Here is a 71,316-nt window from a genome sequence, read left to right on the forward strand (position 1 = left end):
TTGCCATAAATTTTAGGCCAGTTTGGATCAAAGATGTGGTTTTGTCTGAGCTTCGGTAGCATAGTTTGGAGATGCTGGGGCGTGCTAGATGTGTCATCGCTAATATTCCAAGGAAAATAATCGATTGGACTATTATAACCGGCATCTCAGCTGCATACCCTAGAGTTTGACGACGATTTTCGTGCCATTGAATGCCCAAAGGCAGGACAGGCCAAGACCACCAATACCATGGCTTCAACCATAGTGCACCAGGGAAAGTGATCACACTGTTGGGTCCACAAGGTACTCTCCAACGAAGTCTAAGATCTGAGGACCAGCAGAAGAATCAAAACATTGTTTTGGGGGTTAGATTTACAGCACAAATCAGAAGCATGGAATCATTATAAAGGCTATAATATATCCTCACTATTTTCACTCACAGTAATAAGAAGCATCCATTTGGTATCCCAGAGGAAGTCTGTATTGCCCATCTAGGTTGGACCCATTTAATGGTGGGTGAAACATGGGCTGGTCGAGCAAGTCAGGGAAGTAAGCACCAATGAATCCCTGGTCAGCACCATCGGGGTTTTCTTTACCAGTTTTTAGTTGATGGACCATGTCTTTAAATACCTCTCGCGATGGCTGCACATAAATTTCTTTTAGGAACCATAGTTGAAATGAAATGAATCATGCATAGAGGAAAAAGAGCTAGAAATTATTACCTGCAACACAAAGAGGCCAGTATGAAAGATGCAGGGGTTGATAAAGACAGCACAAAACTGCCCACATTGGAACAATTCATCGGTTTTCTGTAGGAAAAGATTGTCAGCGTCAAGCATGACAACTCTATCATAGTCCACCAAACTCCAGGCATATAGTTTATTCAGTGTCAATTTGAATCTCTTATCGAAATTTTCTTGACCTTTGTAAGGGTTATTAAGGTTCTCCACCCTCACTACCTTTGCTCCATCTTCCTCTTCCCTATGCCACAAAAAACAACAGCCTCATTATAATAAGGAACATTGTTTCGTTCTTGTCCTTGAACATGATGTTTTTGAAAGGATCAAAGTAAAGTAGACCACTCCCATAATTTAATCATAACTGAGCATACTTTGAAAGAAGTGGTGCATCAAACAAGCTACTCTCACATGCTGTTAATTCCTTAACCAATACAATACCTGGGACCATTTCGTGTGCTTGTCGAAAGTGAGAGTGGGTTCATGGTGATTAATTAGTTTAATATTGTGGATCAACCCGAATTAAATTTAGTTTAATAATAATGGGCGGTGTGATTATGTGGGGCAATCTGTTCTTATCAGCGTACTCTCTCGTTTTTTTGTATTATTTGTGTTGCTGAGATTTTGGATAAGGACGGAAAAAGAAAATCAAAATCAATTTCATTGTCTAAATTTGTTTTTATATTGAGGTTTAAATGCAAAATTACCCTCAAATTATACCTTTTTTTCATTTTAATACTTTAAATTTTCTTTTACAAATATTAATTACTAAATTATAAATTTAATTTTATAATACAATCAATAAGAATGTGATTCGTGAAAATTCTTATTGATTGTTTTTTTTAAAACGAGGGCAACCTATTTCTAATATTTGATGTAGGTCTTATATTTTTCTCCAATCTATATCTAATTATGAAAATAACAAAACACCTACGAGATTCTGAAAGTAACTTAAATGTAAACGTGTCTGGGGTCAAGTCCCCTAATTCTTACCGGTTCTTGACCCTTTGAACCTACTTTGTTTGAGTTTCAAAAACTGGTTACAGTTTCCAACAGTGTTTTCGACCCGCTTTTTGACATGTAGGTTTCTTTTTTTCTTTGGTTCGACGGTTTGACGTGTAGTTGAGTAGGTAACGTCACAAGGCACTAATCTAAGGAAAGCAAACAATTAAACTTGACCATGACCGGTAAGAACTCCTTAATTAAAAAAAAAATCATCTGATTCATTATTTCTTACCAACATACCGTTTCGTTTTTTCACCATTTGTCTTAATTAATTAACTAAATTAATGAAGAAACTACCGACCGTTACAACTTATAAAATAACAAAGTTTTATCGATTAAAGAAATTTTCGTTTGTGGTGCCCGAACTCGGATATCCAATCTCCATTATCCATCTAACATCCATTAACAAGATGATGCTCTGTATAATATTTGTTTTTTTCTAACATAAAAGAAAAATAAGGAAAACTTGAATTGCATTTAAAGAAAACAAAGGAAACTTAAAGAAAACCAAAGGAGAAGAAGAAAAGGGCATTAATGTTAATGGAGACTTACAGTGCACGAACCCAACGGAGGGGAACGTCGAGGGAGGCAATGACGATGAGATCAGCGCCCACTTGGAGCTTAACAAGGGATCTGATCAAGACACGTGTCGCGACGTAGAACTCGTAATCTCTGGGCGTCCCCATGTACATCATCGTCGCGTACGCGTTCCGATGCTCCTTCTTCTTCAGTTTAACCCCTTGGAACGCCGTCGTTTGCACCACCGCCAGCAACACTAACAAGACTCTAAAAAATGTTACCACATATCTTCGTCTTTCTCCGTTCCAACCCATTCGTTTTTCTCTTTTGTTTTATATGAGAATTTAGGTTAAGGACTTCAAATACCAAAAAAAAAAGAACTACAAGTACAATAAAGATTTTCTCTCAGTGGCCTTGAATGGGAAGTATTCAGGCTTTCCAAAGCACATAAATAGGGGAGAATAAAAGCATCGTAGTAAGGAAGCAGACAAGGAAAGCCCTTTAAGAGAAGGTGCAAGTGGGGCATTTTGGATATTTTCGTCTCCACTTACTACTTTCCTTTCTTTCTAAATATCAATACATATAAAATGTATCTAAATTGCCAACCCCAAAATATAATATTATTGACCGATTATTCTTAATTAAAATACAATATTATTGAGGATTATTCTTAACTTAATTTGTATCGATATTATTATTAATACAAGAAAAATAAATTTAAACTTTCTATTTAAATGTTGAGGGAGATTATATATAAAAAATATATAATAAAATTTATAATAAAATTAATATTAAAAAAGCTAATATTATTAACGTTTTATCATTAATGTTTAGTCCCCAGTAGATGAAACAGCCGTGATATTCGACACTTGCTAAACTAGAATGGTGAAATTTTTATTTAAGTTTATAATATCTTCTAATTAATGAAAAATCGAAGATTATGCGATTTAGAACAAAAAGGAAAAAAAAAGAAAAAGAGAAGGTTATGCAATTAAGCTTCAAGAAGATTAAAATTAAATAGACTTCTTTAAATTTGTATTTTTAAATAGACATTTTTTCCTTATGAACCAAAATATATAACGTTTGTCACATATATGTATCACATTGGACCAAAAAATAATACAAATACCACATTAATTAGAAAAAATTGTCAAATTCAAGTACCAAATGAGATATTAAGCCTGTTTATTTATATATGGTTTATAAATTTCTTTTATTTGAAAATTTTGTTATTTACCTAAATATTAATACATTATAAATAAACCTTTTCATAATTAAATTAAACATAAATTTAAAAATTAATAAACATCAAATACTATCCAAAAATAATTAAAAAGATGAAATAAAAATTAAGTGAAAATAAATAAGTATAATTTGTGAAAAGTACATGTAGTTTGAAATTTCTAAAATCATTGTATTAAAAATTAATTAATAACTATCCACTAGTCAAAATTTTAGGACCTCCATGGAAAGGAATTTCTTGAGAGGTTTCGATTTTAATAATATATATGTATATATAAGATTTGACAGATATTTAAGCATATTTTATGGTGATATTTTAAATGAATTAATGTCATCAATTTCATTCGTTTATTTTATGAATATTCAGAATTTAGTCATTTTATTTTAGTTTATTAAAGTTTGATCGTTGTAATTTACGAAAATTTAAAAAAATTCTAATTGAGTAATAATAGATTATAACACACTTATGAAATGAGTAAAAAAACTCTATGCAGAAATTATATTTATAAAAAAAAATTTAAAACCAGGTGATGTTGGATTGAAATTATTAAGTTGAAAGCTTAAAACTCAGCAGCCTCGGGTTTAAATTTCGTTATAATATTATTTTATTAAAAATAAAAGATAAATACTCTTATATTAATATTTATTACTTTATATATAAAAAAATATTTTAATAATTTTCTATTTAGAATAGGAAAACTGAAGGGTAGAGAAACACAAACAAGAGAAACCAATGCGCCACGTGACAGAATGAGAATGGGCAGGCAAAACAAAACACAAAAAAGTTGACAAGTCAAGTCAAAGAGAGGGAGACGATAATTACGCCATTGTCCCAGTCGACCCAATACGCTCTGCCAGCTGGTTCTATACCATAAACGACAGACGTAGTCGTAGAGGGTAAATTACAACTCAAAATGAAGATGGAGGGGGGTGTCTTTTTTGTTGTTGTTTTTTACTTGGTAAAGGTATATGGACTGTATAAAAGACGCGTTAAGCAATCGTGTTAATTAAGGACAAAGTGGTGTAATCGTTTGAACTCTTACTTTTCTACAACTAAAGTATCTGATTTGGAGGTTCCTGTTTTTTATTATATTTGTTTGCCTATTCCACTCCCTTTATTGAATTGAACTAAATTGGGTGCTTTGAACTTACTTTCTTTTGTTTTTGACTGTTATTTCACTACTATTTGTTTATATAAAGTTTATTTTAAAGTGGTCATTTTACTTAAAATTCTGAGGGACCTATTCAAGTTTAGACAGGATTTTTATATGGTGGAATTCTGGCTTTAGTTTTTTTTTTTTTTTAAAAAACTCTTATTCCTCCTCAATTTTAAAATTGAGTGAATTAATTCCTTTAAAAAATCATAGCAATTTAATCATTATCAATTTTAAAATGAGTAATTAAAGACAATTAATCATGATGTTAATATTTTCATCAATTGTATATTTTCTTAATCAATATATTAACAAATTTAGCCCTCAAAATTTACACATTCTATCAAATTAGTCCTAATTTTAACAAAATTATCCCATGACTGTTGCTTTAATATGTAAATATTGATGTTGAATTTGTTGAACATTTTAATTTAAGACAAAAATAACAAATATGTAAACATTAAAAGTTAAAATTATAATTATATCAATAAAAATCATGTGCAGTTAATGAAAGACATTAATATCGTGATTAATTGTCTTAGTTACCCACTTTCAAAATGGATGAAAATTAAAAGAACTGAAAAATTCTTTTACCATTTTTTATTATTATGTTAAATCATAAAAATATTAAAATACAATTATAAAATTACATTTTAACTCTTATAAAAAAATTCCCTTTCAGGGCTGCCATTATCCTTACTCCCCACCATTTTCTTTTAAAATGATTAATGTACTCCAAGTCGATATACCTAATCAAGATAGCCAAGAATTCGTCAGCCTTTTATATTAAAACATAGGATAAATTTTGTTATTAGTCCATATATTATGTGTAAGTGATGAATTTAATCCTTATGCTTTAATTTAATTTTTTGAATTTTTGAATTTTTTTAATTTTGAAATTTCAATCCTTAAATTCTTTAAGTTAAATTATGTTATTTTCAAAATCTTATTCAACAAAAATATTATCACATATATAATATCATGTTAGCTTGTTGTTTTCATATATTCCTCGCAAAAAATTAGTTAATGGATTTAATAATTTTTTTTTGTGTGTCAATATTAAAATTTCAAAATTCAAAAAATATAAAGACTAAAAAGATCAAATTGGATAAGATAGGCCAAATTCTACAACTTTATACATGATACACAATTATTGGCATAATTTAACCAAATAGACTTAATCGTGCATAGTTAGGTCAAGACTAAAATTTCAGATTTCAAAAAAATAGAGACTAAAATGGATCAATTTAAGAAGTAAAGGGACTAAATTTGATTAAATTAAAGTACAGAGATTAAATCAACAAGTTAGTCCTAATATAAGGACTAATAACAAAATTTAACCTTAAATCACAAGTCAACAAATTCATTGACACTGTCTATTTCATCAAATAAGGAGGCTGATGCCCAATGGCGAGAGTGCGTTGAAAATTGATACTCGTTTCCTCACAACTTTTGTCATTGAATGGAAGGTTGGCGGTACGTACTATTGGACTTCTAGTTGTCATCATTTCTCGTTTTAATTGACTGACCAAATCTCATTAACTTAATTATCATGAAAATTTTAAAAGTATATTATAGAAATGATCCCATTTATTAATCATGCAATTATCATTAAACTCCAAAAAAGGTAAAATTAGAAGGATGATATATCTTTCTTAACATATAGTAAAAAGTAAAAAATAAACAATTGACAAGTTTTGGAATCAGTATATAAAAACAAATTCTAAATTATTATTATGTAATGAGAAGTTTTTAAAAGTCATGAACAGTTTTATATAGTTATTTTAAAGCTCTAATTACAAGGTATCAAGTATGATTTATTTGTTGCAATATTTTTAGAATCTAATATGTGGTCGAATTGGTCTAGTTATTGGTTTGTTGGGTTGAACCAATTTGATTGATTTGATTAAAAATAATAAAAATTCGATTCAATTGATTTGTACTAATTTTTAATCCTGCCGATTCAATATTATTCTCCAAATCAATATCTCAACAAATCACAATCTAACCAGTTTAATCAACGGATTAATCTAATTCAAACATCATTGGTTAGCAGGGGCATAAATTAGGAAGGTCCAGACCTCGTGCAGGTTCATTAGAATTGGGCTTAAAACTTTTAAGCCTGCTGATGCTAAAATAGAATTAGACCACCAAATAAGGACTCATTGTTTTCTCCTAATTTGGGCTCTTTCCTACTTCAAATGGGCAGAAGGCACTGCTATTTTGGCATTACATCTCACCCACCTGGGATAACCCAAAAAACCTTGAAGCAGCACTGAATTATGTCTTTAGCTGTTTCCCACTAATAAGGTTGAATATTGAGCAGTTGTGGATTAAAAAACGTGCAATCCCCATAAAAGTATATGCCGAAAAAAAGGATCATATGAAAAATTAAAAACCTATAGATCCTAATCTCGACAAATTTAGTGACCACTTTACATTAAAGGACCAATTGATGTGGTCAAAGTGAAAGCATAGTGAGGGCATGGAGACTAGTCTCAACAGCTGCAGGTGACCTTCTCGCATTCATTACTCTGCCGTAGCATATATGCAGAGTTTGCTGCCATCCGCGGCTGATGCTAACAGCTGGTATTAGACCCATCTGATACATTAAAAGCCTAATGCCATGGCATAGATCGATGCAACCTTGATGAATAAGGTTGAAATTCAAAGAGAGTTTAAATAGAAAAGAGCATGCCAAACCAGCTAAAATGGGACTCATGCCATGCGAGGAGGATAGAAGGGTAGCCAAAACCACCATTTCCAAAGCCATAGTAATACACCTTACAATTTGGGAAAATGAAATTTTGGGTTTTGGCTTTGATCACTGTTAATATTCTTATTTTCTCTTAAAAGCAAAGGATTTTAAAGTTGATAACAGATCCAGAATTAGTTTGGGTTTATATTGAAAAAAAAGAAACTGTGTTAAAGAAGTTTTAAATTTTCTTTGTAAAGAAGGCATATGCTTGCAGGCAAATTAGGAATGAGAAGTGGGAACACTTAGACATCCAGAAACATAAACTGATTAAGGCAACGCAAACTTTTGTTCACATTGTGATCTTAAGATTAAAAAATATAAATCAAGAAAGAAAAAGAAGAGATAACCCAGATATATTATTTACACAAGAACATTAGACTACAACTTTTGGTCATTATAAAGTATAAACTTGAGTTTCTCACCCGAAATTAAGATTAGCTTAAAGTGAAAGCATGGTGAGAGTATGGAAGCTAGCTTCATCAGATTGTGCCGGCGGGGACCTTCTCACACGGGTTATCCTCTGGCAAACTAACCGAAGAGCTCGTTGCCATCTGTGGCCATTGCTGGTAGCTGGGTGATCAGCGTCCAAGGCTATTTGACTCAACTGAAAAAAGAAGAGTCTTGTTGCATGGAACACATCGATGTAAACCCGACGAAGAACGCTCAATCTAGAAGAAATCTTGAGCAAGAAGGAGCAAATCAAGCTTGCAATTAAAGGGGAAGCAGTATGGGAAGGAGATAACAAGTGGATTTTCGCTAGTGCTACTAAGTGCAGCGCCATGGAAGATGAGAGAAAAAAAAAAAAAAGTAAAGTTGGTTTATATTGTGTGGAATGTGGATTTGGCTGCCAATGAAATATTGACAGAATGTAGGATCAGAGCCAATGATATGAAAGGCGAGAGAATCAATTTGCTGAACCCAACACTAACCAAAGACCAAACCTTTGTTAGCATACTTTGTTACCATCGATTATGTCTAATTATTTCAAGGATTTTCGTTAATTCGGAGAGTTATTGAAACAATAAAGAAAATTTTAAACATGTAACCAAGCTTTCTTGAGATTTATGTTAAAACGTTTGATCCATAATCGATGCTAATATTAGTAAAATTCGAAAATTTCAGCAATTAGGACTTTTTATATCTTCTGCTGTTTCTTCGTTGTTCGTTGTTCATTATTCATTGTTCAATACTACATACGTATATGCAGTTACTGGTGAAAATGATAAGAGCGTGATGCGAAAACTCGATGGGAAGCAAAATCATGATAAATCATTAATCTATATCTGTGGGTTCACGTTTGAATGAAAAGTGGGGCATTCTAGGAAATTTCCTGGAAGCTTCAGATGCACTATAGTGTTTCAAATATCTTTTGTGTTAATAATAATATTAACGGACAAGGATCGACATTGCTTAGGCTTGCACTTTATCATTGCCAAGACTGTCGACAAAGGACAATGAAAACGAGACCAGCCTAATGAAACTCCAGTCCCAAGTTGACTACGTAGGAAAGATATAATCTATGTTTTTTTTTTTTAATTGATAAACATGTCAAATTGCATATTTTTTATGCTTAATTTGGTTTATTGATGAACTGAATCCTGCTAATTAAGTGTTTTTATGATTTAATTCTTGTCAGGGATGCAATTGATCAAAAGCAAGCTGAAAAGGGGCCAAATTAGAAGAAAATTATTGGAATGGGCCAAAGCGAAAAGATGGAGCAAGCTAAGGACTAGTCATATATTTGACTTTGTAAAAAGCCAAAAATAGGAAATTCTATTTTAAGTTTATTTTAATTTTATTTATTTTTAATTATTATTATTTTAGATTTTATATTAATTTTCTTAAGCTATTTTTAGTAAACCCTATCTATATAAATAGGGGGTTTTAGTTCTTAGGAAATCATCCATTAATCAATTGTCTTTACATTCCTATTTCATTTTGGAATTCCATTATCCACTTTGTTTTCTTTTTCTTAATTCAATTGAGCATTAGATTATTTTGTCTTCTTTTTACAAAATTTGTCTAATTCTCTTTGCAAATACCTTTCCTTTCCAATTTCCATCACCTTTTACATAAATCCATCATCATCACTTTCAAGCATGATTAAATTCATGCCACATTAAAACCCCTTTCAGCTTTAAGCTGGTGTTAACCCCGTCAAAAACCCGTGAGTTACGAACCCGAGCCGTTTAACTCCCAATTTTTGATATTTATTATTTCTCCGGATCAAGAGTATGACTCCGTCAACTCACAAAGTCGAGACAACACTAAGTCAAAAAAGACGTCGTTTGAGTTAGTGTGCCTAGACGTACAGTTGGAATTCCGAAAGGATCGATTGTCTAATTGGTTTTCCGTGAACACATTGGCGTGCCAAGTGGGGATTGCTGTTTGGTTCCGTCAAGGGAAGTAGTAACCGGATTTAAATGTCCCAACGTTTGAGGGCATTGGTTCGAGCTAGGCTCTTCTAGAACGCAAAGCTGCCGGAGTTCTAAATCACGAACGTTTCGTAGGTTGTTCGATCGGTAAGGGTTAGTTATAGGACGTTCCATAATTAATTTACACAAGGAAGAGTTGGTGTCCGAGGCGTCCTTGGTAGCTATAACTAGCTTATTGGAAAAGAGGAGTTCACCTAATTTCGAGGAACGGGTTAAAGACGAGAAAACCCGTGCTTAAGGCTGAGCTAAGTTTTATTGATTTTCCTTTAAATTATTTTGTTATTTATTTTTATTTCATCTTTTTATTTTCATTTCATCTTTTACTTTTTACTTTTTACGTTTTCTTGTATTTATTTCAGGTTTCATATTTTATTTCCCCCCTAAACGTCATGGACACGACAACCGCTTGACACTAATCTGGTCAAGAAACAAACAATTTTCAGTAATTCCAGTCTCGTGGGATCGACCCTACCCCTATCGCTTTAATTTGCAAACTAGGTGTAGGTTTATATTGGTGGAATCGACAGCCATCATTAATTTTAGTTTATCATCCGTTTAATTCCGTCTAATATCATTTAAATAGACTCTAACAATACTTTAAATTAATAAACGTCAACTTATCACTATACTTTAAAAGAAAAAAACTCAATGGTTGAAACTCATGCTTAACCCCTATCACCTTATAAATATCCCTTATCACTTGGGTAAAAAGAGAGAGATATAACTTTACTCTACTAAAACTTTGTCTACCTTTTGAAATCTCTAAATATAATAATTCTCTACACCTTTCACGATGTGAATCGCCTAGTTACTAAGGGCTTGTTCTGCAGTATTTAAGAAAAGCACTTCTAGTTCTAAAAGTACTTCTCAAAGAAAAATTATGCTAAACAAATTGTTTTTGGCTGAAATTTTTAGCTTTTTCTCTCTCAAAAATACTTTTAATGCTTAATTACTTTTTTACCACTTCAATAACATAACATTTTCCCTCTTTTTTTTCTTGGTACTTAATTACAAATGTGTTAAAATTATTAATTAAAAATAAAAATATTTTTAAATACTAATTATAAATATTTAATGGTTATATTTAAATATTTAAAATATAGTTTATATATTCTAATTAAATTTTATAAATAATTAATATTTATTGCTTAAAATATTTAAAATTTATATTTTATATATTAAAATATTAATAACTTATAATAATTTTTTATATTTTTACTAAAATATAATAATATTAACTAATTTAAATATAATTTAAATGCATATTTGTTACTTAATAATAACATCTATAAAATGAACATTTTATTTTTCAAAAATCTTTTTGACAGTAATATTAAGCACTCAAAATTTAAATTAAATTTTTCAAAATACTTTTCAAAATTATTTTTCACAATATTTTTAAAAATTACTTTTCAAAATATTATCAAACTAACCCTAAGTGTTAGAAGGATGAAACACTTCTCACAATCCAAAGCTAAACAAGTTTGAGAAATGAGACCGGAGCAATATGATGGAGGTTTATTACCCCGTTATCTACAACCTCGGCAATGAAATGGTGGACCTGCCCATTTTCTCTCTTTTGGCCCCCAGTTAGCTATCGAGAAAAAAGAGAATTGTTGTGGTCTTGAAGAAAAAGACTCCCAACCAACTATACAATAATACCGAAAGTTGCAAGCACAAAACAAGTTTTTTTGAGCTCATTGGAGCTATGTTTCACAACTTTCAAGACAACAACTCACCTCACAAAAGCATTGAGTGGTGTTTGGATAACACCAGTGAAGTGAATTGGAGTTCAATAGTCCAATAGGGTAAAAGCCCCTCCAGTGGAAATATTTTTCCTAACTTTGATTTTTTATTCTACTTTATTACAAATTTAAAATAAAACTACATATGTAATTGAAAGTTATAAAACATGGGTTTTGTACAAATGAAACTTATTATATAAATATAAATATAAAAGTAAATATATTATAAATTATGTTATTATATAATTCTTGTAAATTTATAAATACTTGCAAATTATTTTAATATAAATATGATATTAATATTTTAATTATCATTTTAAAAAATATAATTGTAATTTATATTTTATTATTGAATATAGATATGAATTTTAATTATTTATTATATTATAATAACATTTTAAACTAATGTCTACAATACTCATTTCTATTCTCATCAAGCGGTATAGTCACATTTGAGTCCAAACACAAATCCTATCACTTGTTTTAATTTTACTTTTATAGTATTTAATTTTATTGTTACCATTGTTTTTAATTTAACCACTCATCGAAAGGAAACCTTAGAACAACAAAGAACAACCCCCCCCAAAAAAAAGAGTATGTATTAGGACCAAAGACGGTTCCCTAAGGCAGCAACGCGACATTGACCTAGGAGAGAAGACTTAAATTGTCGCTTTGCTCAGTGGAGAAAAATCAACCAGCGATAGGTATCACAACTATTACCATCCAAAAAAACCTAAAAGGAGTACTGCCACTAAACCCTTTTAAACGCCCCGTAAAGAGAAATTCTTAGTGAGAATAAAAAATGTTGGGAGCTTTGTCATTCATGTGATTTTATCCCAAAAAAAAAAGAAATCCAAGATAGAATATTTGTTTAAAAAATGATTAGTGATATAGATCATATTACTAATGATTACCTTAGTTTAAAGAATGTCATCGAAAAAGTTGTAAAGAAAAGACAAAATCGAAAAAATGTGTATAATAGATGTCATACTCCTTATAAGAAAGAGACAAACAAAGGAAGAGGGATTTGGCAAAAGACATCCTAAAAATGTCAAACGCATCAGTCTTTATTGAAATTAGGTCTATACAAGACCTCTGCTCTTGGCTTAGGCCAAGATTTATGTTTCATGAGTTTCGTCTATGCAAGGCTTTGTAGTCCTACAAAACTTATTTTGCTTTAGTCGTCGGTGATGACCTTATGGTCGGTTGTGTAACACCTCTAGTCCATATCTGTCATTGAAATAGGGTTACGGAGTATCACAAGACAATGGAATAATAAATCATTCAAATCATACATTAATATAAACATAATCAAATTGCTTGGACCTTAAAAAACTCAAATACTAACAAAAATATAAAATCAAAATGACATTAATTAGGTCAAAAACACATCAAAACCAACCTAATATGTGCCTAACCAATGTAGCATCATTGGTACCACAATTATATACAATTTAATCTCAAAATACACATTAATTCAATTCATCAACTCATTCAAGCAATACCAATCCAAAATACCTAACAAAGTTATCACAACCACAACAAATCAAATATATGTAAGCCACACATATTAGCATAACAACTATACCTCATTTTCATACCCTTTGCAAATTGGTTATTTGCACAAAATATCATTCATAACATTTACATAAGCCAAACATTAACCAAAATAGCACAAGAGCCTATACATGTCATATAATCTAAATTTAAAGTTTCAAAAACTACCGAGATAAACTGGATAGGGTGACTTGAGTGCCGATCCGGTCGTCCAACCTTTTGAAAATCTACAATGACATTAAATAGCATAAGTATGCTTAATGAAGCTTAGTAAGTTCGACGAGATAAACAAAAATCCTACCGAGATTTTTCTATTCGAAGAACGACTTACGGATAAGTGTACATCATCAACAAAAGTTCATAAGAGTTGGTCCTCCCGAATATGCCATCAGAAGCACTAAAGCTGGACAGAAGCTTGTAAGAGCTGAATAAACGTTCATAAAAGCTGATCCACCCAATCACGCCAAACAGAAAGTAAAACACAAAAGTTCACAAAAAAATACTGAACCCTAGTTTACTTGGGTAAAATGCAGATATCTCCCTCCAATACCATCTCCACTCCAAACCCCTATCATACACCAAATCACGAATGTACTCAAATCTCGCGTTCAATTCAAACCGAATATTCAATTCAAATAATAATTCATTTCCGACAATAGAATATATGCATAATTCCAATCATCAATTTATACAAATGTTACAAACTTAACTAGACTGAATTGTAGTAATTGCAGAAGTTCATGGACTATTCCGCTATTTTTCCTTTTCCACAAGTATCTACGGGATCTTGATCTAAAATATAAAATTACTCATTTATTAGCATATATTTCATTTCCAATCCATTTTATAATTTGTAACGACCCGAACTTTAAGGTTATTAGAAAGGTGTATTTTCGGATCACTGTTTCTGAAAAATGGATTAGAAAATATTTATTAAAAATATTTATGAAGTTAATGGAGTGGTTAATTAGAGTTTTAATTAAGTGAATTTAGCTTAATTAAGATTAATTAGGAAAAATGACTAAATTGAATAAAGGATGAAAGTTGAATTGTAGATTAAAAGAAAATAAAAAGGACCAAATAGGGAATTATGCCTAATGTATGAATTTAGGCGGCAAAAGATGGAAGAGTCTAGGATTTTCTTATATTAATTAATTAATTAATTATTATGGTTATTATTATTTAATTGATATTAAGTTATTATATTATGAAATAAATTGAAATAAAGACAAATGTGTGATGATAAAATTGTACAAGTGTAATATATGTATTTGAACACTTGGAATATAATTGTATATTTACTTAATTTTAGAATAAAAGATATTTATTAATTAAATAATTAAATAATAAGATTAAATAAATTAAATAATGACAATTGTAATGAATTTATTGGTACAAATGTGAAATATAAGTGTGTACAATTGTAATATTAGTATTTAATATTAAATAAGATATTTATTAATTAAATAATTATATTATGAGATTTTTATGTAATAAATATATTAAATTATGACAAATGTATGGTACAATTTGTGACATGTGTAATAATAAAAATGCATACAAGTGTTAAATAAATATTTGTTATTAAATAGATTTTTAAATATAGATATTTTATTTTATTATTATATTTATATATATATATATAGTAAATAAATAAAGAAAAGAGAAAGGAAACAAAGAAAAGAAACAGAATAGGCAAACCAAAAGCAGGGGAAGGAAAGAAAGAAAGTAGAAAGAAAAGAAAAAGGGAGAATTAGGTTTTGAAGGTTTGGAAGTTTAATAGGTAAGTTAATTTAGCCCTTTTACTTAATTTTGATGTTTTAAAAGCTTTAGAACAAAGTTTTGATGAAATTAAATTAATATTTTGAAAGTTATTAGAATTCTAAATATTGTTCATGTTGAATAAAAAAATGAATTAGGGGTTAGATTGATAGGAATTCAAGTTAGAAATGAAATAAGGATTAAATTGTAAAGTAATTCATAAGTTTTATGTTGAAGGGACTAAATTGATGAAACTTTCGAAATTAGGAAAATATGCTGAAAATTTAATAGTTAAGTATGAGTTTGGACAAAATTTGAATAGAAATGAAGTATGAATTGAGATAGAAAAAGTAAGTGAATTTAGTTAAGATTAAATTGAAATTAAAGTAGAAATTGAATCAAAATTTATTAATTAGATATAAATTAGTAGAGAATTAACGAATATGAATTGTTTTAATTCCCATAACTAATGTTGTCTCGGGAAATCTCGGCTAAGCAAGGAAAAATGGCAAAGACAACGGGAGTTAGCTCGAGAAAATACGGTTTGTATTTCTATAATCCGAACTCAGTCATTATTTGTTATATTTATATACAGATGACAATTGTTAGTGTTAGAATTATGATATTTTACAATTGAAATGGATTGATTTTGGTATGTGATGAATTTATCAAATTTATATTGATTGAAATCATTTTGATTGAATTTATATTGATTGAAATATAATATATATATATATATATATATGATTTATGTAAAATTTGAATATTGAATGAATGTTATATTGAAAAAATTATATTGATTGGAAATATGAGGGAATTGATATCAATATATGTGATTATTAGAATGGTATATTGATGAAAGACTTATTAAATTGAGAAAATGAATCAAATACCCTATTAACAATATCGGACCAGTTGGATACAAATGGCATGCCATTGGATTTGTGATGTGATGGGGAGATTTGTAGTTCGGCCTAGAAGATGTTTCTGTTATTATATACTTCGGTTTATCCGAAGAGGCATTTAATGCCTTATTGGTGTGTTTGGGAGGATATGATATACTGGTGTGTTATGGAGGATTTATAATATTCCAGGTGTGTTTGGGTTGAAAATTCTGGTGTGTTTTGATTGGATATTCTAGTGTGTTTGGGAGGAATCTGCGTATCTATCAGAGTCCGAGTCTTGTTAATAGCGGTAAATAAGTGAAAAGATAAATCGAGTGAATTTGATTGATTGAGCTATTGGAATGAAATGAGAAATTGAATTGAGAATTGAAATTGAGATATGAGATTGAAAACATGAACCAAAAGGTTCATGAAATGAGTGAAGTTCAAATGGATGATGATTGATGTTAGAATGAATTAAAATGGTATATTGTTAAGAAGTAAAGTGTGACTACAAATGAATTGTGAATATATTGTAAAGAATTTATACGGTAAGCAAATGAAAAGAATTGAGCAAATATGTTGTTGTGCTTGTTATATGGCTTGTATAGAATTTTTATGGTAAGTAAATGAAACTTATCTATAAAATAAATAAATGAATAGTTATATTTGTTATTGTGATTTTAAGTTTAATTGTTATATTATCAAGTGTTTGGATTATAGAAATATCACTGAGTATACCATACTCAGCGTACAGTTTGTTTCCGTGCGCAGGTAAAGTAAAGATAGAACGTTGAATCAGCATCCCAGGCCGATCCCGAATTCAATGAGGTAAAGTGTGTTAATTATGGGTAATGGCATGTACCTAGGATGTCTTATGTGTGCGTCATTTTGAAATTGTAAATGTAAGGATGAAATAAATAAATTTAGGTCTGGTTATGGTATAAAATAGGATTTGACTAATTTGGTATGAATTTGAATTTTTGTGGGACAATGTCAGATTGATTTTGGAATTCCCTATTCTGAATTGGGAAAATCATTAAAAGTTGTATAAAAATAATTATGAGCTATAATTTATATGCTTAGAATCTTTAATGAGTCTATTTTTAAGAGAGATAAACGGGAACATCATCCAAGTCCTATGCTATGAGATAATTAAATTTTAGTAAAAAAGGGTCGAAGTTGTCAAATAGCAGACCAAGGGTAACTTTGAGGAATAAACTGTACTAATTGGCAATATTAAAAATTCTGAAAATTTTATGGTAGAAAGATATATGAGTCTAGTTTTAAGGAAAATTAACAGAACTTAATTTGAAGTTTCATAGCTCCAGTTATAAATATTTTAGTGACTGCTGCTCAAGAAGACAACTTTGACATAAACATAAGAAAATAATGGAATTGTGTGTAATTATTCTGTAAACTCCGGTAATGCTCCATAACCCTCTTCTGGTGACGGTTTGGGGTTAAGGGGTGTTACAATTTTTGGTATCAGAGCTATCAGGTTTAGCCGATTCTCGGACTAAATTGAGCTCGAAATTGAGTCTAGAGGTACATGCCAAAAGTTAAGTTGAAATTGAATCGGGATCGGATGCTGATATAATTGTTTGCTTTTGTTTTATAGTGTAAATATTAGAAGAATATGTTAATAGAATTGATTATAAGATGTATGCTGAAAATGAAGAGTTTTGTGGATAAAATAAAAACTGAATCGATAACATTGAGTTATGGTATAAAATAGGATTTGACTAATTTGGTATGAATTTGAATTTTTGTGGGACAATGTCAGATTGATTTTGGAATTCCCTATTCTGAATTGGGAAAATCATTAAAAGTTGTATAAAAATAATTATGAGCTATAATTTATATGCTTAGAATCTTTAATGAGTCTATTTTTAAGAGAAATAAACGGGAACATCATCCAAGTTCTATGCTATGAGATAATTAAATTTTAGTAAAAAAGGGTCAAAGTTGTCAAATAGCAGACCAAGGGTAACTTTGAGGAATAAACTGTACTAATTGGCAATATTAAAAATTCTGAAAATTTTATGGTAGAAAGGTATATGAGTCTAGTTTTAAGGAAAATTAACGGAACTTAATTTGAAGTTTCGTAGCTCCAGTTATAAATATTTTAGTGACTTCTGCTCAAGAAGACAACTTTGACATAAACATAAGAAAATAATGGAATTGTGTGTAATTATTCTGTAAACTCTGGTAATGCTCCATAACCCTCTCCTGGTGACAGTTTAGGGTTAAGGGGTGTTACAATTTTTGGTATCAGAGCTGTCAGGTTTAGCCGATTCTCGGACTAAATTGAGCTCGAAATTGAGTCTAGAGGTACATTCCAAAAGTTAAGTTGAAATTGAATCGGGATCGGATGCTGATATAATTGTTTGCTTTTGTTTTATAGTGTAAATATTAGAAGAATATGTTGATAGAATTGATTATAAGATGTATGCTGAAAATGAAGAGTTTTGTGGATAAAATAAAAACTGAATCGATAACACTGAGTTATGGTATAAAATAGGATTTGACTAATTTGGTATGAATTTGAATTTTTGTGGGACAATGTCAGATTGATTTTGGAATTCCCTATTTTGAATTGAGAAAATCATTAAAAGTTGTATAAAAATAATTATGAGCTATAATTTATATGCTTAGAATCTTTAATGAGTCTATTTTTAAGAGAAATAAATGGGAACATCATCCAAGTCCTATGTTATGAGATAATTAAATTTTAGTAAAAAAGGGTCGAAGTTGTCAAATAGCAGACCAAGGGTAACTTTGAGGAATAAACTGTACTAATTGGCAATATTAAAAATTCTGAAAATTTTATGGTAGAAAGGTATATGAGTCTAGTTTTAAGGAAAATTAACAGAACTTAATTTGAAGTTTCGTAGCTCCAGTTATAAATATTTTAGTGACTGCTGCTCAAGAAGACAACTTTGACATAAACATAAGAAAATAATAGAATTGTGTGTAATTATTCTGTAAACTCCGGTAATGCTCCATAACCCTCTTCTGGTGACGATTTGGGGTTAAGGGGTGTTACAATTTTTGGTATCAAAGCTATCAGGTTTAGCCGATTCTCGGACTAAATTGAGCTCGAAATTGAGTCTAGAGGTACATGCCAAAAGTTAAGTTGAAATTGAATCGGGATCGGATCTTTGATATAATTGTTTGCTTTTGTTTTATAGTGTAAATATTAGAAGAATATGTTGATAGAATTGATTATAAGATGTATGCTGAAAATGAAGAGTTTTGTGGATAAAATAAAACTGAATCGATAACAAGCTATCAGGTTTAGCGATTCTCGGACTAAATTGAGCTCGAAATTGAGTCTAGAGGTACATGCCAAAAGTTAAGTTGAAATTGAATCGGGATCGGATGCTGATATAATTGTTTGCTTTTGTTTTATAGTGTAAATATTAGAAGAATATGTTGATAGAATTGATTATAAGATGTATGCTGAAAATGAAGAGTTTTGTGGATAAAATAAAAACTGAATCGATAACACTGAGTATTACCCTAATGAGTAATTAACCACTAAATGTTGAATGATGAAATGATAGAGAAAGAAATGATACATAATGTTTGGAATTATAACTGATATTCTTTAGTGAATATAAGAAACTGTATTTGTTATGATATCTGCCCCTCCTGTTTCTCAATCGGTTCCCGAAGTGCTTCAAGGTACAGAGTTTGTCTGAATGGGTAACATATCTGTTGTTAATATTATGTACATATAGTGTGGAAGAATTGAAAATCACAGCTGAAAATGATCTTGAAAGAATTGAAATTTGGTAAGAGAATATTATCAAGGCTGTAAATGAATTGCTTGGTTCGTCAAATAAATGATAGAAAGGTATGATATTCTACTGAAAGATTTAGCTTGCCAGTAATGGAAATATTGATTTATGTTGTGACTATGAAATGACTATTTGGAAATTTTTTGAAATGAGTTCTGAAAGAAGTATATGTTAGTCAGAGATTTCCTGATTAGAAATGCAAAGAAATTTTTGAAGCTTAAACAGAGTCATATGATTGTAACTGAGTATAAAATGAAATTTGTTTGATTGAATAAGTATATCAAAGGGTATATTCCAATAGAAACCATAATGTACAAGTGGTTTGAAGATGGTTTAAATGAAAACATAAAGTCGAAGAATGTAGAATAAAGAGCGAAATATGAGTTAGATATGATTCTTTTGATCATTATCTTAGTGATTGATTGAAGAGAGTTGAAAAAAATATTATTTAAATTGCAAGACAGAGTACCACGTTATCGAGGTAGATTACTCTATAACCCGTAAATGCGAGTAATAGTCGAAGTGTGACAAAGGATTTCCCTGTAAAATCTGGAGAATGAATATCAGCCATGGTATATATATGTTAATTGTATATAAGAAGATTTATCTCTACCGGATGTCATTACAGGTACTTTCTTCTTTACCGACACTAATATGATTATTCTAAATTGATCTTGGTTTGACTATTCATATGATTACATAAGTTCAGTATCTATTAAAGATAGAGGTGTGCATGGGCGGGCCAGCCCAGAGATCATTAAATTAGACAAATGAGTAGAAAATATTAATAATTTAGTGAATATAAGTTAAATGTGAAGTTAGGAAAATTTTTGAAATAGCGAATAGTGTAATAGAAATAAATATTTAAAAAAATAGAATACTAGAAATAAATATTTAAAAAATTAAAAGCGAGATATCGAAATATCAAGAGTTTAAAATTTTTAAAACGAGCCATAAATATTTTTATAAATATTTATGGAGTGTTAATAAGTTAGTATTAAAGTTTCGTCAAGAAAATTTAAAGTTTCAATAGTTAATTGAATAAAAAGGACTAAATTGTAACAAATGTAAAATTATGGGAAATGATTATATAACTTAAATGATAAAAGAAATAGGGTTTAAAAGGCAAATAAACCCAAGGTCTATTTGGGCTGTACGGCAAGGGCATGAAATCAGCAGGAAAATTGATGAATTAAGGGCAAAATTGGAATATTGCAAAATTTACTTAATAAAGCTAGGACTAAAGTGGAATTATCTAGATTTCTCATTATTTTTCTGCATTATCATCAGAAAAAACACCAAAGAAGGGTTTTTTTTAAGTTGGTTTTTGATATTTTTACTGCAAGTAAGTTCAATTCTTGATTATTTCTTGAAATTTTTGTGTTTTTATGACTTTTACAACTAGGTCCACTTGTTGAATTCATTAGTTTTTGATTTTATGAAAGAAATTGGAAATTTATATGAATATTTTCTGGAAGTATATGATGATTTATCATGGAATTAGAGCTTTAAATTGTTTATATGCTGATTTTATTGAAAGAATTGAATAGAAAGTGAATGTTTGGGACTTAATGGTGAAAGAGTTTGAAGTTAGGGTTTTATGTGGAAATTCTGAATTTAAATAATTGTGAAATAACTTATAATGTCTAGGTAAAGCATTAATTTGGAAAAATTAGCTTCATTGAGGGGTTAATTGATCAATGACTGAATTGTATGAACTGTGAAATTTGGGGCAAAAATCGAAATCAACATTTGCACTAAAACAGTTTTGGACAGCAGCAGTAGTCTAATTTTTAAAAATCACCAAAAATTTTAGAAATCGAATTATAGAATGAATAAAATATGAAATTAAAGGTTATCGAGTCTAGTTTCTTATAGAAGAAACGGTGTAAGCAACGGAATTGTAAATCATGAGATATAATATATTTTGTAAGACAATGTCAGAATAAATTCAGGTTCCCCTGTTCTGACTTTGAAAAATCATAAAAAAATTGAATAAAAATAATTAGGGGCTTAAATTTATATGTTTAGAATCCTGAATGAGTCTACTTTCAAGAGAAATAAACAGGAAAATCATTTGAATCCCGTACAAGGAGATAATTAATTTTTAGTGAAGAAGGGTCGAAACTGTCAGACAGCAGAACAGGGGAGACTTCAATGAATAAACTGTATTAATTGGCCCAACCAAAAATCATAAATTTTTTATGGTAAGAAGATATGTGAGTCTAGTTTCATGAAAAATTAGCGGATCTTAGTTTTGAGTTCTGTAACAAAATATAAAAATAATTTAGTGACTATGACACGGATGGACAGCATTGGAATATACATAAGTAAATAATGAAATTATAGATAATATTACTTATAAGCGGGTTGAAGATAAAGTCAATACTGATAAGTGAATGATTTTACAATAATAGATCGAGAACCCGAAGCAAGTTGAGGAAAAGAAAAAGTAGCTGATTAGTCCCTAAACTTTCACAAATTTTGCAAATAGACACAGGTAAGTTCATATGGTTGAAGTTTAATGATTATATGTTAATTTTATGAATTATATAATGTATGATGAAATATATTTATTGATGAATAGAGAATAAAATAACAACTTGAAAATTGAATAAATGATCAAATTGAGTGGAACGTCGGATTTGAGTACTTCTGATCAGTGACAAGTGATAAATGGTAGCTTTAGCTACACTTATCTGATCAATGACAAGTGATAAGTGATAAGTGGTAGTTTTAGCTACACTTATCTGATCAGTGACAAATGATAAATGACAAGTGGTAGCTTTAGCTACACTTATCTGACCAATGAAAAGTGATAAGTGATAAGTGGTAGTTTTAGCTACACTTATCTGATCAGTGACAAGTGATAAATGTGATCAGTGTAAGACCGTGACAGGACTATGACTTCAAAAAGTGATAAGTAATCATACGCAAGACCATAGTTATACTATGACAAAGTGAAAGTGAAGTACTCAATTTTCCGTAACCGTTTCCTAATTTGCTTAAAGAATGATATGTGACAAAGGGGCCCAAAAGAATTAAAGGAAATGGATAAGTGGTAGTAAGTTTATACAAGGAAACTCACCAATGACTGTGGTTGACAGGGGAACTTAATAATTGTGTATATTGTATAAGTGTATAAATATTTGGTAAGATTTATGTTTTATGCCTATGAACTTACTAAGCTTCTATAAGCTTACTTGAGTGTATTCAATGTCTCTTATAGATTGACGTGGAAGTATACGGAGGACCGGATCAACACAAAGGATCACACTATCCAGATTATCTCTGGTGGCTTTTGTAAATTTCCTTTTTGATTTATATGGCATGTATAAGGTTTGATGATTATATAAATGCTAAGACTTGTTTAACGAATATACATTAAAGTAAAGAATGATGAATATGTTAAATAGTATGATTATAATAGAAGTATAATTTGGTATCAAATTGATTGAAATGAATTGGTTGGTTGGATTGGTCTCGGTTTTAAAATTTGCAAGGAAGGTTAGATATTTATAAAGGAGTTATATTGAACAAAAAAAAAAAACTTGGGATTTTGCGAAAAATTCTCTATGGTTTTGATTTAATTCTGGCTTGGTCTCGAAGTATGTTTTGGGCTTTGGAGGCCCATCTAAAGGACGTCATGACATGTTTTAGTAAATGGATAGTATTTACCTCGTATTAACGAAAAAAATTAATTCGGTAAAGTCCGGTAATGCCTTCCATACTCCTATTTCGAAATAACCCTTAGGACGTTTAATCATGACGAATACGGATAAGTCAAATCCTATCCGCCTTAAGTTACCGTAGTGAATGTAATTAAAATCAGAACAAACTATGAAGTATTATAGTGAATACATTTCATATATTCAATTCAAACATCATATAAAATACAATACAATATTTAAATTGATATATTTACATGTTCATTCAAGTTATCTGAACCTACCTAACTAAATTGGAGAAATACCAAGATTTATGGGCATTTTGGTAATTTACTATTTTCCCAAATATCACCTGATCTTAAATTAATAATTTCATTCAATTTATTAATTTAGATAATAAAACAATTCATTCCCTTCAATTTGGTCATTTTTGACATTTTTACAAAATTGCCCCCTAAAGTTTTACTTTTATTCAATTTAGTCCTTGAGCCTAAAACATGCAAATTAACCATTCTAGCTGAATATTCATAAATATTTTCCTCCTCCTCCTCTCCATTCCACGTCCTTGACGTATATATCATGCTTATAAGTAACATTATCTATAATTTCACTATTGACTTATATGTATATTCAAAGCTATCCATCCGTGTCATAGTCACTAAATTATTTTTATCTTGAGCTACAGAACTCCAAATTAAGATCTGCTAATTTTCCATGAAACTAGGCTCATATATATTCTTACCATAAAATTTTCAGAATTTTTGGTTTAACCAATAAGTACAGTTTATTCTTTAAAGTTACCCCTATTCTGCTATCTGACAATTACGACCCTTCTTCACTAAGAATTAATTGTCTCATTGTACGAGATTCAAATGATGTTCCTGCTTATTTATATTGAAAATAGACTCATTAATAATTTTAAACATATAAATTTAAGCCCTTAATTATTTTTATCCAATTTTTGACGATTTTCCAAATTTAGAATAGGGGAACCCGAAATCATTCTGAACTTGTCTCACTAAATTTATTATATCTCACAATTCACAATTCCATTACTTACATCATTTCTTCTATAAGAAACTAGACTCAATAATATTTAATTTTATATTTTTTTCATCCTCTAATTCGATTTTCACAATTTATGGTGATTTTTTAAAGTTATCCTACTGCTGTTGTCCAAAACTGTTTTAGTGCAAGATGTTTATTTATCATGTTTATAACATCCTTATTTTCTTTCTCTACACTATTTCTCATTACTTTCTCTTATTTTCTCTTCACTAACATATCAAGAACATAAGACCATATATAAGAAAACCCTACTATAACATTATTTTCATGCTTTTTCAATAATAACAATCTTAAAAATATATTGAAATCTTCATGTTCTTACCTTGTCCTATTGATTTCAATCTTCAACTTAATTTTTCTTTCTCCTCCAGCTTATATTTCTTGAATCTAACTTGATATTCTAGCTCCTCATAGTCTCCTTGTCATCTTTCTCTCTTGATGGCTATGTAACTTCTTTTGATTTCAAAGTAAAAATGGTGAATTTTTGGTGAAAGGACCAAATTGTAAAGAAAAAAAATTCTTTTCTTCTCTTCTAACGTTGGTTGCATGGAAAAGATGGATGGGGAGTGTGTGTGTGTGTGTGTGTGCGCGCGCGCGCGTGTGTGTTTGTGTTTTTTTTCCACACACACATATATATATACTAAATAAAATAATAAAATAATCATAAATATCTTATTAAAATATTAATAAAATAATATTTATCTAATTAATTAATTTAAAATATCATCAACATAATCATCACATTCTAAAATTCTCTCTCTTACTAATTGACCATTTTGCCCTATATAATCTTTTAAAATTCCATCATTGAGTCATCATTTAATTTAGGGAAATTATGATTTAGTCCCTCATAATTCTTCACCTATTCAATTTGGTCCAAATTCATCCATTTTCCTTAGTTTCTAGATTATTCCACCCCTAAAATATTTTCACTATTGGTCCTTTAACTTTTTCATATTTACACTTTAACCCATTAAATTTTGAGTATTTACTCTTGGGCAACAAAACTTTTTTCACTTGTACAATTTAGTCCTTTATTAAATTAATAATGTAATATATAATAATATACTTCCCAATGTTGACATAATAAAATTGCCCTTTTTGTCACTTTATTTCCTTATTTTACTATATCAAAGATAATATCTTACTGTAAAAATTTTCGGAATATTACATAACCCCTCTTTGATTTGGCACCCCGAATGATCTGGTTTGATTCAAACAACATTGGTTTTTAGATGTTTTTCTGCTTTGAGAGGAAACAAAGATACCGAAGTATTGATCCTATACGTAAGGAAAAAATGAATAAAAAAGAAAAAAAAACCAAGCCCAAAGAATCAAAATTTAGATGTGTAAAACTTTGAGTTACTTGCTTTTAGGCTGTTATAAGATTCCTTGTCAATTAGATTAATGCAAACACACACACACACACACATATATATATATATATATATATTATTACAACAAAGTATCACATTCCTTTCCTCAAATTTACTTGTTTCAATAACAATTTTTCATTTTCTCTGCTTACTTTTTCTTTTCACTTTTGACTTTTTATATATTTTTATTTGTTTCCTTTTCATTTGTTTCTCCTTGTGGTTTTATTCTCTTCATATCTTGGTTGCCACTTTTGGCATTAATTTTAGTTAGATTCTCAACAAATTTTGCATAACAAGAAATTTCCAACTTTTTCTTTCTAAATTCCTTACACGTTTCACATTGGCTAATGATTGTTCAGACTTGAACTTCAAGACAAGAGCATGTTCAATCTTGATCATTGTTCAATCATATGTTGTAATCGCAGCAGGTCAGAACATTGATTGTTTAATTTTCTTTAACACCATTGGGATCTCTTTAAAAGTGTTTTTTTTTTCTGAGTTGAAACATAAAATTTCAATCAGAGCGCATATGAATAAATCAGATGAGAAATATAGGGAAATAATTATAGACAAAGGTAGTGGAGGAGACAGTGACTCTCCCCATAGAGATGCATCTCAGTTTCCGAAGGTGATGAATAGGCCTATCCATCCGCCCATTGAAACCCATTTCCTCCTTCCTCCTCCTCCGCGAAAAGAAGCGGAGAAGCCATCTTCATTGGGACCTAAGTCCGTGCTTTCGTATCCACTCAAGGTTCGAGATTCGTTGAAGAAACTCGGAAAGAGCAAAAGCATGGAAAGGATCCTTGAAGGGACTCATGATCCAAAAGATGGACAAATTGTTCAGTCGTTCCGTGAATTACTTTTCCTTGAGGATCAGTTTCCTACAAAACACAATGACTATCATACACTTCTACGGTAAAGTGAACGCAATGTTATTTTTAAATGTAACAAATATATATACATATATATGTATGTATATATTGATCAGTGATGGAGCTCTCCTTGTGCATTTAGGTTTCTAAGAATGAGAGATTTTGATCTGCAAAAAGCAAAAGAAATGTTTCTGAATTATCTTCAATGGCGCAAGGACTATGGAGTTGATGCAATCCAAAAGGCAAGTATAATTCAAACTATATCTTATCCTTTTATACATGAAATTTAAACATAACATTGATAAGCTAAGGACCACATGCATTGTTTGCTTAAATTTCTCATTGTCTAGTAATGTAAATCTTTGTCATCCAGGAATTTAAGTTTACTGAGCTCGCAGAGGTGAAGAAATGCTACCCTCATGGATTTCATGGTGTCGATCGAAGTGGTAGACCGGTATACATAGAAAGGGTTGGGATGGTAGACCTGAATGCATTACTTCAAGCAACCAGCATAGACAGATTTGTAAAATATCATGTATCAGAACAAGAGAAAACATTAAATTTGAGATACCCTGCAAGCTCAATTGCAGCCAAGAGGCATATAGCATCCACCACAAGTATCTTAGATGTGAAGGGAGTTGTAAGCATCTCTTCCCTTCTTAATTCCTCCACAATTTTGTTCATCATTCAAGGGAGGGACATGAAAATGTTGCTTCTCTAGCTGAAAGAGTTTTACTTGTATATAATCTTGTATTGAAGTTGCATCATAGTATGATGCGTATGAATCGAGATCGATGTTTTCCTTTTTTTACTCGCAATCATGACAATATATATATATATAAAACCATTTTGGAGAATTCTAGAAAATTTGATCACTTCCTACTAGTAATCTCTAAATTTATGTGAATGTTATCTTTGGCAAGGGGATGTCTAATTTCTCAAAGCCTGCAAGATATCTTTTCATGGAAATTCAGAAGATTGACAGCAACTACTACCCAGAGGTAAGTTCAATTCCATTTTGTTTTTCACTAAGATTAATAAACTAGGGAGAAGAAAATAGTGGGAATGGTCAACTTGTGAAGCCAGGTTACAATCAATGATATGTTGACTGATAGCCAAAGTGTCCGATCGGGATGCATGCTGCTTGTGACGGATTATTAAAACATTATTTGAGGCAACTAGTAGGAGAATCTTTATTTCATTAGCTTTTATTATAGTAGAAAATTTGTTCAGTATGCAAACACAGCTTGTTCTTCCAATCAGACACAAATTTTGGTAAATGACATTTGTTCTTGTAGACTTTAAACCAGCTCTTCATTATCAATGCTGGTTCTGGGTTTCGGATGCTTTGGAAGGTTCTCAAGGCGTTTATGGATGCTCGAACTTTGGCTAAAATTCATGTACAGATTGAAGCATTCAATTTCCTTTATTGCACATGGTGGCATTGAAGTCTATATATATATATATATATATATATCCTTCTCAAACAAGGGAAATGTTTAATTAGGGAAGTGATTATGCTGTTTCAGGTGCAGGGATCTAATTACCTTGGCAATCTCATTGAAGTCATTGATCCAAGGTATGGTATAGATATTCATGTAGTAAAGTTAGCAGTTGACGTCTATATTTATGCATATAAGCCACTAATTATTGCTATCATTTAATTCAACAGTAACTTGCCGGCGTTTCTTGGTGGAAGCTGTACATGTGCTGACTATGGGGGTTGCATGTTAAGTGATAAAGGACCCTGGAAGAACCCAGAAATTACAGAGATGCTTCAGGTGGACTCATGCTTAGTAGAAAGGCATTCTCTCTAATTATTAATGTTCCATTTGTATGAATAAATGTGAACATGGTTTCACAGATTCACTACAAATATTATCCCCCCCTTTTTTTTTATCACAGGCAATTTCTGCAACAGAAGATACCAATAATGAAGGAAACGTTGACCTAGCTTCAGGAGATGCTTTGATGCATAATATGGTGAGCATCTCTATGTATGTGTGTGTGTCTATGTATGTGTATATAGATTGAAGTTGAAGGCTAAATTGGAGTGAAAACAGGAAAATGATAAAAGTAAAGAAGACATGGGAAAGGAGGAAAGGGGAATAAGTGATAAGTTTGCACCACAAAAAGTAATGGCACTGGAAGCTTCACTTGCAGACACCAATAAAGTAAGTAGTACAGTTTCACCTCTTGTATCTGACAAAACAAAAGAGATTCAATGGAAATATTTTTTATCATCTTTATGGGACAGAAAATTGATGCATTGGAAGTGGCACTTGAGGATACCAAGATGGTGAGTATAAAAAAACACCTTCCTTGTGCCTGCCACTTTAAATCAGATCATTTTATTAGGAATTTTTTTGACAGGTGTTGAGAGGGCTTGCACAACATATTAAAGATCTTAATATTTGAACTTGCTGACAAGTATGATCAAGTTGAAAATATTTAACGACATTTTACTTTGCTTTCACTGTAAATACCCATGAATTATGATGCCGTATGGGTTTTTTTTCTTCTCCTCAGGATTGTTGGTTACCAGCAAGCTTGTTACATTGTTAAGCAGAGTTCAAATGGGAAGTCCAAGGCATTTCGTATGCACTTTAGGAGTGATTGTTGACGAAAGCCAATCAGAGTCCCAAACTTGATGGTGCAAATTTCAAGCAATATTTCAGTGTATTTTCTAGAACGCCATTGAAGTGGGCCAATGTAGAAATCTAGGATACATTAGGGAACCCAGGAATAATTGCCACCCAAACAGATAGAGCTCTCTAACTGTAGTAAAAAATACAACATACCCAAGAAAATACCTTTTTTTTTTATTTTATTTAAAACTTGCAATTATTGAACTTAATAAACCAAAATATATTCTTGGAACAATTTGTAAAAATAAATCTGAATCAAATGATTTTAACTCAGATTTTTTAACACATTTCTTTCCTATTCAACCAAGACTGCATGTTTTAACATGCTTAATCTACAGTATTTTCACCCATCCATTATTAAATAGATAAATTACAATGTTATTAAATTATTATTAAGTTTATGTTTTGGTCATTTAATTTCAAAATTGCTGTTGGATAGCCTTTTTCTATTTGTATCGTTTACACCAATCGAAAGCCCTCGCTCTTGTTCTCATTCTCTTCTACAATTCATTTTTTTTAATTAACAGTTTTGAACGTCATGTATCCGTTGTCGAAACCATTTTTTTATTGGCGAAAAACGGGGTCAACTTTGATTTTGAAAATGAAAACGAACATAGGAGTCGCCACCAATCTTTTTTGTTTAGGCGTGATCGGATCACCTCGTATTTTGATTGTTTTAATAAAATGTTTTGTTTTAGTAGCGATTTTGGTCTACAAAATTCAAGAAAACGGGTTCGAGAGTCAGTTACGTACGAGGAAGGATTAACACCCTCGTAACGCCCAAAATTGGTACCTAATTGATTAATTAATGTCTTAATGTTGGAAGTTGGAAAGCCGTAAAGAATTTAAAAATATGATCCTCCTTTTTTATTAATGTTAATTTTACAAAAAAAAATGTTTGAATAAATCAAAGCGGATGCTAAAGACCTTTTTGTCCCGAATTCAAGAAAACGGGTTCGGGAGTCAGTTACATACGAGGAAGGATTAACACCCTCGTAACGCCCAAAATTGGTACCTAATTGATTAATTAATGTCTTAATGTTGGAAGTTGGAAAGCCATAAAGAATTTAAAAATATGATCCTCCTTTTTTATTAATGTTAATTTTACAAAAAAAAATGTTTGAATAAATCAAAGCGGATGCTAAAGACCTTTTTGTCCCGAAGTAATAAAATGTCACATCCAGTACGTCAGGACACAACATTTTAAACCCTTGAGAATAAGCTTGTCTTTTGTTTTTCAAGACTCATGCATCTTAATTTAAAAAGGATATTCGGTCATTTGGGTCAAACGAGAAAAATCGAAACCTAGTATGTTAGGGCACAATCTCTCGAGTTTCCAAATACGGAACATTGCCTTATTTTAATTTTTTTTTATGAAATAATAGCAAATATGAAATTTAAAACGATGTGTATTAATTGTGTTTGAAGTATAATAAATGGCACATTATGGATAAATTCGTTGGGACCTATTTCTCGATATGATTTGAACGAAACAAATTAAAATGGTAATTTGAAACATGGAATAATAAATAAAATGTTATGCTAATGAGTCTTAATAACACGAGAATACGAATAAATGAATTATAATACACATAATGGTAATAATTACACAACACATGTTACTTTAATATCAATATTAACAATCAAAGAACGTGAAACGACATAATATATAAAGCAGTTTGAAATAAATAGTATAAAACAATTTAAGATAAATAGTATGTAAAACAATTAAAAGAATAATATATAAAGCAGTTTAAAAAATAATACATAAGACAACTTAAAATAATATATGAAAAACGTTTAAAATAAATAATATGTAGAAAGAAGTTGAAACTAAATAAAACAAAAACGGTTTAAAAAGAAAAATGGTATATGTATAAAACAATTCAAAATAAATGACAATATATAATAGTTTTAGATAAATGATATGTAAAAATTTTAAAACGGATAATAATTTGAATTAGTTTAAAATACATAATATATATAAAACTTAAAATAAACAATAATAAAACAATTTAAAATAAATAATACATGAGAAAAAAAGGGTAAAATAAATAAATAAATAACAAATTGGCAAAATAAATTAAAATCCAACAGATTTGGGACTTAATTAGGATAAAAGCGAAATTAAAGGTGAAAACTATAAAAAATAAACATATGAGGACCAAAGTCAAAAAGCGAGAAAAGGGTAAGGACCGAAAGGGAAAAATATCCCCTGCTCCTAAAACGACACCGTTCTTTATGGGACTAAATCGAAACAAAGTTGAAATTAAGGGGAGAAATTAAAAGCAAAGAAAAACTAGATTAAAACATAATAGAATGCGGAAGGACCGCGCGCGCAATTATCCCATTCACAGCAAAAACACGCAGATCCTAAGGCCTTGGGTCGGGTCTGCCCTTCGCGTCAAAATGACGCTGTTTTGACGTCTGGAACTAAGGCACAAAACGGTGCCGTTTCTACAGTGCTATATAAAACCATTTTTTTTTAAACTTCATTCCAACCCTGATTTAAAAAAAACAGCCTCTCCCTTTTCCTCTGCTAGGGTTTCACCTAGCATCAACGCCGTCATCGGTCCGCTACCCCTCTGCCATGGTGCACCGTGGCCGGGGGCCGGAGTAGCGCAAAAATGGGGATTTTAAGTCTTTCGTTTGGAGGCTACGCCTTCTCGACCAGAAGGCCGAAGGACCAGAACCCTAACCTCTCTATGATCTAGCCTCGGTGACGGAGAGGAGGACCTCCAACAATGAACTTGCGAAGTAGATACTACTAGTAAGCTCCCCTTTCCTTTTTTTTTTTGTTTGTTATTCGAGATGGGTTTATTCGAAAAAAAACGAAAATAAAAGAAAACAAAACAAAATCACCCTTTTTTTAACTCTAAATATGAGTTTTTTGATTGCTATTGTGTTTGTATTCAATAATCGTGTCCAAAAAAAGATTGATACATCATTCACAGCTTTATAACCGAATAAAAAAATCCAAAAAAATACAATTTTTCATATTTTTCTACGTATTTGCTGTTGTTTTTATCTGATTTGCAAGTACAAGGCCAACTGGACAGTGGTACGAGGCGGTGGTACAGAGGGTACGGAGCCAGGCTATTAGGGTGGTTGCGGCGCAAGACTGGAAACCCTAGGGTTTCCTGAGAATGGTTTAAGCTTTGGGCCATTTAGGCCAATGTAATTGGGTTTAGGTTTATTTTATTTTGGCTTGTATTGGGTTTGGGTTTAGTTAGTTGTTAGGTTATTGAACCCTTGTAATTTGGGTCATAATTTTGTAAACTAGACTGTGGATATTTGTTGTTTATTTTGGGTTTATTCTTTGTTTTAATCTAGTTTTGGTGTGGGCTTGGGCAAATTGATCCGTTTACATCCGTAAATCAAAATTTAAATAATTTTTTTCTTCAATATCCAACACCGACCATTAAATCAACTTGGATCTAATATATGTTCTACTCATCAACTGTACCGATCATCGAATCATTGTTTAAAACTCTCTAGCTAAATTTTTCTTTTTAAAAACCTTAAATCTAATAATTTAAATAAAACTTTTAAATAGTTAATAACTTAAATGAAAATTTTAAATAATTTAATAATTATTTTATAATTTTTAAAATATTAAAATAAAGATTTATTAATAATTTAATCACTTTGGTGCTTACTAAATTCCATCTGTTATGACTTTTTTTGGAGTGTATGCTTAACTTGGATCTCTATATATATACTTTAAAATAATTAGGATAATAAATGAAGATGTGACAGGAAAAAATACAATTGTAAAGGAGTTTCTTAATTATCATGCCATACTCATCCATATGTTGCTAATGGTCTCGTTGAGATGATTTTGAAAGTGAGGAGAGAAGTTTTTATTATTATATATTCTTTAACTTAGTTTTATTATTGATATTCAGGAATTCATGATTATATTTTTAATAATATTATTTTAACAATTTAAAATATATTTATAAGAATAATATATTTTATCATTATACACAATTATTTATTATAATTTTAAAAAATTATACATTTCTATCTTGAATATATAATTACACCAATCTACATTCAATGCAGTCTTATTTCACTATAATTATTGTGAATTTATTTAGAAAGTAAAAGTAATTAAATAATTTCATTTTAAAATTCTTAAATTTTAACTTCTAAATTTTAACCTCAATATTAACTTTTAAATGTTAATATAAATTTTATTTAAACTCTTTTAAATATGTAGACTTATCATAGCTTTTTCTCAATAGTGATGGACTTGTCCTAATTTGATTAAATTATATTATAAATTCAAGAGAAAATTACATATATATTATTTCACATATTTACAAGGATCAAACCCTTAAATTTATTTCAAGTGTGCACACTGTTTCAACTTTAACCTATGATTTGTGAGAAAAGGTTTAATACATAATTTGAATTTTAGATTTGATATTTATGTTATTTTTAGTTTAATATTTACTTGTTTTAACAAAATTTATAAATTTTAGTATTTTAAAATAACATGGTTAAGTTTTTTTTTTTGCTTAATTTAGGTTTTAAAATTAATAGGATAAAAATTTATAATTAACGATAAAATTAACAATTAACTTTTTCAAATCGACTTTATAACTCACATTAAATTATATTTATTGAATTGCATTTGACAAATTAAATATAAAATTAAATCCAAAACCCTAAACCCTAACAAAATAATAAAAATTCAAACCTAATAATAATTTTTTTTGAAGAAAACTAACTGGATTTTATTAGACAGAAATAATTAAAAAATATATAAGTGATAGTCCACAAAACAGACACGAGCCCAAAAACTCAATTAAAAGAAAATCAGAAAAATAAAATCCAAAAGAAAAACAAAGCCCATAAAAAAAACCGAAACGCCCCAAAAGAATATTAGCAAACCTAATTATACAACAATTAACTTTCATAAATCACTTTCAAAACTCAAATTAAATATTAAAAATTAATAGAATTACTTTTAAATATTAAAATATATAATTTTATCAAATACAAATATTATATTAGAAAAAATATCAAACTTTAAATTAAATAATATAATATATTAAGCCAAATAAAGAAGAATTAAAATTTAAAATCTTACCGAATATGGAAAATTAATTATAGACCTAGCTCAAGTAGGTATATTAATAAATTAAAAAAATTGAAACGAAAAAATTAAAACATAATCATTTTAAAGATTATAAAAGAATCATTAAGAAAAATATCTTTTAATATTTTTTTCAAAATAATAATAATTAAAAAATCAAAAACTAAGGATAGAGATTTAGAGAATGATATCGGATTCTTTTTCTTTCCTTTTCAGTTCATTTGTTCTTCGACGCACGTTCACTATTTAAAAGAAGCGAAACACATAAATTCTCAGATCAGAAGAAAAAATATTATCTTTCCTTTGAGAAAGATATCCTTTATCAGATCCTTACCAACGCAATTGCATGATCTCATTGCTTTGAAATGAGCACGGGCGAACTTCTTAGCAGCGAGCCTTCTGAGCTCAAGTTTCCTTGTAAGTTCTGTTTTTCTTTCTCGTGGATCTACGGTTTTTGTTTTTATGTTTTGTTGTGATTTGTTTCTTCTTTTTGTTGTGTGTGTGTGTTTGTTTTTTTGGTGAATAGTTGAGCTAAAGAAGCAGATCTCGTGTTCGCTTCAATTGTCGAATAAAACTGATAATTATGTAGCTTTCAAGGTACGCACCTTTATCAGCTTCGAATTAATCGCCTTTCAATGTAGGCAGGCACATGTAGTTTTGTAACTTTTGATCTTTGATTTATCATAGGCTTCTTACGTTTAAAAATGCAACGCGAAGGAATTAATCAATATTTTTTCCACCTGAAATTTTTGGCTTTTATTGTTTAAATCTCAAAATGATGTTGTACATTTCCTTTTTGAGTTAATTGATTTTGTTTTCAGGTGAAAACAACAAATCCGAAGAAGTACTGCGTCCGTCCAAACACGGGGGTCGTCTTGCCTCGATCCACATGCGATGTTATAGGTGTTGTAAATCAGTTGTATTTTACTTGATACTTTGCGGTTTCTAAAACAATGATTGATTTTGATTTAGTTACAATGCAAGCGCAAAAGGAGGCTCCTCCTGATATGCAATGCCGGGACAAATTCCTCCTTCAAAGTGTAAAAGTGAATGATGGTTTAACGGCAAACGATATAACTGCAGAAATGGTAGTTAACTATTTATATTCATTGTATTATTTACTACTTCGAGATTTGCAAGTATGTGCAGTTTATGATCTATGGGGAATCTTTCATATTATAGTTCAACAACGAAGCTGGAAATGTGGTTGAAGAGTGCAAGTTGAAAGTGGTTTATATTTCTCCACCTTCAACAGCACAAGAAGGGTCTGAAGAGGGACCTTCACCGGGAGTCTCTTTTTCAGATGGCAAGCATGCAAATGCTGCTGAGTTTGCTTCAGTAAGATCTCGTTGCATGTGTTTTTGTTATTAGTTCTCTTTTTGTCTTCTTTCATTTGGTAATTTTGCTGAATGCAGGGTGCCAGAGCATTTACGGAAGGGCTTGAAGCTCAAGAAATATCTTCTGAGGTAAAATTTGAATTCTCTATCATGATTTCGCCGTGTGCTTCTGCATATGCACGATTGATTTTAATTTATCTTAATAATTGTAATTTATTTTGGTAATCTGGAAAGTGTAAGTTCCTTATTTTCAAGGTCATTTCTAATTGAATGATGATTAAGAGGGTGGTTTAAAGTCGAATTATAGTTAGAGAAGTTCATTTCTAATTGTTCAGACCAAAATGTGTTGAGATACTAGACATCTTTGTGAGCTTCTGAGCCCAAAGCAATGTTCAGCAGATTGTAGTAGCACCATGCAGCAAGGAGGCACCATCTACACTTTCTACTGAATGCCCCTAGCCAGCTTTTGCAACATCGGGGCCCGGAGTTCTTTTTCTAATTGGCATACATTGCATGTGATGTTGATACAGCAGATAACATGATACTTTCTATAATTGCAGGAGAAAGCTCTTATGACAAAGCTGACTGAGGAAAAAAATAAGGCAATTCAACAAAGTAACAAACTTCGCCATGAACTGGTGAGGGAAAATAGACTACGACTTTAACCATATAGATTATACTCAATGTGTAGAGTAGTATTATCCGTTCTATCCCTTCCCACTTGCTTCTCAACTGTGCTTCCCCTGCCCTCTTCTTTTGTTGTAATGACCAAGTTAGTAAAATGTATTCAGTGCTTAGGAGCCTTTAATCAAAACTCTCTTGTTTATTATTTTCTTTCGATCTGAACCATATGTAAACTTCTTACACATAAAGATTTCAAATGTTTTAGGATCTGTTCAAGCGTGAAGGCAGCAAAAGCGGTGGTGGTGTGTCATTCATGTTTGTCATGTTGATCGGCTTGCTCGGCATAATTATGGGATATATCATGAAGAAGTGGTAAGCGTCCCTGGTCCTTCTGAATATTTTCCCTCAACTTACCTTCCTCTGGACAAGTATGATGAAGGAAAAGGGAAGAGGAATTAGTAGTCGTTGGACTGCTTCACCTTCAATTGGTTGGTACTTGTTAGCTTTGAGCAAATTAGCAGAACTTGTTATGGTTGGTTCCTGTTTATAGATACTGAAGTTAATTTATCAATATTGCATCTAAGAGTAACTTTTATTTGTAGATAAATTTATATTTTCATAAAGAAAAGGTTTTGATTATTGCATTTGTACTTAAAAGCACACTGGGTTGGCCTTCCTCTCAAGTATGTTTTAAGGTTACGCCGGTGGTCAAGAAGTATAATCTTCAGCGGGGGATATAGCAATTTCCTAGGATTACGGCTGTAGATTCTACTGAGATTGTCATGATAGTGTTCATGATTTGTCCTAAGAAAATGGGAGTACTTTGCTAGTTGATGAGTCATGATAGGGATCCTTTTAGATATGAAAATCACTATATCAAAGCTGAGCCCACTAATGGTGCCCTTGTTATGTTTTTTTTTATTAAAAAAATTCATTGTTTTCAGGTTTATTCATATGCTACATGCTTGATTGAATGAATGTTTACCGCTGGTTAACAAGGAGAATTTGGTTCATTTTTTCCCCTTGACCCACCTCTTTTACGTGTTTTTATCGTAACTAGTAAGTAGCCACCATCCATCTTGACCAAAAAAAGGACACCTGTTACCAAATTGCAGCACATGTGTCGAGTTGCTCAAGCCAGCTGGTTCCATGCTTAGCCACAAGCTGTTTGGGAAGAACAATTATTATTATTACTATAGCTTTAAAACAAAACAAAGCAAATGTTATGTTTTTACATTTTCACTAAAGTTAAAAAAAAAAATAAATAAATCAAGAAGGCAGATGCCAATCGTATAAACCTGGATGGATGTCAAACATAAACATGGACGGGATTGTTTTTATAGGATGGTAGACCTTAATGACGTGTCTTCACCAAACAATTGCTCAATCTTCAATTCTACAATCTCAAGCAACCACGGGATAGCTTTTATCGTATGTTATAGATGTTATACAGTTTTCATCAAAGATAATAATGAATATTTATAATATGATTAAAAATGGAATAAGTTTCCAAGGAATTACAGAATGTTATTCGTACAAACAATGCACAGTTTCCAATCAAATTACAATAATATTAAAGAATTCCTTCCTTTTTTTCTTCTTATTTTATTTTTTCCTTGGTAATGCTTAGCTCAATCAGCTAATGCTATCTGTTTACAGAAACAAATTAGGCCCAAACACTTGAAGACTCCAAGTAGTTGCCAATACTTTCTCTTTTCGGTCTTAGAAAATTCATTTTTCAGTTTCCAACGAAACCCTAAATCTGCCTTTACAACCACTTGTTTATTGCTTACATCCACTATGTACTCTCTCAGCCCTGCAAGTTGAACAACAATTTCCTTTATTCTGAACGTTCCTATCTGTTCCAAACCAATTTATCCACAATTTATGAGTTGATGAAATCTTCCCAAGAACTCACATTAGCTTTTGAATTTAGAAATGGAGTTTAGCTTTGAAGATTTTTAGACTGGACAATTTAAAGAGATTAGTTTGCTATGATATGAGGTTTACCCATCAAAGTTCCTACCAGTCATTTTAGAAGTAACTTTAGAGACTTTCTCTCTGCATTGAGCGCACCCCATGTTTGCACTCATCACTATAACCTGAAACTGGAGTTTAAGCAATGTGATTTCTAAATTAGTGAATTAAACTCTAAAACAGCAATACTTGCATGTGTGCAATTCACACTGCTGCTGAGATTGCAGAAGCTTGAAGTTACCCTTTTTTTTTCATGTTCATGATGGAACTGTTAGAGGGTCTTTGATAATAAAAAAAATTCAATATAGAAACATCATATAATCGTGAAGGAAGAACCAAAAGAAGTTCAAGAAATCTGCAGATACTGACCACTCAAGAAAACCAAAAAGTTGTATAACACCAAAGGTGTTCCTAAAAGTAGAGAAACAAGCCAATGATGCAGAACCAAGAAGCTAAACCTTGGACAATGATGATAAATGGAAACAAACTTTGATGTAAAGAAAAGAACCCAGAAAACATACCGAAGGGAGCGCCAGATCCTCGAAATGCAAGAGAGTTTTTGTATTCGATGCCATATGCAATAATTAAATCAAGTCTCTGTTCTGCTTCTTCAAACGGATGATGAACTCTCTCTCTTTCTCTCAACCTGGTTTTTTGCAAAATTTATGAAATCTATTAAGCTTCAAAAAATCAACTCCTTCACAAGAAGAAACCGTTGTATCTAACATTATAAAAAGAAAAAAAAAAGTGAAGTTGCTATTAAGAAAATCAGTTCATCTTCAGTTCCGTCAGCATTAGGATTACAGATAATATTTCCTAGAAGTTAACCACCTAACATTCTACTAAATTTCTTGGCAGGACCATACCTTGATAAGATTTGGCATGTTATGTCCACCAAAACCATCCATTGTTTATGACCTTCATGTTCTGTACATATATACAATCATGGTTGATGTTAATTGATTTGTTTTTCTGTCACAGATTAAGAGTTAAACTCAAAACCATATTATATAAAGTTGTTGACATAATCCAACAGTGAAAAAGCTATAATGGGTAATGGACCAAATGATATTTTAATATGTTGGACGGTACAGAACAAGATTACGGTGGGGGAATTCGAAAAGTTTCCTTGACGACTTTGTCTTTAGCTTTGCACCATAAAAACAGGGGAGATGGGGACCAAGGCCTATCTCTCAATTTAAATATATTTAGACTTGAATCTTTATTATAGGACCTAGTCATGTTGATAGAGCTTGTTCAACAAACTTTGGGTTATAATTTTGCAAAATACATCTTTAAAAGTGTGTTGGAATTTGCACATGCTTCATCTAAACAAAGTAAAAAAAGAGAAATATATATTATCAGGAGCTCAGATTTCATGCATCTTGATGGATGGCATCATGCATGCACAAAGTTCATACGTAATTTCTTGAATTCAAAAACAAAACCTCAATAAGAATATAGCTTTCAAAGCTATTCTCATTGGTTTGCGCAGGTAAGGATTGTATCAAAGATTAATCTATTGATTGAAGTAACAAGTCTAACAAATGATACCATCCACAGTATACAGACATGGAAGTAAATATCAAACAACTGGAGTTGGGAGGATGGAAATTGATGAAGAAATGTTCACTTTCATTCATAAGCATCAAACGTAGCTCTTACAAAATATATTGTGAAATTAAATATGGAGTAAAGTTATATGCTACTCTAACAAATATCAAAAGGCCAGTTAGACCCCAATTTCAAATGACTCTACAATTTGAACATTTAGAAAGATGGAACTGCTGAGCTTTAACTTCTGCAAGGTCATTCACCTCCTGGAAAACCTTGTGTCCTTCACAGTCCTATTTGTTTTGTTCTTCTCGATTAACAATGCTCTTTCCCTCTCCTTCTCCCGCCTCTCCCTCTTCAAACGTTCTTCCCGCAACTCTTCTATAGTCTTCTTCCCAGTTTTCCTTCCCTCATCCTTCCGCACTCTATCTGACCCATCATTGCTACTCCCCTCTTCAACATCCGCATTCCGCCTCTCCAGGTACCATGGCAACTTTACTCCCTTTCCAGCAATCCCATAACCCAATCGATATTTCTCGTCCTCAGGTGCCACAACCTTGGGTGCTGCCTCCTCTTTCTTCAATTTCTTCCTCTTGAACCCATCTTTCTCGGCAGTCTCTTCCTTCCCTGAACTTTTGATGGGATCAAAAATCTTAATCCCTTCAAAGAGATTAATGTGACCAGATTTGGGTTCCGGTTCAACAGCCTCTTCAGGCTCAGTAGCAGCAGCAGCGGGCTCTGAACTTCCAGGTTTATTTAATGGAGCCAAGCCACGAGCAGCCCGAAGCTGCTCAAGACGGAACTCGGCATCCCTTTTCCTTACTTGTTCACGTTTTAGCTGCTCTTCTTTGGCAGCAGCTTCTTCATCTTTCCGGACTTTCTCTCTGTTCTCGTAGTTATAAACATTCCAACGTTTTTGGGGCAAAATATTTAACCCTCCATGACCTCCCATGGCGACTCAATTCTAAAATTCAATGGAAAATCATCAGGCTTATATTGTAGTCGGGTATTAGAAAATTGGAATTTGGGGTAAACACAAAACTATTGTCGAATGTAGACCTAATTCGGAAATTGAACATAGGATTAAAATTACTAAACAAGAAAACAAAAGGAAAATTAATGAGAACTACAATTTCAGTTCGAATGCAATTGGGATTATGAAATAACTGAATTCCAATACCAAGAGAAATCAAACTGTAGATAAGGGGTTCAATTAACTTATTGGGGCTACAGTTATTACCAAAATTGAATGCCTAGATCCAAGAATAAGATAAAAAGAGTGTGCTTACCTTTTCTGCAACTTAAACCTAATTGAAACAGAGGCCTCCTTGCTTTGCGATTTCAATCGAAACAGAGGAACCCAATTCACAACAAAATAAAAAGAAAATTAAGAAAGGTAGAACAAAACAAAACAGAATTTATTGTAGAGGGGTAAATTGGGCAACTGATGTGAATCGCCTCCTCTATTAATGAGGCCTGGGCTGCCTTCGCTAATGTTGGGGTTGGGTTAGGTTCGATAGATTAAGTCTATTTGATATGATATATTATGTTTATTCATAATAAATAGGTTTTTTTTTTATAAAATGACTCAAAATTTTTTATTATTTATAAAAATGACCTATCTTTTCAATTAAGTACTTAAATGACATGAAATGAATAGAAAAAATGAGTAATGTCAATGTATTTAACATCATTACCCAGTCATGTCAGCCAATGATTGGCCTAATTGTTTAAAAAAATTTCTTTTTTGTGATGCCAATATATTTAACGTCACCAATATAAATATCCCCTCCCATACTTGTATAACCTGTATTTGGTGGGGAGAAAATAAATTTTGATGTGGTTCCAATTTATTTGATGTCACCACTTTTGTTTTTTTATGTCAAGTCTTTTTTTATTTATTTTAGTTTTAAATTTCTTTTTATTTGGTGGTGTCATAGAAAATGGCCTTATCATTTTTTTTTTGCCTTCACTTTTTTAAGTGTTTTAGGGTTTTTAAGTTAATATTTTATATTGATAAAATAAAATGATATATTTCTCTCAAAACAAGTTTCAGGATATGTTAGATGTGGCTCAAAATTTATCATTTCCAATATTAAATTGAGTTATGAAGTAACTTTTATTTATTGTCTGCATAAGTATTAATTTAAAATTTATAATACTCTTAACACACAAAAATAATAAATTAATCCAAATTTATTCTCTAATTTTTTTTTCAAAAGTATGATGTAATAGGCTTGAAGAACAATGTAAAGAAAAGTCCAAATACAAAGACCAAAAGAAAAAACCTAACAACCTAACAACACAATTCCACTTTTCGGCCGGGCCCGGACGAGCGATGGACTGGTCTGTTACTGAGTAAAGCTTGACGAACACAATCCAAACGGCGTGATTTGCCGCGTTTTGACGAATAAAAGAAGGCGGCCAAACCAAATAATTTGCCTTTTCAGAAAGAAGATTAAAGCATAAATTAGTTTGAAAGTAGTGATAATTAGATAAATTAATCAGCCGACATGAGATCATCAGCCATTTATATAATAATTCCCTTAGTGCACAAATTACGAGAATTTCTCTAAACTTCAAACATTTTACATTTTTCCTATCAAATTAAATTGATATTAAAAAATAAAGAATATAGTTTTTGGTTCAAAATGGATGAATTAAATTTCACTATTATTCATGTATAAAGTTTGAATTTGTATTAATTAATTTAATTACATTTTTATTGCCGATTTAACGTTATACTGTTTGAATATAAAATGAAATGTTAATAATTGATTTAGGTAATTAGAATATCATTAAAGTAGGTAATTACTTTATTACATCCAAATCAATTTAAGTTCCATTTTAATATAAATGAGAAATGGTATTACAAATATACAAAGGTGATATATAAAAAAATTGTTTACAAATTTTATATTCTTTATATTTTTAGAATTTAAATTCTTATATTTTTATTTAAAATTTGAAATAAATAAAAAATTTGTGAAGATTTAACAAAAAATTTCACTGATTCAATGGGTTGAACAATAATAGAAGTATGATTGTCATAATTATAATTTTAAATGAAAGTCATAATTATTATTTTAATTTATAAAATAAAATAATTCTGAATAATACATGTAATAATTCTAAATTCATTGGAATGTTGTGGATGTATCAAAATTGAATCACATTCATATAATTATAAAATTATATTATTTATTTAAATTGAGATAGATTAATACCAAATTCATTGGATTAATAGATTGTTTATACTTGACCATGTCCATGATTCATGATCCTAGACTGGTTTTGCGGAAAACCCAATTGTACCCTTGGCACCGTTAACTAAAATAGTATAAATTATGACTAATCAGTGTACCAAAATAGTAATTCAAGTTAAATATAAAGACAGACACCGTTGACTGTTGGAACCGCATACCCCTCCTTTTCGGGACTCGAGAAAATCAATGACAGAGGGTTAACTAAGAATCTGCATCCAGGAGAAATATATACAAACAAAGACGAAGATGGGCAAGCTTGGGTGCGGCATCGATGGGGTCCTGAATGAAGCCAAATTCAGTGAACCACTGCCATGGATTGGTGTCTACATAGCGGCAGCATCTCTTGCCTGTGCGCTTGCTATGGCCGCAGATGTTATCCATGGCTTCCGCCATTCGAAACTATGGTTCCCTTGCAAATTCTCCACCATCAATGCCACCTCCTTGACTATAATAGCCGTCGCTGTCAAACTATCAGTGGATTTGAACACTCCCATGCCTCGTGGCCAAGATCAGCTTGCAAAACTAAGCAGCGCCGCCTTGATCTGTACGGTAATGGGTAACTCTATGCCTTCTTTAGGAACCATGGAGAATAAAGAAATATTGAGCAACGTTGTAGCTTTGGGGATACTTGTTATTACTGTTGTCGTCAATATCTGTATTCAACTTGGTACCGGTGTAATCTATGTGTTCGTTTTGGAACATGCTATCATAATGTTTCTCATGCTTGTTTTATTACTTGTTTTCAGCTTTTCAGCTTTGACTGTTCCAACTATTAAGCGTTATTTAGAACTTAAATACAAAAAGAAGTATGAAATGGCTCAAAAAGAATGCTCAATGGCAAAAGAAAGTGGCCAGCCATTAGTAGATAAACTTAGAGAAGCTCTAATGAAATATTGGATGATGGCTCATACCTGTAGTCCCCAATTTGTTATGGGAAGATCAGTTACATGTACTGCCTCAGGTGCCTTATGTCTCTTGAGTGCTGCAACATTAGCTGAAGCCATGGTTCGATTTTATGTGATGCGTGGGTCATTTGAGTTCTGCAAAGGGGATTCTGATTATAAATGGTCAATCAATTTAGTGCTACTTACACAGGCTGTTGCTGTTGGAATGGGTACAATTGCCCCTGCAATGAGATGGTTTCTTGCTATCAATTTCAGGTGTCCAACAAGAGGCAGGAAGAAGGGTTGCAACAGCGACTACAAGCTAGAAGAGTACTGGATTAAGGCATTAGTGGAGATGAAAGAGTGCCCGTTGAGCAACATACCAATACATCATCCGCGATGCAGGAGAATTCTCCACGATGCAAAGATCAAACTTCTCAATGTATGTATTGGAATTCAGGCTGGAATTGTGTTCATGAGCAAAGTGATTCGTTTTGTCTCGGTTTACTTTATGGGTACGATTTTGTTATGCTATGACCATGGTAGAGATTGGCTGATGAAATTCGCACCTAACAACAGCATTAGAAATGACTCAGGTCCAGAGTCACCCCCAAACTACAAGCAGGATCTCAGCCGTTTTGTTTTGCATCTTGAAGGTGAAGATGCACTGGTTGACCTAATGATGAAGGAAAACCGAGATGCCACCGATTACTGGTGGCGGAAAGCAAAGAAGAGACAGCCAAAACATCTCATGGAACTTTTGGAACTATCAAGACCTTCTGAGGGATTCAAGGGACTTACAGAATTTGACAGTTTCAAAGTACCCCCTCTAGATACTGAAGAAGCTCCAAATTGTTGGTCTCTTTCTTTGGTGACACTGACAAGCATCGCGTTTGCAGTTCCAAACATCGATGGCTACTCAATCAAACATCTTATAACTGGAGTAAATGAAGGCTTGGTGTATGTCAGAAGCATAGAGCACATGCACGGGAAGCTGGTAAACAACGGGAAGGCTGCAGATATTGTCTGGCTATCTGTTGAGCTATATCATAGGTGGCTAAATGTGGACCTTCGTAAACTGTCCCTCCAAGGAAAAAGCACAAAGGAAATACTAGAAGTACTTTCTGATTCAGCAAAGAACATATTCATGGAATTTAAGAAGAACAATGTGAATATGTGTCTAATGGATAGCCCTTCAAAGTGGCCTATCAAGGTATTGGCTGCTAATTCCATGTACAGGATAAGCCAATCCCTTTTGCTAGACTACAAAGACAAAAATTACGAGACAAGTGAAAGACTATTCGAAGCGATAAGTGTCATGGTTTCTGATATATTGGCCGCTTGTCTCACCAACTTACAATGTTTCATTTCAATCAAGTGTTCGACCAGCGCCATAGAAGAGAGAGAAGAGAGTGTGAGACATGCAGCTCATGTTCTGGGGAAAACTGAAAAGGTTCTGAAACTCCTCCATCAAAAATCACTTCCCGGCTTAACTCCGGATCAAATGGCAGTCATGGACGAGTGGCGATCATTGTACAAGCTGAACAGCTATTTGTGTGACACACCACATTCTGAGTTATCTTCCCCCACTCCCCGTGAAGTGTACCTAATTATTGACTAAATGTTGGGAAACCAGACCCAGGAGTTAGATTATGTCTAATTTTGTGATGCGGAATAGTCCATGTCTTTGTCAATGGCTAGTCTCAATGTACATTATAGGTTCGTGACCAAGAACAGGAAACTCCATCCTTTGGTTTTCGTGGAAACTCAAGTTTTCCTTCATTTGTTGTATTAATATCCTTTTAGAACAGGAATCCCATCGTTGTTGGTCCAGCACTTCCTGGTTACCTCGTTTACGGGGTCTGCTGTTACATTCAATAGAACAGTATGTGATTCAGCATTTAGATTAAATTTAAAATGTGATACGGAATAGTCCTGAATTTACCACGTAAGATTGAATACAAATATTTTTGTTTTTGAAGCAGAGCTTTTTGGTATTTTTGTTCTTTTACAAAAAGAGGATTGGCAGTCCCATGGAACGCTAGGTAACCGTCATAGGCTCTAACCAACTGAGCACTCCCGCAAGTGACGGCTGAAAGTTGTTTTACGTTATTTGTTCTATTACCTGAATCAATTTTGTTTAATTAATTTTTGTTGCATTTCGGCCTCCGACAAGTGACAACACCCTTATTTGTCAAGCAAGCACCAATAATGATTAATACAGACTAATAAAGACAAGCTTCTTTTATTCCATTTTCCTCAGATCACCCACCTTTTTAGCCCTCTAAAACTTCCTTCTAGGCAAGACTAAAAAAATCTGGCAGCATATACATTTGTCAAATCATAGATCAGGGAAACTGATACACAAATCTTAACAGACAAGACTGTTACCTACGGAATTTGTGGGACAACTTTTGAACAGCATTGCTTCCTATCGATAACCATACCCAACCTAGCTTAAAAGCCTTAAACCTCTCCAATAGTCTTTGCTTTTAGTTGTCCCTTCATTCATTCTGTTAGATTTATAAGCAACTAAAGCCCAGAAGAAACACCAACTAAAAAATATATACAGACAAAGGGATTGCCATGAGTTTAAAGAAGAGGAGTTTTGGACCCACAATTCTGAAACTATTCCCACACGTGTCAACCTGTTCTTTTGCATGGCATCTCACACACTTTAACCCACCTCCATCTTTAATACTCTCTCTCTCCCAATTATCGTTTCGCTTCAAAGTTTCCTTATTCTCTTGTTGTGGCTGGCTTTCCTGAACCAGTTCCGTTTTATATTAAAGCACCCCATGGCAAAACAAGGTTATGTTTTCCACAACAACCCGGCTTTGCTTTTCCTTCTATTGTTGCTTTTTGAAGCAGCTAATGGTGGAAAAGCCACCCGGTTGAACCACTGGGAGTCTGGAATAATCCGACTGCCTTCAGAAAAAGATGATCAGCAACTCGGAACCAGATGGGCTGTTCTCGTGGCTGGTTCATCTGGCTATGGAAATTACAGGCATCAGGTAATAAAAACCATTTATCAACAACTATAATCCCAGTCTTTGCTTAGCTACCATTAGTTTATAATACTGGTTTGCTTACATGGGAAAACACCTGTTCATTTGGGGTGCAAGTGCAGGCAGATGTATGCCACGCTTATCAACTGTTAAGGAAAGGAGGATTGAAGGAAGAGAACATTATTGTGTTTATGTACGATGACATAGCCATGAATGAGCTGAATCCGAGGCCAGGAATCATCATCAACCATCCCCAAGGGGATGATGTTTATGCCGGCGTACCTAAGGTGATAATTCTCCTTCCACTCAACATGTAATAAATGGGTGGCAACTTGGTCACTGCCCCACCCACTTAATTTTGAGTTCTTAGATTTCGTCAAGTGTACTTGCTTTTTTTTTTAAGGTTTAATTACTTACTTAGGTTAGGATTTAGAAAGTTTATAGTATAAAATAAGATTAATATCTAAGAAGGGAACAGGCAGATAATGTTTGTACAATAATAATAAATCTGATATATAATAATATATGGGTTACAGATTTGTTTAACAAAAACAAACCGGTCAAGGTTATAAAAATTGTTTAATCATGATTTGTGGTGTTGGTGAGTTGTTGGTTGCGTTTTATGTTGTTCAACATTGATTTGATAGTGATGGGAAACTTGATTTTTATAAAATGGGCCGACCCTTTTGTCATTATCGTTGCTCTGGAAGTATAATTGTAGATTAATAGATGTAATCCTATGACTTAAATTTATAATCTAAGGATTAAGTCTTAGCTCGATTAGTATAAGTACTATTGTCAATGCAGAAGGATTTAAATTTGGGGGCGCTAAAGCGCATCATTTTCTTATTTATAGGTTAATGAGAGGCTAGAGTAATTTTAAGTATTGTGTCAAAAATAACAAATATGATTAGAACAAATCTATAATGAGATTATTAAAAAAAAATTATAATCCGATATTCAACATAAAGTGATGACTTGCTAATCTTACCCTCTCACAAGTGGTTGCATAAAAAGAATTTCTTAAAAAAAAAAAAGAGCTAATTTATTGTCAAATGAACACTGAAAGAAGACATTTCAACCAAAGTAGGTATGAAAATTTGAGGCTTAAGTTTGCTATTTGTTAATGTATTAAACATAGGAAAAACATATGGGCATAAAAATTTAATTGGGAAGCCTGCTAATAATGCCTTCTAAATTACTTTGTAGATTCTCATATGTTGTCCTGTCTGTTTTATATTTATTTTTATTTTTTTTCCTTGCGAGGCATGCAATGCTAACTTAAGGAGGGAAGTGAGCTTAACTCACTTGAATTTGCTGTAATATAACCATAATGATCAATACTGATGGGACTGTATTTAATGGTAGGATTACACGGGTGAGCATGTTACTGCTGCAAATTTGTATGCAGTGCTTCTTGGTAACAGAAGTGCATTGAGTGGAGGAAGTGGAAAGGTTGTTGATAGCAAACCCGATGACAGAATATTCCTTTACTACTCCGATCATGGAGGCCCCGGAGTTCTCGGTACGTTGAAGACTTTTGTTAGGCTTCTTTCAGTGTGAAATCTTAAAATTAAGAAAGTATGCTTATGGTCTTTACTGATTTGAAATTTTGATTCTAGGGATGCCAAATTTGCCATTTCTGTATGCTATGGATTTTCTTGATGTCTTGAAGAAAAAACATGCTGCTGGGAGCTACAGAGAGATGGTAACAGATATTCAAGTTTCAAAATTACTCATCCTCTGCACTTCCATGAATGGCATAATATATTTTTCCTCTCTTATATGATTGAAAATACTTGTATGATCTTTTACATTCCATTTCTGATGCCACCAGGTTATATATGTAGAAGCTTGTGAGAGTGGCAGTATCTTTGAAGGCATAATGCCAGAAGATCTCAACATTTATGTAACAACAGCGTCAAATGCGCAAGAGAGTAGTTGGGGTACGTATTGTCCTGGGATGGAGCCTTCTCCACCTCCGGAGTTCATCACTTGTTTAGGAGATTTGTATAGTGTGGCTTGGATGGAGGACAGGTATATGCAGTTAATTCTCCTTTGAAACTCCCTTAAGACCATAAATCAGCTCGAATAACAGCTATCACTAACACAAGTCCAGTCTCAATTCCGAGTATTTTGGTTCATTAGCTTATTTATATGCTCATGATCTGCAGTGAAACTCACAATCTGAAGAGAGAAACCATAGAGCAACAGTATAAAACAGTAAGCGCATGCAACAAATTTTCTGCGAACATTTGTTGTTGTATTTTGGACTTATGGTCGGCTTTACTCTTCAAATGGCAATGCTAATGTATTTCCACTAAGCAGGTAAGGGAACGAACTTCCAATTTCAACTCATACACATCCGGTGGGTCCCATGTGATGGAATACGGTAGCAGAAGCATTAAAGCTGAAAAGCTTTATTTGTATCAAGGTTTTGATCCTGCTTCCGTAAACTTTCCTCCAGATGAATTTAGCCATGACGTGCAAATGGAAGCTGTTAACCAGAGAGATGCAGATATTCTCTTTTTATGGCATATGGTGAGCTTGAGCTCTATTCTTTTCATTTCCCCTTCCCCGTATCTTATTTAAATTCTTTAAATTACAAGAGAAAAAAACGATATCGATGTCAGTCATTTCATTTGTTATACAGTACAAAAATTCGGAAGATGGATCGAAGAAGAAAGAAATACTGAAACAGATTTCTGAGACTATGAGGCATAGAACCCACTTGGATGGCAGCATTGACTTGATTGGAACAGTGTTGTATGGACCAGCAAAAGGCTCTGTCATCCTCAATACCATCAGGGAACCTAGTTTGCCCCTTGTTGATGACTGGCAGTGCTTGAAATCCATGGTATTTATTATATCTTTTCCTCTCAAAATTTTAACTAGTTTTCTTCATTGTTTGATCAAGTTGTAAACCAAATCTTGAATCCAGGTTCGCTTGTTCGAAACACACTGCGGGTCACTAACTCAGTACGGAATGAAACACATGCGTGCATTTGCAAACATTTGCAACAGTGATGTTTCCCAATCCTCAATGGAGGAAGCTTGTGTTGCAGCATGCAGCAGCAGCCATGATCCAACACAATGGCATCCTTCAAATCATGGGTATAGCGCTTGATTGAGGAATCCATGTGCCCAAGGCCATTCACTACCATTAAATCTGAATCGTTTTCAAAGTTAGTGTAGTATGTTAGGTTTTTCTGCTAGATGCATTTTCATCCCACATATACATACATGGGTTGTAGACACATACATATTAAATAGCTTAAGGTAAACAGAGATATGTTGTTATCTTAATAGAGGATTAATATTACAGGTACACCAAATACAAAATAATAGTTGTTTGAAGGCATAGTCTTATGCTAAGATCTATAGAGGAGCTATTGAAGTTTGTAATTTATATTTTGGTCCTCTACTATAAAATAAATACCTATGATTGGAAATTGTACTGTTGTAGTCTTTGTGCCTCCGTTTCTTTGATTGTTGACCTATATATACATAGGCATGTTCTTCCCCACTAGCAAATGATTTTTTTCAACTTATTATTGAGAATCAAATTATTTTTAGAGAAATAATAAAATATACCAACATATGTTCCAAAAACCTTTTATTTATTTCATTAATTAAATAACTTGCAATCATATTAAATATTGATTTAAAAGAGAAGAATGGCATCAAAGGACAAAGTCCGACTCCGAATATAATTTTCCAAAGATACCAATCTATTTAATTAGGAATGACAGGTTAAATGGTCTGCAACTTGGATTTTTGGGATTCTCTTTCGAGATTTTTGACCCAGTAATTTTTTCCAAAAAAAAGTTAGAAAAAAGAAGAAAACTAGGTTTATAATCAAACCTGATAAAACTCCCACAAGAACCTAATTATTAAGAAAATCTGGATCTGTCGGATCGGTTCCTAATTATTTTTATGGAAACAGGCCGAACTCCCATCATTGTGTTGCTCTTGTTGTACATACTAGTCTAACAATTATTCCTTTTTTGCTGTTTAGTTCAGCAAAGTCAAGCTTGCACATGGGTGTTGGGTTTTCGACGTGACGAAGTAAAAACTTGTTGTACTGTATGGTGTTAGGTTTTATAAAATTAAAAAGAATGCTTTTTATGGAACATATAGTCGTGGCTGAGGAGATTCTCATGTATCTCAACTAATTAATGAAGTATTGAAAATGTCGGAACAAGGTTCAATGAGAAAAGCAAAAGATAAGGTTAAAAAAGGAAAACGTATTGTTTTTTTTTTTTTGCATGAATAAATTAGTAAGATACGTATTTTGATAAAATAAAATAGTAAGATACGTATGGATTTTTAGTAACCATTTATATTTAATGATGTAAAATTATATTTAAATAAGTTTAGTAATTATCAAAATTATGGATGGTTTCGTTTTAAGTTTGTATAAATGTTGAAAATATTCATGTTCATGAATGTTGTTTACATCTATAACTATAGTTAGAACTGTTCATGAGCCGGAAAATGTCCGTCTGAAAAGTAAGAGGATTTAAGTAAAATATAGGTCTGAAAAATAAGTCTAGACAAAAAAATAATGCCTGTTTAAAAAATAGGTCGAGTCTCGAGTAAGCATTTTTTATTCAGGCCCGGCTCAACCCGAATTCACAAAAAGACAAAAAAATCTACTATTTTTTTGTTATTTTCTTATTTTCTCCCTATTTTACTACCATTTTACTATTACCTTACTACTATTTTGTTGTTATTGTTTAGATATTGTATAACACTTGTTTGATTATTAATTTTGTTATTATTTTAGAGATATTTGTTTGTTAAATTGCATCTATCTTAATGTTATTTAAGTATACATATTTTTAAAATTTATTTTCAATTTGTTGAGAAATATTTATTTTAATATTTTTAGTATTTTGATATATTATATATTTATATTTAAAATTATATAAAAATTAATATGGGTGAAATTTGGATCTAAGTTTTAACATTTTTATCCCTGTTGGGCTTAGACAAAATTTTAGGCCTATTTTTCGAACCAGGCCTTAACCTAACAAATGAGCCTAAATTTTTTGTTGAACTCAACCTAGCCCATAAACACCTACTACGGCTTGTTTTACCTATTTTTTTATTCATAATTTCTTCAATGTAATACTATCAAATTATATATTTATAAATAAATATAACATATTCACATATTAATGATTTTGTATATATTATATATAATAAAATTGTAAAATATATATAGAATATTTGTAAGTAGCAAAATAGTAATTTTAAAAGTTGGGTGGGATGGAGCAAAACAAGCATTTAAAACAGTTCCTCACTCCACTTTAGATATGTACACGGATCGGCCCCTCTCGCTAAAAAAATTTGTTTTACTGTTTAAAAATTAATAAAATAATTTTTATTATCTAAATTTGAATTTGGGTGGAGTCAATCAGATATACAAAAATTTTTATTTAAGTGCGACCTAAATTGAGTCGATTAGATTATTCAACTTTTAAATAGGTCTACTCTATTGTAAGCATTAGGGGCGAAGTCAAAAAAAATTTTGAGAGGCTGGATGGAATTTTAATTTTTTATAGTTTATATCTTTATAATTTGTAAATGATTAAATCGAATTTTTATAATTTTAGGAGGCCAAAGTATAATTTTACCTTTACCAATTTAAAATTTTTAAAAAATTTTAAAGGTCTAAAATGTAATTTTGCATTTTAGGGGGAACCGGGGCCCATGCCAGCCCCCCTGGCTTCGCCCCTGGTGAGCATTCATATTTTTTACAAAAAAAAAATTCTCTCCATTCAAAATAAATTGAAATCGATGGAGCGACTTAAATTTTGTTATTCTTAATCAAAATGTAATTTAATGAATATAGTATAAACAATTATCATCTTATAATGTAATTGTAAAAGAAAATTATTTATTATAGATAAAATTTTATGTTAGCACTTTATTAATATTTATATAATAAATATTTAATTTAAAAACTAATTATATTACCTAATTTAAAGGGAACTCAAACTAAAAGAGGAAATAAATAAAGAAAAGGGGACCCTAACATGGAATAAGTCAATAAATTAATGCTTATCCATTCTTTCAATATTTAAACTTTTCTTTTAGTTGTAAAAAAACATTAACACCTTCCTGTATTTACAAAAAAAAAAAAACAAAGCGAAATCAATTTTTTACCCGCCATTAAAGTTAGGGGGACATATCAATAAAAATAATGACGATGTTGTTTCCGTCGACAATGATCCCAATCGGCAATTCTCATCTTAACCTTCTCGAACTCCGAAATCCCACATGGTAACGTGATCCCACCCGATTGGTTGAACCCGTAAACCAGCTCCGCTTCCTTCAACAGCTCCCCAAATAGCGGGTGATTGAAATAAATCACAGGCACTACCACCCTCCTCATGTTACCGTCTGATTCCCCCACGTACACTGCAAGGTGCCCCTTCGGCACTCCTACCCGCTTCACTCGCTTTTCACCCAGTTGAATGTAACCCGGATCCGAGTCCGAATTACACAGCCTTTTGGTTCCCCGTCGAAGAAACGTCGCGAAAGAGCAGAGTCTTGATAAAGGGTTGTAACTTCGAGTCGGATGCCTCAAGAAACAATTCCGATAGTTTCTTCTTCTAGGTGGGATTATCCATTTGAACACCTTCACTAGCTTGCGCCCAAGCTTGAACCCTCTAATTTTCTTCATAATCTTTACGTCAAAGAAAGAAAATTAATCAAATGGGTAATGCAAGAATCTAAATCTGAGAAATGGGTTATTTTCGGATTTGCTAATGATGTTCGTTTTCAGACATGGGTCTCAGACTCTCATAACGATGCTTCTTATTCCGTCCTTTTTTTCTTTTTCCTCCGTTTTGAAGGAATAAATGGTGACTTTGGTGGTTTTGGGGCAGTAGCAGCGATGCTTTGGTTCGAGTATTCAAGCATGAGAAGAAGAGATTAAGGGTTCGTTTATTTTGAGAAGATTGAGAGATGCTTATATAGAAGATTTTTTTTCCAAGGTTGTCAGATTTAATTTTACTATGATGTAAGAAAAGAATAGAGATGCCGAAAAGATGTGTAATGGTCAGCACTCAGCACAAGGCACGCTGTAATTACTTGGAAGAGCGGGACAAAAAAGGATTTTTCTTTTCTTGTTTTGACATGTTACCATGTTTGTTAGTATTGCATATAATTACTTAAAAAAGGATATTAAGAATTGAGTAATAAAGATAATAAGTATTATATGACAAAATATATCTTAATTCCAATACGGTAAATTTTAAAATAGTCAGATTATATTTTAGTAATTTATGTTTGAAATATTATATTTTAGTTATTTATATTATTGTTTTGTTACGAAGTAATCACTCTACCACTAAACTTTATTACCTCCCTAGCGGCAGTGGCAGTCCAAATGAGTTTTAAATGTCAACTTAGATGTCCAATTGTTTAGATGAAAATAGGTTTTTAATTAAATAAATTTAATTTGGATTGTCACGTAGGGTATCAAAGTTAGCATTTAGAATCCATTTAGACTGTTATGTAAGACCGCTGTTAGGGAGGTAACGGAGCTTAATGGTAGAGTAACCACTTCGTAATAAAACGATAACATAAGTGACTAAAACATAACATTTCAAATATAAATGACTAAAATATAATTTAAGACAAATAAAAGTGACTCTTTTATAATTTACCCTTTCAATATCAATCATTTAAACATAACATGGGTTTTCAAATTAGGCATATGCAATCGATGTCCAAGTATTTCTTACTTTCTATTAAATATTTATTTTAATTTGGGTTTCATTAATAAAGTCATAATTTTTTATCCAAATTTTCCTAATTTATCTTATAGTAAAATCAATAATAACAAGTTCATCAGTATTACTGAGACATATTCTAACTAACCAGTCAATTATTATATAAAAAGAATCATGATTTTTAAAATAACAAATATCATTTTATTTACATGTAAAAATATATTAAAGGAATTAAAAATTCCAATTAAAGGTTATGTCAAAGGGGGGGATAAAGCGTGGGGGGAGTGAACCATAACTTGTAATTTCATTGAATTTGATTGTGTGATGGATGGAATTTTTATTGTATTTCTTAAATAGAATATTAATAAGTTTAAGTAGTCGGCACAATAAATTGAATTTTATATTCAAAGTCAATATTAAAATCATAATTTGAGTTAAATATTTCTCAAGCTAATTGAGACAAATACATGAGCTTTTATTTAAGAAAATAAAATCATACAAATTTGATGAAGATTTTGGTTTTGATATGCTAACAAGAAAATGTTTTAATTTTACAACCAAATTAGAAAATGATCATTTATATTTCAAAGTAAGTGTGATACTACTAACCTTATTTTTAAAGATTTACAATTACAAATATAAATTTGTACAACTATAATCAAAAGTAATTAATACATCACATAAATTTTTTTTGAAAAGTTGCAATTACAAGACACTAAACTCTGGTGCTTCTTTCATTTTGGGTGGAAGGTTAACAAATGCATGCAGCTTCGAGAGTTCGTTCGGAAGCAGTTTCGTACGATGATGGACTTAATTTCACATTAATATGCATTAATAAAATTACAATTATATTTAAACTTAAATTAAAATAAATCTGTACATAACATTAATAAATAATTACTATAAACTATTTATAGCTCTAACATAGTTAATTTTAAATTAAAATTTAATAAATACTAATTATTTCTAGGCAATGAATGGACAGTTTCGCAGTTTCATTTGAGCTAGTTTCCACTAGTACTTTATCTGGCATGGACATAGATCCTTCTACTTCCATGTAATAGAACAGTACGATTAATTAATGTTATGCCTGACAGTTGGATTGGATTTTTGGTGTTTCGGAAAATCAGGCGGTACCTCGAATAGGGGTGTGAATACCACCAATAGAATTATACGTGTCAATTTTGATGTTGGTTTTTATAGGGGTTGGTGTGGCGAATGCTGGGGTTGTCATCCAAGATTGGTGCGGCGAGTGTTGGTGCGGCGAGTGATGGGGTAGCTGTGGTGGCCAGTTTTTAGAAATCACATGTCCCGACTCTACTTGAGGCCGAGGCTTGGGCTTGTCTTGAAGCAATTCGGTTTGCAAAGGAGATAGGTTTTCAGAGGGTTGAATTCGAAGGTAATTCTCTGTTTGTAATTACAAATATGAAGTCTACCATCACTGATAGATCTAACATCAACATGTTAATTTGGGAAGTCAAATTGTTAGTCACCGAGTTTCTAGGATATTCATCACCTTGGGAACAAAGTTGCTCACTTTATGACAAAGGAAGGCTTTCACCGACAGTGATTCTTGGTGGGTTTAGGATGGTCCCGTCACCATTCACATGTGGTGCATGCGGAGTTGTTACATGTTGGACAGGTGATTTCTCCACAATCATGATGGTGGAGGGGACTAATACTTCAGACCTGGGCAATTGGCAACGGTGTGACTAGGAGCCAAGGTTGGTATTTTGGTGGATGAGTTGTTGAGTTTGGGTGGGCTGTTGCTAGAGACATGGATCTCTATCTAGTCTGTTGTCGAGAGGGACGATAGGATTTTTCTTCCTCTGGAGCTAGGAAATTCAACGATTTCTTTGAATTTTCAAGATTGAGGCTCTATAGAGGTGGCTAAATTTTTCTTTCATTTTTATTTTGATTGTGAGTAAGGGGTAATAGCTGTTATCTTTTTCTTGTTTCAGACTTTTTTTAATTTTTTTAATTACAATTTATCTATATCTTTTATGTGATAACATTTTCAATCATATATAAACCCAGTTTTATTAAAAAGGAAAACAAATAGTTCACACATCAATTCTTTAAACTGGTTTAAGGAAAACAATTAAAATAAAAATACTAAGATATTATATAATAGTTTCTTATATTTTGATTTTCTTTCTTTCTTTTTATTGGAAGTCTTTTTATCACATTGAATGTATGAGAATAGTGGATTACACGCAAATAGTTAAGAGGAACCTTGGACGCCCATCTCTCAAGAGAACCATACATTTGTCCTAATTTGATTGAAGCTCCCCGACCAAATCGTTCCATGTTTGGATTACTTTGTTAATATTTGACTGTGATTGATTCAAAGTCTAAAACAGAAAGTTTTGGTCTCGTAAATTAACATCGACCACGTGATGTCTAATTAATCATCCATACGAGTATTTGGCATGTAATTTTTTTATAATTTTATTATAGAATAAAATTTAATTTAATACGTGTTTTGACATTTTGAAATTTTGTGTAATTATATATATAATTTTTATTTGAGTTCAATTTTCACAAAAATATATAAATACTTATGACCATTTAATATGAAAATAAGTGGATTATATTATTTTATAAATGTAAATAATTAAATTAAAATTAAAATTTCATGACATAGATATTGAATTAAATTTGTTACGTAATTTTCATACTTATATTATAGTAGTCTTATGAAGAGTGTTATTACTTTTCTTATTCCTAGTAAGGTCCAGCAAAAGAACAAATAGTGATTCTATTGCATTTCCGACCATAATGAAATTATATCATGAGAATAATTTTTTGGTAATTTTGAATTATTATTATTATTTTATCTACAAAAGCATAAATACGCATTATGCAAAGTGAAATGCCAAAAATTTGCTACCAAAGCCAGGAAAATACAAATGAAAGAGAAAACAGAAAGACATGAAAGGCGTGAAATCGGGCCTTTGTAGTGTCATTTTTGGTACAACTCACTAATGGCCATGGCAGCGTGTAATTACTAAATTTCATTAGTGCTAAAAAATGACAAAAACAAAATATCTGGATGGAATAAGTTTCTGATTAATTTACCAGATTTTATTTTGTTAGCCGACGAAATTTGAGTAGGATCCCATGAGAAAACAATACACAAAAATGGGCAAGGGAATCAATCTCTTGACTTGCCCTTGGGTTTTGCCACCATCAAAAATGTCGATTAGGTATAGAATACGACCATTTTGGACTATATCTACAAACAGATCAAAAGTTACACAATTGCCAAATCCTTTAAATCCCTATATTTAATTATACTTTAATGTGTAATTATCTTAGTTTTTGAATTTCAAAAACATGATTAACGACTAAAATTAAAATAAGATGAAATAGAAAACAGTATAAAATTTTTCAAATCTGTATAGCACATAATTACAAAATAAATAAATAAAAACAGCATGAACATGGTGACGAAAAGGTAACCTATTCTTTTATTGTATGAAACAATGATGGAACATGAATTTTGTCTGCTCTCTTACATTAAACTACTTCAATTGCGAAGCTTAAAGGCGACATATTACTTGTACAAATTGCATACACGGGTGGACAAAAGGGTATGTCCCGGTTTGCCAGTTTGTGGGGTTTTTTTAAGATAAATAACCTAAAAAAAATTAAAATATTATGACAATACTCAAGTATTAAATTATTTAGAAAAATAATTTAGTTTTTACCCTATTAATGGGTGTCTTCACTTCCAACAGCGTATTACCCCAAAAAATAACTCATTCATTATTTTATTATTACAAAAATGATAGGATAAAAAAAAATTGTGGCGGCACCCGTATAAATTTTTATATTTTCATGCATATTTTCATAGTTGATGAAAAAAATAAAATATTTTTATTATTTCTGGTGCTGCCTCTTTTAATGGAGGCACCAAATTAAATTAAAAATTATTTTCAAGTGACGCCTTCTTCTATGGAGTGATCAATATCTATAAAAAATATAAAAAAAATTTCCCCATATGACTCTAGTACTAGATTATTTTAAAAAATAAATTAAAATATTATTAAAAATCATCCGATTATTTTTATAATTATAAAACAATGATTGGGTTACTTTTTGTGCTGCCGTGATAAGTGGAGGCACCCCTTAAACCTGTAGAAATTAGATAATTTTTCTAAATAATCAACTACTAGAGTCATTTTCATAATATTTTAATTTTTTTTGGGTTATTTCTCTAAAAAAACCCCAGTTTGTTGCCCTTCGTACAAGGACCTTAACATTTCCTGCGATTAATTTTTCGAGCCACATATTGCTAAATATTTTATTATAAGAATTGGTTCAAAATAGGGTGAAAATATATGGGGAGTATATTTCCTATAAGGGTTGGATTAAATCATTATTATTTTAAATGAATTAATTTATTTTATATATTATTAAAAAATTTAAATGATAGAAGATCTAAAATAATAGAAAGAAAGTATAGACAATGAAGAGAATGGAAGTAGAAAATGAATCTTTGAATCTGAAATTGATATCTATCTTCTATGCTGATACAAGCAAGAATATATACACGTGAAAGGTGAGATAATTGAAGCTAACAACTCCAACTGCATTACAGCTGGACTAACAATGTAATGTACCAAATTTTTCAATTAATTGGTGTCGGAAGCAAATGATTCGAGATCACTAAATCTGATTAGTAAGTTTAGAAATTTTAACAAATAATAATTATAGGCCAAGCGCGAACTTAAAAGAATTATTTTTAATTAGTGAATTTTGCGATTTTAAAAGAATTAATCAGGTAAATTTGGTTGAAAACGAGGTATCGAGACCTCGGATTTATAAAATGAGCCATAAATATTTTTATAATATTTATGGAGTGTTATTAAGTTAATATTAAAGTTTCGTTAGAAAATTTTAACGTTTGGTTAGTCAATTAATTAAAAGGATTAAATTGAAAATAGTGCAAAATTTATTAAATTGTGATTAAATAGTTTAAGTGATTAAAAAGGAGGGATTTAAAAGGTAATTGGACCCAAATTGTATGGGCTGGACGGTTGGGCAAGAAAATCAGCAAAAAAGACAAGGAGAAACAAGGGCAAAATGGGAAATTTTGCAAATTAAACATATAAAACAAGACAAATTTGAAAAATCTAGAGATATCATCATTTTTCTTCAGCAAAAACGCCATGGGAGGTCTGAAAGCTACTGGTTTTTCATACTTTGACATATGTGAGTTCAATTATTACCCTTTTCTTTGAGATTTTTATGTTTTTGTGACTTTTACAATTAGGTCCAAGTGTTTAATTCATTAGTTTTTGATTTTATGAACAAAATTAAAAGCTATCATTGAGAAGTGTTAGCTGTTTATGATGAAATAAAATGAATTTGAAGCTTTGATTTTGTTGTTTGATGATTTTATCAAGTAATTTCAATAGAAATTGATTTTAGGACCTACTTGTGAAAAAGTTGTGAATTAAGGTTTAGTGTTAAAATTCTGATTTTGAACTAAAACAATATTGGACAGCAGAAGTAGACTAACTTTGAAAAATCACCATAAATTTTAGAAATCGAATTAGAAGATGAATAAAATATGAAATTAAAGCTTATTGAGTCTAGTTTTTCATAGAAGAAACAGTGTAAGCAATGGATTTGTAAATTATGAGATATAATGAATTTTGTGAGACAAGGTTAGAATGAATTCGGGTTCCCCTGTTTTGACTTTGGAAAATCACCAAAAATTGGAGAAAATTAATTAGAGTCTAAAATTTATATCCTTAGAATCCTTAATGAGTCTATTTTCAATAGAAATCAATGGGAACATTATCCGAGTTTTGTACTGTGATATAATTAATTTTTAGTGAAGAGAGGTCAGAACTGTTGGATAGTGAAACAGGGGAAACTTAAATGAATAAACTGTACTAATTGGCTAAACCAAAAAATTCTTAAAATTTTATGGTGGAATTATATGTGAGTCTAGTTTTAGGGAAAATTTACGGATCTTAATTTTGAGCTCTGTAGCTCGAATTATAAATACTTGAGTGATTATGACTCGTGTGAACAGATTGATGTGAGCATTAATAAATAAATTGTAAAATCGTACTTACAAGAATGTTATATACATTAAGGATGTGGAATGGAGAGGAGGAGGAGGAAAAATATATATGAATATTCAGTTAGCATAGCTAATTTGCATGTTTTAAGCTCATGGACTAAATTGAATAAACGTAAAACTTTAGGGGGTAATTTTGTAAAAATGTCAAAATGACTAAATTGAAGGGAATAAGTTGTTTTATTATCTAAATTAATAAATTGAATGAAATTATCAATTTAAGATTGGGTGAAATTTGGGAAAATGGTAAATTACCAATATGCCCCTAAATCTTGGTATTTCTGCAATTTAGTCAGGTAGGTTCGGATACCCTGAATGAGCATGTAAATATGAAAATTTAAGTATTGTATCGTATTTTATATGATATTTTGAATTGAATATATGAAAATGATGTTACATGAAACATGAAAATGAATACTAAATAATATAAATTAATTGAATTTATTCTGAAAATTTCGGTAATACCTCGTATCCTATCCCGGATCTCAGGTACGGGTATGGGGTATTACATTTTTAATAATACAGAGACAAAATTGTTTTATTTAATAGTAGAGTGATCAATTTGATCCGATATTTTAATAGGGAGACCGACCAAGTATATCCACCTTCATATTAGCCTTTTTACTATTAAATTAACGAATTTAATCTATATGTAAGTAAGTAGAATCTTTCGAGGCAACTATTTGATCGGGTTTTTGCATGATATTAGGATATTCTTTGCAAAATGCACTTAATAGTAAGATCAACCATTTATACAACAACCATTCTATATAGTAATATTTCATTAAAACAGTTTATTGTAGAATTAAGGGAATTGAAGTGGCAAAAGAACTATTTATCTTTAATGCGGATTCAAAAATCTGAACGATAGAGAGGCATATTGAGGTGAGGTAGAGCCATTGTCGAAGTTGTATGACGATATGATGGTCAAATATTTTGATTGGAGCCTAAGAAATTCAATATATTAGATGAAGTTTAATGGTTTTGTAGCTCGTTTGCAAAGAAATTAAAAGAGAGAACAAGCCATTGTATGATAGTGCCCAACCGGAGTTCAGATGATTATAGATGGTGGTGGTGCAGTGTGAGTCAATTGAGATTTTGGAATGACAACTTGAAAAGTGGTATTAGGCTAAAGGAGAGAGTGAATTTTTTGAGGAATAAAACAACATTTAACTCCCTTGTCACTTTTCCTTACACGATTTTTGAAATTTGTGTCCATATTAATTTCGAACATTTAATTCCATCCTTGAAGTCAAATTCTTTCAAGAGTGGTGACATGGCACCTTGAGTGCCACCTCATCACATGATAAAATTTTAAAAAATTATATAAAATAAAAAACACATAAAGAAACTTTAAAAATTTCAAGTGATGACATAGCATAATATTAAATTGTCACATCATCATATCTTAACAAAATTCAAGTTGAAGTTCAGGGATCAAATTGAAAAAGCTACCAAGTTCCAAGACTAATATGGACCAAAAGGAAAATTTAAATACCAATGTGAGAACAATTTCAAGTTTAGGGACTACATATTACTTTGTCCAAATTTTTTAGATATTTGTTTTAGAAGAATAGAGGAAATGGAGGGTTAAGAGAAAAAGAAAAGAAAAGAAAGGTCCTTTTGACCTAATTAGGAGAATAAGTGGATCATACCCGACACGTATGGAAGCCCGGTTCAGCAAGGATAGCAGGCCCTCAAGAAGCAACCCAGACCAAGCCAGGCCTCACATTATATTCGGCTCATAAATTAGTCGGCCCAATCTAGTCCAACAAAATCAGACCAGCAGCCTACTTTAACCCAAATCTTTGGGATTTTTTTTTTCTTTGGTTTATGCGAAATTGTGAAAAGTCTTAGTTTTATTATATGTTTAACATATGTTATTTTTCTAATATATACGCATTATAATCTTATACACATATATGAGTTTACTATAATTTAGTGTTAATGTTGGTAATGATAATATATATACATATTGGTACGTTGATATGGTGATGATCCATTTATCAGAAATCGATTTTAATATCCTTTTAACATTTGAATATGTATATGTACAATGAGTTTATAGTGATTTTTTCATGGTGAGGTTTGATCCTGCTCAATAAATAATTCTAATTTTTCATCCAAGTCTAGCTCAATAAAACTTTTTTATCCAATTCATATTTAAATTTTTAAATTACTCTTTTTATATAAAAATAAGTTTAAAAACAATACATTGATTAGATAATGTAAATTTTGGGTAGGGTTATTTATTTGGGTAGGTTTGTTTTGACTTTGAATAATGAATTTAACTATTTTTGGGTTAATGGTTGGTTAAGTATGCCTCAACATATATAATTAATATAATATATTCAGGTTGGGTTACGTCGAGTTTAGGCGAAATTTTTTTTGTTCAAACCTATTTTTTAGGTCTTGTATTTTTATTTAAACTCTTTTATTTTTAAAACAAGCCTTTAAACTTGAACGGATATCTGACCTATAAACAACTTTATGTATGTGTTATGATAATTTGGAATTCATAACCAATATTATTGTATTTAAGGTTAATTTAAGCTTATTTGATTTTATTTTATTGTTGCATTCATGAAATGATATTAAATAATCTTCATGTGTTTAAGGTAATTTTCTAGTTTAATGTATGGTCGTGAATCTTTCACCCTATTAAGTATTTCACTGATTTCCATTAAAATGAAATATTGCATTTTTGAAATGAGTAAATCACTCTTTTTATTTTTAAAAATAAAATTAGATGGTTTTGTATTAATAAACAGTATGAGAAGTATTTTCATTTTAGATAAAATTATGATTTATTGAAAAAATTAATAAATAAATTTGTTTCATGAGATCACATTTAATTATTAATTTTTTAACAAATTATGATAATAGTAATATTGATTCTTTATTGCGGTGAGATTAAAATCAATGATTGAATATGTGTTTGTATTCAAACACAACGATGATGATGATAAAGGTGAATTCTTGTAAAAATACAAAAGTATCATTGTGGACATTAAATTTTTAATATAAATGTACTTATAACTTATTTAAAAATATAAAGTATTAATAAAGTATTAATATATTTATTAAATGATTTACCTAATTAGCATATAATTATATAAATACATAAAATGGAAATTTTAACATTTTAAATCAAAATAATTAAAAATTAAACTAAATAATCTAAAAATAGTTAATCCAAGAAATGGTAAACTAAAAGTTCTTTTAACGTATATTAGTTTATTCTAAAATAATGGGAAAATTGTTTATTATTTTAAATTAATAAAAAATTCTTACAATTGAAAATACAAAATTATTCAAGCAGATCAAGGTAAAATGAAGAAAGGGACAAATAGGTACAATGGAGAAAAAGATAAATTAAAGGTGTAAAAGGAAAAATGAGTACCAATAGGTGGGGTGAACGCTTGATCGAATCGAATAAAAAAATTCAAGTTAATTGAGTTGACGAGTCATATTTTATCATCCTAATTCAATTTTTATTTTTTTGAATCGAGTCAAGCGAAATGATATTCAAGTTGAGTTGAATTAAATTGAATCGAGTGAAATTATTCAAGTTAAATTAAAAATTAAATATGTCAAATTAAAATCTTATTACAATATAACTAATTACATATTAGAGCACATAAATTTGAATATTTTTCAAAGAAAATTAAGAAAAAAGTAAGATACTTTAGTATGATAAACTTGAATTGTTAATTAATTTATTCAGGTCCTAAAATTATTATTTTAGAAAACTTTTAAAATTTTAACTTTCTTTATATATTCTTTAGATTTTTAAAAAAATTATAAATTTTCAAGAAATATAAATTTTAGAATTTTTATAAATATTTTGAATATTTTTATTTTTGTTAAGAGACCTATTTACTCATTTTCAAAATTGACAGGGACTAAAAGAGTATTTACATCAATTTGATATTTGAACTATTTTGAGTTAATTGAATTGTAAAATTCAACTAGACTCAAATTCAAAACTCAATTACTTATACAAGTTGACTCAAAAAAATTGGATTACTTGATTTGATTAATTCGAAATTTTAATTTTTTTAAATCAAATCAAATTTTACTCACCCATATTAATAGAATGATTTTCTATTGAAGCATTCAAGCATTTGAAAGTTTAAGATCATCAACACCACCATTACAATGCAAATAAATTTGATTTAGTAATGGGTAATTTATCAACCAGTAGATTAACTAATTTTTCATTAATTTAGTGAAAATAAATTCTTATATATAATTATGACTTGTTATTTGAATTTTGACTTGTGAAGGTTGATAAAACAAAGAAAGACAATAATATTTTATGTGTTTAGTAAAAACTTAGATTAAATTGTTAGTAACTAATAAAATTAATAAAATAAAAGGTAAAAAAAATACTTCAATTATTAGATTTGAGAGTTTTAATGATAAATATTATATCTGCTCCTTTTTATGCAATGTTTAGAATTATTTGAATAATACGTTTTAACACACTCGAACTTATGGTCTCCTGCATTAATAATAATATTCATATTAATCAAGCTAAGACTCAATTGATTATAGATTAGAATTTTATTTAACTAAAAATATAAAAGTTATTTAAATAAGCTGTAGTAATTTTATTATTATTTTTTTCTTCTAATTTTATTTTGCCAACCAATGAAACTTAAGGGAGAAGACCAAACCTAAGTGTTATCCTATATTGCAATGCTGGACTTATCTTAGGGGAGGGGGAAGCCCCACGGAAATAAAGGAAAAAAGAGCTATTTTGTGTACTTATTCAACAATATATACTATGTACATAGACGACATAATAATAATAAATATTGAACAGTAAATTTCTGAATACTGTATATGTACTATCCCTTGTGCTCTACGTAGGAATACTGTTTGTTGTCCAAATGCTAATTATTGCCACAAAATAAGGAATTCTTTAATTCGCATCCAACACTATATGTTCCTCCTCTTAAGCAAAAATATTGCTTCAATTATAAGAAAATAATCTTTGGTTTAACTTTTTATAAACTTAATGAGATTTGATGGTTTAGATTTGATAATGGCCTTTAGAAAGCTTTGCTTATGTTTCCACATTAACCACAAAGGAACAAAATATATTAACAGAAAGGTCCCCCGCTGTTATCATTGGATCAGCATATCTCAGTTGACTCTTTTAGTCGCCCCACTTCCACCAACTTCTGCTGCAGACCTCACCCTATAAAACTACTTTCATTTCCCACAATCTTGTTTATTGGAGACAAATCAAGACCAAATTTGCCCTGGTCTGATCCCATTTTGTTGCAATGTCTTATTTTCATTTCCCTCCTTCTAGGAATATGCAGTTGCAATGAAAATCAAACAAAAGGAACACTCAGTTATTCTTAATTAGGATTAAATTCACTAATCTAATTAATTAAAATTCTTGGATATACAGCCAAGTCAGAGTCGGGGAGTATAGGCGAAGGTGTGTGGTTTTATTTGTGAAGGTAAAGATTCCAAATTCCACTTTCTTACCCTTTATTTGTTCTCATTTCTTAATCTATAATTATCGCCATAATTGGTATTATTATTATGAGGGGGACATATAAACCAAAACGTAATCATGATTTCTGTTGTTAGATATTTACATTTTCTATTGTTTATTGTAAACATCACAAGTGTTTAGTAATTTTTATGAAAACAACATTTTGAAACATATATTGTGCCATTTTTAAAATTTTAATTCCAAATAGTCCAAAAAAGTTTTAATCAGTCATTCATTTATTTTCATTTGGGGAATCATTACTCCTAGAAAGAGCCACAAACAAATACAAAGCATTGAGAAAAAAAAAAGCATTAATTATTATTCATCACGCCTTGGGCAACACATCAGTGAATGATGCCACTATGTGCATGTGTTTCTGTGCCCAAATAGTTGACCTTTGTTAGTCAATAGTCAACTCTTCTTTGCGCATGAATATATATATATAAATCGGTTAAATTACTTGTCGGGTTTTGTATTTAAACTTTTTATTATTATAAAACAAGTAATTTAAATTTTACATAGTTAATTTTAAAATAAATAAGTAAAATTGTAAATGGCGATAATGTTGAGTATTTTTAAAAATTCGTGATGAAAAAAAATTTATTATATCGTCGTATTTTTAAAATATTAATTTTTTATGTCATTCTAAAATACAATAAATCAATAATTTTAATGTTTAAAAGTTTATTGGTTGAGTCTTAATTCGATTTACATCAATATTATATTCAGTGTAGGAAAACGTGAATTTGAATGTACTAAAATACGTTATTCTCTTATTTAAAAGTAATATTGTATCATCAAAGCGCAAACATGATAAATAATTTCTTTATTTTGCAAAGAAGATCAATATAGATTTTTCTGTTAGTTTTGATCAAGCTTAGTAGATTCTAACTCTCCTGTCTAAGTTTTAAGAGTGCCCCTTGTTTAGGATGTTAGAGCTAATGACATAAAATAGTAGATCCATTTTTTTCCATTCTCTATTCTTTTTCATCTTCCCTTGTTTTCTCACTAATTTTATATTCCATTGTTGCCACTCGAACATGGAATCAGAGTCTACGACTTCACATCTTTTGGTGTAGTTCATGATTTCGTTCTGGGTTTCTGGTTCGTTTGTGTAATTCTTTTATCAATTTAGAAAAAGGTTCATGGAGACACAATTAGGTGCGGAGCCACCGGGATCAAATTTTGTTCGAATCCAATTATAGTAGATCAATCAATTCCTCAGTCTGGTAAGGTTTCGTCATCTTCTCATCGTTGAATACATTCATGCTACCTGCCAAGATCCAGCAATTTCCCAAACATGAAATAGCCAAATTGGCTGAAAATATGTAAGCTCTTTAAAGGTAATTGTTTGAAACCTAACCAAATTTTGTATTACAAAAGCGTATAAATGGTTATGAAAACTTAGGGAAGTGAGATGGGCTTAGATATCAAATTCATGCAAGGTAGACGCATCGAAACTTGTGCTCCAAGATGCTCTCTTTTGCTTAAATTAATCCAAATGCTTTGTAATTGAGAAATCAAGAAAAATAAGATTATAAAGAAAAAAAATATATAAAAGCAACAAGAGAAGTCCTTCAAGGTAATAATACATGTGGTTAATCTCTTTCTTCTCGGGCAGCGGCTATCCTTCATTTATTTTTACTCTTCAAATATCTTGACATAATAAACTGAATTTGTATTATGTTGGTTGACCTTATTAATGCTTCACATCTAACATAAATAATAATCTGGCATAACATTATGATACCAATAGTCAAAATTTTGGTCATTGTTAATTTGATTACTACTCATTTGAATAAGCCAGAAGAACTACAAGTTAAGCAATGGAATTTCTATGTTTGGGTATTTTGGGTAGTTGGGTTCTACTTGAAAATGAGCACACAGTCAATTCTATTACAGTCAACATACAAATTGTGGTCAACCTTGCCATGATTAAATCAATGAATTATTCAGTGTTGATCAGTCATAGCACATGAGTCAAGTTTCCAAAGGAAATATCAGTAGGAAAATGACTAGGAATTACTTAATCCAACACCCCTTTGATTGCTGAACTAATATAACAGTTTCCCTTTCAATTGTTGACATGCTTAAACATGTATTTTGAATTTATTGAAGTGCATAGTAAAATTTTAAAATTTTAATGAAATTATAAATATAAACAACACATTTATATATAATAATCACAAACTAAATGAGAAATACTAAGCAATGCATTATTACAGATTATAATTAATTACGATCAAAATCAAACATTATAATACACCAATAATCAGATTAGTAATTAGAACCCTTACGCATAATCCAAATAAAATTACAATTAAGCATAGAGTCAAGAGATATAGAAAAATAAAAGATAGTTAAGCCGAGCAAGGGGGTTACCCCTAAAGAAAATAAAATTCACTAAAATATACATTTGTAGCATTTCTAAATTAGGCAGGTTACCAATAGGAAGTGAGAAAAGCAAAAGTAGAAGTGAATGGTGATCAAATTTAACAAAGAAAGACCTTACATGATGGAGATGAGATAGAGATAAGCTTAGGACAAATGGAGAATGGAGAAGGGGGTTGCTAACCTTTTGAAGATATTTGTTTATTTAATTAGGCCTTTTTGGAGGAGTTGGCCATTCCCTTGGTTAAACGTGGGGAACCAAAACAATAATGGCTTTACATCAACAATGATTTAAAACAGACCCCACCATTAGTTGGGATTCAGCTCACCCCACTTCCATTCATTCCTAACAAACCTTAACATTCCATTTATTTGCAACACAACAAAGTCATTTAACAATAGCTAATATATAAGACAATGTATAATGTGGGTTAGGGCAGTGGAAATGTTGTTAATTACCAATAATGTTATAATAAAAAAATAATTTTGAAAATACTTCATTACATTGTACGAGGTCCAAACCAAACTGCATTCTTTTAATATCAAATGGACAAAGTTAATAATAATCTTGTACATTCGAAAATGTCTTATGTTATATCAAATCAACGTGCTTAAGAAGTGAGAACCCTTTTTCTTTTCCTTTTAATTGTGATTGGTTGTCTTGTTTGCTTTTGTCATGATTAAAGTTTCACTAACAAGAGTTTTAATTCACTATTTGATTCCATCTCTCAAAACTAAATGTTATCCATTCTTAATTTCTAATTAATAAATTAATTAAAACCCAACCATTTTAATATTCTAACCCTAACACCAATAATTTATTTCATTATCCAAAAATAGTAAAATTCCTTTTGTAAGAAAGAAAAAAAATCATTGAAACCTAGCCTTTTATATGAAGCAATCTTGGAAAAAAACTAACAAATATTATCCATATAATAAAACTGTATATATTTGTTTATCAAAATGTGTAGCAATTTCATGTGCAATATTATTTTGGGTAAACGATACTTATATATATTTTCTGGTTTAGTACAAAATACACTTATTTATCATTGTTTGAAGAATGTTCACTTATTTTCTTAAGCTTCAACTCCTATAAACTTGAGATACTTAGTAAGCTAATTTTAAATAAAATATAATTATTTTTTATTATTTATCTGTTTTTTTCTAATTAGTTTATTTACTCCCATAGTTTTAATTACAAAATAATGAAAAAACTACATACTGAAGTGCTATAAAATGTTAAGTATATTGGCTTCAACTAAAATTATATATTTTAAATTTATATTTAATTCATATATATATTTAACTCGAGATTGATTTATTAAATTATTTTTATGAACCATTATTTGGAAAGTTTTAATGGAAAATATTGATTAAAATATAAATTAAAAATAAAAAATAAACTCATCCCAAAGTTAATTTTATGTATAAATTTAAATTTTAAATATTTAACATGAATTTGTATAAAAATTATTAAAAAGAATAAAAATAAAAATAGAAGACAAAATTAAAATATAATTATCATTTTATAATATTTTTAAAAATAAACTCACAACTAATTTGGCTTTAATATGATAAAATTAAGTCATTGAGAATTTCTCAATTTTTATTTATTTTGGTTTATGTCCCCATCATATGTGGAAATATATTTTTGTAATTGCACTAGCAAATGTAAGTGTAATTTAATTTAATAATAATTAAAATATTATTATAACTTATTAGATTCATATTATTTTTAATCAAAAGATATTTTTATTTAAAAATAATTTAAATAATTAATAATCAAACCATAAGTGAATAGGTGAATTTTGTATGAAACCTCTTTAAATAAATTGGTGTAAAAACTATGGTGATGATAAATGAAAAAGCGAGTGAGGGTCGAATAGCACAATGACAAGCAAACAAAGGTGGGGCCAAGATGACAGTTGGATAACGTTTGAGACTTTTGCTTCACTTCTATTCTATATGTACTTTGTTCCAACAAAAATAAAATAACTGTTACTAAATTTCAATGCTATCCCTCAACCCTAGGCGATGCCCCGGACAGTGGCAATACCACACATTTATATTTTAATATCATCATCAATTAACAGTTTTTACTTATCCGCAATCACAAGCACTAATAATAAATAAATAAATAAGAGAGAAGCCAACGGAAAAGTGGGGTCCAGTCCAAGTGGGATAACGGGGATGGGCCCACTTGAAAGAGCCAGCCTGCAACACAAAACGGTGAGCCTAATGATTGTGGGCTAGTCCACGCCGGACCATTAGCCGCCACGTCTCAACCCCGACATTTCAATTCTCTGCTCTGGGCTCCACTTTCCACTGTTTGTAATATATATTTTTCTCCAAAGGATGACTCATTATTGTATACAAAATAGACTTGAGTCATGGTAAGTAAAATTTAATTGGAAAAGGTTGAAATGAAGTTTCAAATTTTGAATTAATTGAGTCAAGTTATTTAAGTCCATTCAAATAAGTAATTTAAATTTTGAGTTGAATTTTATAATTCGAATAACAGATCAGTGTAAATAACTCTTTAGTCCCTATCAATTTTGAAAATGAATAAATTGATCTCTCTCAAC

General features: G+C 30.8%; 8 protein-coding genes and 1 long non-coding RNA gene across 9 annotated transcripts in view; 5 read left to right on the plus strand and 4 right to left on the minus strand.

The window, feature by feature from the left end:
* Positions 1 to 2,793, minus strand: part of LOC108477300 (putative glucuronosyltransferase PGSIP8) — a 3,235-nt gene extending 442 nt beyond the window's left edge. The window contains exons 1-4 of the mRNA XM_017779801.2: positions 2,274 to 2,793; positions 702 to 960; positions 420 to 621; positions 1 to 306 (exon numbers count right to left, since the gene is read on the minus strand). The exon at positions 1 to 306 is cut by the window's left edge and continues 442 nt beyond it. Coding sequence (XP_017635290.1) covers positions 1 to 306; positions 420 to 621; positions 702 to 960; positions 2,274 to 2,554 — 1,048 coding nt within the window. The 5' untranslated portion in view covers positions 2,555 to 2,793. The remainder of the gene's footprint in view (positions 307 to 419; positions 622 to 701; positions 961 to 2,273) is intronic.
* Positions 2,794 to 25,970: 23,177 nt separating this feature from the next.
* Positions 25,971 to 29,449, plus strand: LOC108477865 (phosphatidylinositol/phosphatidylcholine transfer protein SFH11). The gene is made up of 12 exons (XM_017780345.2): positions 25,971 to 26,609; positions 26,709 to 26,808; positions 26,940 to 27,206; positions 27,490 to 27,567; positions 27,865 to 27,966; positions 28,096 to 28,145; positions 28,239 to 28,347; positions 28,472 to 28,549; positions 28,630 to 28,740; positions 28,824 to 28,865; positions 28,940 to 28,996; positions 29,096 to 29,449. Exons 1-11 carry the CDS (start codon positions 26,224 to 26,226, stop codon positions 28,982 to 28,984), a joined length of 1,368 nt encoding a protein of 455 aa, XP_017635834.1. The 5' UTR covers positions 25,971 to 26,223; the 3' UTR covers positions 28,985 to 28,996; positions 29,096 to 29,449.
* A 5,017-nt stretch (positions 29,450 to 34,466) lies between these two features.
* LOC108476922 (vesicle-associated protein 1-2-like) lies at positions 34,467 to 36,939 on the plus strand. The gene is made up of 8 exons (XM_017779295.2): positions 34,467 to 34,738; positions 34,848 to 34,918; positions 35,143 to 35,224; positions 35,294 to 35,409; positions 35,504 to 35,659; positions 35,737 to 35,787; positions 36,219 to 36,296; positions 36,548 to 36,939. The coding sequence occupies exons 1-8, from the start codon at positions 34,687 to 34,689 to the stop codon at positions 36,656 to 36,658; spliced, it is 717 nt and encodes a 238-aa protein (XP_017634784.1). The 5' UTR covers positions 34,467 to 34,686; the 3' UTR covers positions 36,659 to 36,939.
* Positions 36,940 to 37,735: 796 nt separating this feature from the next.
* LOC108476923 (uncharacterized) lies at positions 37,736 to 39,117 on the minus strand. The gene is made up of 3 exons (XM_053023352.1): positions 38,781 to 39,117; positions 38,309 to 38,390; positions 37,736 to 38,098 (listed from the first exon to the last, which is right to left on the minus strand). Exons 1-3 carry the CDS (start codon positions 38,832 to 38,834, stop codon positions 37,914 to 37,916), a joined length of 321 nt encoding a protein of 106 aa, XP_052879312.1. The 5' UTR covers positions 38,835 to 39,117; the 3' UTR covers positions 37,736 to 37,913.
* A 756-nt stretch (positions 39,118 to 39,873) lies between these two features.
* On the minus strand, positions 39,874 to 41,346 carry LOC108478246 (uncharacterized). The gene is made up of 2 exons (XM_017780684.2): positions 41,103 to 41,346; positions 39,874 to 40,777 (listed from the first exon to the last, which is right to left on the minus strand). Exon 2 carries the CDS (start codon positions 40,763 to 40,765, stop codon positions 40,073 to 40,075), a length of 693 nt encoding a protein of 230 aa, XP_017636173.2. The 5' UTR covers positions 40,766 to 40,777; positions 41,103 to 41,346; the 3' UTR covers positions 39,874 to 40,072.
* Positions 41,347 to 43,014: 1,668 nt separating this feature from the next.
* Positions 43,015 to 45,944, plus strand: LOC108477439 (uncharacterized). Its single transcript, XM_017779983.2, has one exon. The coding sequence runs from the start codon at positions 43,326 to 43,328 to the stop codon at positions 45,582 to 45,584; it is 2,259 nt and encodes a 752-aa protein (XP_017635472.1). The 5' UTR covers positions 43,015 to 43,325; the 3' UTR covers positions 45,585 to 45,944.
* Positions 45,945 to 46,497: 553 nt separating this feature from the next.
* Positions 46,498 to 50,423, plus strand: LOC108476942 (vacuolar-processing enzyme-like). Its single transcript, XM_017779322.2, has 9 exons — positions 46,498 to 46,977; positions 47,094 to 47,258; positions 48,340 to 48,496; positions 48,594 to 48,679; positions 48,809 to 49,008; positions 49,146 to 49,194; positions 49,300 to 49,512; positions 49,625 to 49,828; positions 49,913 to 50,423. The coding sequence occupies exons 1-9, from the start codon at positions 46,762 to 46,764 to the stop codon at positions 50,096 to 50,098; spliced, it is 1,476 nt and encodes a 491-aa protein (XP_017634811.1). The 5' UTR covers positions 46,498 to 46,761; the 3' UTR covers positions 50,099 to 50,423.
* Positions 50,424 to 53,033: 2,610 nt separating this feature from the next.
* Positions 53,034 to 54,087, minus strand: LOC108478653 (auxin-responsive protein SAUR36-like). Its single transcript, XM_017781126.2, has one exon. It carries the CDS (start codon positions 53,663 to 53,665, stop codon positions 53,171 to 53,173), a length of 495 nt encoding a protein of 164 aa, XP_017636615.1. The 5' UTR covers positions 53,666 to 54,087; the 3' UTR covers positions 53,034 to 53,170.
* Positions 54,088 to 55,704: 1,617 nt separating this feature from the next.
* On the plus strand, positions 55,705 to 56,714 carry LOC128285643 (uncharacterized). The gene is made up of 2 exons (XR_008276160.1): positions 55,705 to 56,118; positions 56,197 to 56,714. It is a non-coding gene; the product is annotated as an uncharacterized LOC128285643 (long non-coding RNA).
* The last annotated feature ends 14,602 nt before the right edge of the window (positions 56,715 to 71,316 follow it).

The sequence above is a fragment of the Gossypium arboreum genome, chromosome 12, assembly GCF_025698485.1.
Source record: "Gossypium arboreum isolate Shixiya-1 chromosome 12, ASM2569848v2, whole genome shotgun sequence".
Taxonomy (NCBI): Eukaryota; Viridiplantae; Streptophyta; class Magnoliopsida; order Malvales; family Malvaceae; genus Gossypium; species Gossypium arboreum.

What these genes read in the sequence shown, in the direction of transcription:
- LOC108476942 (XM_017779322.2), top strand. Translation starts at nt 46,762, where the DNA reads ATGGCAAAACAAGGTTATGTTTTCCACAACAACCCGGCTTTGCTTTTC. An exon ending in ATGGAAATTACAGGCATCAG is followed by an intron (nt 46,978 to 47,093) that starts GTAATAAAAACC and finishes GTGCAAGTGCAG; the next exon opens with GCAGATGTATGCCACGCTTA. An exon ending in TAGAGCAACAGTATAAAACA is followed by an intron (nt 49,195 to 49,299) that starts GTAAGCGCATGC and finishes TCCACTAAGCAG; the next exon opens with GTAAGGGAACGAACTTCCAA.
- LOC108477865 (XM_017780345.2), top strand. Translation starts at nt 26,224, where the DNA reads ATGAATAAATCAGATGAGAAATATAGGGAAATAATTATAGACAAAGGT. An exon ending in ACAGCAACTACTACCCAGAG is followed by an intron (nt 27,568 to 27,864) that starts GTAAGTTCAATT and finishes TTGTTCTTGTAG; the next exon opens with ACTTTAAACCAGCTCTTCAT. An exon ending in GAACTTTGGCTAAAATTCAT is followed by an intron (nt 27,967 to 28,095) that starts GTACAGATTGAA and finishes ATGCTGTTTCAG; the next exon opens with GTGCAGGGATCTAATTACCT.
- LOC108476923 (XM_053023352.1), bottom strand. Translation starts at nt 38,834, where the DNA reads ATGGCATCGAATACAAAAACTCTCTTGCATTTCGAGGATCTGGCGCTC. An exon ending in AGGATCTGGCGCTCCCTTCG is followed by an intron (nt 38,391 to 38,780) that starts GTATGTTTTCTG and finishes CTTAAACTCCAG; the next exon opens with TTTCAGGTTATAGTGATGAG. An exon ending in AGTTACTTCTAAAATGACTG is followed by an intron (nt 38,099 to 38,308) that starts GTAGGAACTTTG and finishes TTCAACTTGCAG; the next exon opens with GGCTGAGAGAGTACATAGTG.
- LOC108478653 (XM_017781126.2), bottom strand. Translation starts at nt 53,665, where the DNA reads ATGAAGAAAATTAGAGGGTTCAAGCTTGGGCGCAAGCTAGTGAAGGTG.
- LOC108477439 (XM_017779983.2), top strand. Translation starts at nt 43,326, where the DNA reads ATGGGCAAGCTTGGGTGCGGCATCGATGGGGTCCTGAATGAAGCCAAA.
- LOC108476922 (XM_017779295.2), top strand. Translation starts at nt 34,687, where the DNA reads ATGAGCACGGGCGAACTTCTTAGCAGCGAGCCTTCTGAGCTCAAGTTT. An exon ending in TTCTGAGCTCAAGTTTCCTT is followed by an intron (nt 34,739 to 34,847) that starts GTAAGTTCTGTT and finishes TTTGGTGAATAG; the next exon opens with TTGAGCTAAAGAAGCAGATC. An exon ending in CTCAAGAAATATCTTCTGAG is followed by an intron (nt 35,788 to 36,218) that starts GTAAAATTTGAA and finishes CTATAATTGCAG; the next exon opens with GAGAAAGCTCTTATGACAAA.
- LOC108478246 (XM_017780684.2), bottom strand. Translation starts at nt 40,765, where the DNA reads ATGGGAGGTCATGGAGGGTTAAATATTTTGCCCCAAAAACGTTGGAAT.